The 72,089-nt window shown below is 36.7% G+C and overlaps 5 protein-coding genes and 1 non-coding gene across 9 annotated transcripts; 2 read left to right on the top strand and 4 right to left on the bottom strand.

Annotated features, from left to right (window-relative positions):
- Positions 1 to 18,511: 18,511 nt before the first annotated feature.
- Positions 18,512 to 19,242, top strand: LOC107815421 (SKP1-like protein 11). The gene has a single exon (XM_016640998.2). The coding sequence runs from the start codon at positions 18,550 to 18,552 to the stop codon at positions 19,045 to 19,047; it is 498 nt and encodes a 165-aa protein (XP_016496484.1). The 5' UTR covers positions 18,512 to 18,549; the 3' UTR covers positions 19,048 to 19,242.
- A 1,405-nt stretch (positions 19,243 to 20,647) lies between these two features.
- On the bottom strand, positions 20,648 to 24,261 carry LOC107815420 (uncharacterized). Of its 2 annotated transcripts, none has more exons than XM_016640996.2 (4): positions 24,088 to 24,261; positions 23,199 to 23,237; positions 21,360 to 21,836; positions 20,648 to 21,151 (listed from the first exon to the last, which is right to left on the bottom strand). In XM_016640996.2, exons 2-4 carry the CDS (start codon positions 23,204 to 23,206, stop codon positions 20,839 to 20,841), a joined length of 798 nt encoding a protein of 265 aa, XP_016496482.1. In that variant the 5' UTR covers positions 23,207 to 23,237; positions 24,088 to 24,261; the 3' UTR covers positions 20,648 to 20,838. The 2 variants fall into 2 exon arrangements, with proteins under 2 accessions (XP_016496482.1, XP_016496481.1); XM_016640995.2 differs by having other exon boundaries at positions 23,199 to 23,265; positions 24,088 to 24,226.
- A 6,999-nt stretch (positions 24,262 to 31,260) lies between these two features.
- Positions 31,261 to 31,782, bottom strand: LOC142181695 (uncharacterized). Its single transcript, XM_075255117.1, has one exon. It carries the CDS (start codon positions 31,780 to 31,782, stop codon positions 31,261 to 31,263), a length of 522 nt encoding a protein of 173 aa, XP_075111218.1.
- A 4,387-nt stretch (positions 31,783 to 36,169) lies between these two features.
- Positions 36,170 to 36,240, bottom strand: TRNAG-GCC (transfer RNA glycine (anticodon GCC)). The gene has a single exon. It is a non-coding gene; the product is annotated as a tRNA-Gly (tRNA).
- Positions 36,241 to 36,343: 103 nt separating this feature from the next.
- On the top strand, positions 36,344 to 42,099 carry LOC107769283 (glycine-rich RNA-binding protein RZ1C). 2 transcript variants are annotated; one of them, XM_016588499.2, is made up of 4 exons: positions 36,344 to 36,636; positions 37,457 to 39,428; positions 40,872 to 41,353; positions 41,543 to 42,099. In XM_016588499.2, the coding sequence occupies exons 2-4, from the start codon at positions 39,390 to 39,392 to the stop codon at positions 41,772 to 41,774; spliced, it is 753 nt and encodes a 250-aa protein (XP_016443985.1). In that variant the 5' UTR covers positions 36,344 to 36,636; positions 37,457 to 39,389; the 3' UTR covers positions 41,775 to 42,099. The 2 variants fall into 2 exon arrangements, with proteins under 2 accessions (XP_016443985.1, XP_016443978.1); XM_016588492.2 differs by lacking the exon at positions 37,457 to 39,428 and having other exon boundaries at positions 36,347 to 36,636.
- A 630-nt stretch (positions 42,100 to 42,729) lies between these two features.
- On the bottom strand, positions 42,730 to 50,643 carry LOC107769299 (putative pectate lyase 12). 2 transcript variants are annotated; one of them, XM_075254549.1, is made up of 5 exons: positions 50,255 to 50,643; positions 49,428 to 50,142; positions 49,159 to 49,350; positions 47,879 to 48,084; positions 42,730 to 43,048 (listed from the first exon to the last, which is right to left on the bottom strand). In XM_075254549.1, the coding sequence occupies exons 1-5, from the start codon at positions 50,371 to 50,373 to the stop codon at positions 42,793 to 42,795; spliced, it is 1,488 nt and encodes a 495-aa protein (XP_075110650.1). In that variant the 5' UTR covers positions 50,374 to 50,643; the 3' UTR covers positions 42,730 to 42,792. The 2 variants fall into 2 exon arrangements, with proteins under 2 accessions (XP_075110650.1, XP_075110651.1); XM_075254550.1 differs by having other exon boundaries at positions 50,247 to 50,381.
- Between the last annotated feature and the right edge of the window lie 21,446 nt (positions 50,644 to 72,089).

Raw genomic sequence — 72,089 nt, 5'->3', positions numbered from 1 at the left:
CGGCTGGGATGACAGCCTCGGTACCATAAACCAGCATGTAGGGAGTTGCCCCGGTCGATGTGAGAACCATGGTGTGGTATCCCAATAGGGCAAAAGGTAACTTTTCATGCCATTTCTTGTGGTTCTCTACCATTTTCCTTAGTATCTTCTTAATGTTCTTGTTAACAGCTTCTATGGCTCCATTCATCTGAGGTTTGTAGGCTGTGGAATTCTTGTGCTTGATTTAGAAAGTTTCACATATAGATTTCGTCAGATCACTATTGAGGTTGGCGGCATTATCAGTAAAAATGGACTCGAGAACTCCGAATCGACAGACAATACGATCCTTGACAAAATTTGTGACGATCTTCTTGGTTACAGCTTTGTATGATGCGGATTCTACCCATTTTGTGAAGTAATCAATGGCTACTAGAATAAACCTGTGTCCATTTGAAGTAGTGGGCTCAATCGGACCAATAACATCCATTCCCTAGGCGGCGAATGGCCAAGGTGAGCTTGTTGCATTGAGCCCATTCGGCGGCACTTTTGTCATATCGGCATGCACTTGACATTGAAAGCATTTGCGGACATACTGAATGTAATCCATCTCCATGGTCATCTAAAAGTAACCTGCCCTGAGTATCTTTTTAGCCAAGACAAAATCATTCATGTGTGGGCCACAGGTCCCAGCGTGCACATCCTCTAGTATCTTAGAATCTTCCGTTGCGATGACACATCTCAGTAATCCTAGATCAGGAGTTCTTCTGTACGAGTTTCCTCCACTATGGAAGAAGTGATTTGACAACTTCCGGAGTATGTGTTTCTGAGTGTGATTTGCATGCTACGGGTATTCTCCTTTTAAAAAGTACTCTTTGATGTCATGGAACCAAGGCTTTCCATCTGCTTCCTCCTCGACTTGAGCACAATACGCCGGCAGATTATGGATCAGCACCGGGATGGGATCAATGTAGTTCTTATCTAGAAGTTGTATCATGGATGACAAAGTGGCTAATGCGTTGGCAAACTCATTCTTAATTCAGGGCACATGTCAGAATTCTATCTTTGTGAACCTCTTTTCCAATTCCTGTACATGGTGTAGATATGGCAATATCTTGGAATTCTTGGTGTCCCACTCTCTTTGTACCTGGTGCACAAGCAAATCTGAGTCACCGACAACCAACAACTCCTGAACGTTCATGTCGACTGCCATGTTGAACCCTAGTATACAGGCTTCATACTCTGTCATGTTGTTAGTGCAGGGAAATCTGAGTTTAGCAGATATCGTATAATGTTGACCCATTTCTGATACCAAAATTGCTCCAATGCCCACTCCTCTGAAATTTTCAGCTCCATCAAAGAACATCCTCCAACCGTCATATGCTTCGGTAATGTATTCTCCTACAAATGATACTTCTTCATCAGGAAAATACGTTTTCAAGGGTTCGTATTCTCCTCCCACCAGATTATTAGCAAGGTGATCTGCCAATGCTTGTCCCTTGACTGCCTTTTGAGTTACATAGATGTTATTGAACTCACTCAGTAGTATCTGCCATTTAGCCAACTTCCTAGTAGGCATGGATTTCTGGAATATATACGTTAGAGGATCTATCCTGGATATGAGGTATGTAGTGTAGGCGCTGAAGTAATGCCTCAATTTCTAGGTTGTCCAGGTCTGAGCACAGCAAGTGCATTCAAGCAGAGAATACCGTGCTTCATAAGGTGTAAATTTCTTACTCGGGTAATATATGGCTTACTCTTTTCTTCCTGTCTCATCATGTTGTCCTAGAACACATCCGAAAGCTCCATTCAACACAGACAGATAGAGTAGCAAAGGTCGTCCTAGTTCTTGCGGGACCAGAACTGGTGGTATGGACAAGTGCTCTTTGATCTTGTCAAAAGCTTTCTGACAATCCTCGATCCAACTTTTCTCGGCATCTTTCCTCAACATCTTGAAGATGGGTCCACATATGACTGTGGGTTGTGCTATGAAGCGATTGATATAATTGAGACGTCCTAGGAAGCTCATCACGTCCTTTTTGATCCTAGGTGTCACGACCCCAGTTCGCCCTCCGTGAACTATCGTGATGTCACCTAGTCTCTACGGCTAGGTAAGCCTACCAAATGCGTAACATAAATGAAACTTGCGGAAGAAATAATAAAAACCAAAATAACTGAATGGAAACAATAGTTATAATGCCGCTCGGCATATACAATGTAACATTTTCAAAACCAGTACATTATATCAAAACTTGAAAACTCATCCAAGGCCCCCAGGACCTCAACCAAACATACCAACATATCCTATAACCTCATTCAAACTTGTTCCAACCTTTGGAATGCACAAAACAATATCAAAACACCTATTTCTCATCGGATTCAAGCTAAGAATTCCAAAAACTCTAAAAATACGCTTTCGATCAAAAGGTCTATCAAACCTCGTCCGAATGACCTGAAATTTTGCACATACATCACATTCAACACTACGGAGTTACTCCAACTTTCGTAATTCCATTCCAACCCTCGGATCAAAATCTCGCTATCGAACCAGAAACATCAAAAATTCAACTTTCGGCATTTCAAGCCTAAATTAGCTACGAACCTCCAAAACATAATCCGAACACATACCTAAGCCCAAAATCACCAACGGAGCTAACAAAATCATCGGATTTCCATTCCAAGGCCGTCTTCACACTGTTCTGACTACGGTCAACTCTCCAACACTTAAGCTCTCATTTAGGGACTAACTGTCCCAAAACTCTCTGAAACTCAAAACCGAACATCCCGGCAAATCAAATTAGTAGAAATAAACTTGGGAAAAGCAGTTAATAGGGGATCAAGGCGTAAATTCTTAAGAAGACCGGATAGGTCGTCACACTAGGTGGCAGTAACTCCTGAATAGCTTTGACTTTAGATGGATCAAGCTCGATCCCTTGGCAACTGACAATGAATCCCAATAAATTTCCTGTGGGAACCCTGAATGCACACTTTGCGGGGTTCAATTTCAAATTGTACCTCCTTAGACTGTCGAAGAACTTCCTCAAGTCTGCTATGTGATCTGCGGCCCTCTAGAATTTGATAATGATATCGTTCACATACACCTCTATTTCTTTGTGTATTATATCATGGAAGATGATTGTCATGTCTCTCATGTAAGTGGCCACAGCATTCTTCAGACCGAATGGCATCATCTTGTAACAATATACGCCTTATGGTGTAATAAAAGTTGTCTTCTCTGCATCTTCTTCATCCATCCAGATCTAGTGATAACCCGTGAAGCAATCTACAAAGGATTGGAGTTCATGCTTGGCACAGTTATCGATCAGGATATGTATATTTGGCAGTGGAAAATCATCCTTGGGACTTGCCTTGTTTAAATCCCGATAATCAACACATACCCTGACCTTCCCATCTTTCTTCGGAACTGGCACAATGTTAGCTAACCAAGTTGGGTACTCAACCACTCTGAGAACTTTGGCCTTGATCTACTTGTTAACTTTCTTCTTGATTTTAAAACTCATGTCTGGTTTGAATTTTTTGAGTTTCTGCTTGACTGGCGGACACATGGGATTAGTAGGCAACTTGTGAGCCACTATAGATGTGCTCAAACTGGTCATATCATCATACGACCATGCAAAGATGTCCTTGTATTACTTTAGAAAATGGATGTATTATTCCTACTCTGTTGGTGACAAATGAATATTGATGCGAGTCTCTTTGAAGGTCTCGGCGTCTCCCAAATTTACTGCTTCTGTTTTGTCCAGATTGGAGTTAGGCTTGTTCTCAAAATTCTCAACCTCCCTGACAATTTCCTCGGGTATCTCATCTTTCTCCTCTGAATCATTATCCTCATGTTGCATTGCCTCATTACATGTCACAGTCACTGGTTCATCAGGAAAAGTAATAATAGCGTTGTAGAAAGAAAAAGTGCAAATATAGTAGTGAATAATAAAGAGCAAATGCATTTGATTAAAACTTGAGAAATTTTTCAGTCAAAGCACGGCTCGATGAATTGAGCATTTATTTTGAAACAAGTAAAGATTAAAATGAAACTACAGGAAATTTTAGCCTAAAACGGCTATAGAAGTAAATCTTGCCAAGCTACCTAGGGACTCGGTGGGCTCGGGATGGTGTGGCGGTCCAGTTTCTGAGAACAGCTCCCTTTGCCACAGTTTGAATAGTGAGACCTTCTTCCTCCTCCTCCTCAATTATGGCACAACAATCCATGTCCTTGTCTTCCAAGAACAAATCCTTCAGCCCAGCTAGTACATCTTCTTCTGCAATTCCCCATATTGTATTCGCCTGATGGAAAGCTTGTTCCAAACGTGGTACCGGTTGCTCAAGAGGGTAATACGGTCCACGCCATAGAGGCGACCACTCTTTGTAATCTTTCCATGTGTACTGGTATCCGAGCCAAAAAGTGGTGCCATGATTTTTCAATTCTATTGGCTTGGTGATACCTTAGAGGTTCTTTCCCAAACCTTTGTCGGGTTCATATCCAGACCATGGTAGTATGCTTTCTATATTGTTACTCCACCACTTATCCTATTTGATGGAGTTGACCCATTCAATGTGATGATAGGTTTCCCCTTCTAGCCTTCATCTATGTCCAATAGCCGTGATGGTTTGACTAGTGTAGATGGAGTTACTTCCATCTCTATGAATGATTACTTCCTGGCAGTTCCATTCAAACTTCACGTCTTGATGTAGTGTGGAAGGCACGGCTCCAGCAGCATGGATCCATGGTCGGCCCAACAGAAGATTATATAAGGCTGGTATGTCAAGCACCTGAAATTCAACGTCAAACCAAGTTGGCCCCATCTATAAGCAAAGGTTGATTTCCCCGATCGTGGCCCTCTAGGACCCATCGAAAGCCTTCACAGTCATGCTTCCTACCCATACCTCGGGGAAACCTTTGTCTAATCTCTTTAGAGTGTCCAATGGACAAATATTTAGGCTCGAACCTCCACCAACAAGACCCTGGCAATGAACTTATCTTCAAACTACACTGTGATATGCAAGGGTCGATTGTGATTCAAACCCTCGGGCGGTAGCTCATCTTTGTGGAAGATAATATTATGGCTCTCCAGCACTTGCCCAACCATGTTGGCTATTTCTCTACCAGTGATGTTGTTGGGCATATAAGCCTCATTCAGTACTTTCATCAAGGCATTCTTGTGTGCCTCTGAATTCTACAATAGTAACAGGATAGATATCTGAGTAGGGACTTTGTTCAGATGGTCGACGACAGAAACTCTTTTGCTTATACTTTCCTCCACAGGTCATTTGGCCCGATCTCAATGATAGGTTGCCTAGCAGTAGCATCCTTACTTGATTCTCCCAAATGTTCTAGTGAATAGACTCTTCTAGTTCTAGTCATCCTTTGTGCAGTGTCAGATTCCTCTACCTTAGCTTTCCCTTTCTGCCGAGCCTCGGCAACATAATCCTAGGGTATTGCTTTTGAGTTGAATGGGAGTGTAGTTGATATTGTCACCGTAAAATATGTGACCACTTTTACTTTAAAGGGAGCAAAGGTGGTTATAGGCGGAGATACTTCTACCTCGAATGGAACTGATGCAGTTACCTCAACATCAATAGGAGCCTAAATCTTAAACACAATGGGAGTAAGTGTAACTGCAACCTTAAAGTCATCGCCTTCTCAAATAAACCTAATCAACCCTTCAGGGTCCCATTCTTCATTTGTCTCTATCACATGTACACCATCACCTCTGTGATCAGGGAGGGGATTGTTGCGGACATTAGGTGCGACATCCTTTGCTTGTATGACCTTATTGTCAATGAGCGTCTAGATCCTATCCTTCAATGTTCGGCACTCAACAGAGGTGTGTCCTTTCATACCAGAATGGTACGCACAAGTTTTGTTTGGATTGACCATTGGGATGGATTTTCTAATGCCACAGCGGGAACAGGAGTGACGTAACCTGCAGCTTTCAACCTTTCATACAGTTGGTCGATGGGCTCAGCAATGGCGGTGTATTATCTGGGTGGCTTGCAATCAAAATTGGGTCTTGGTATTGGATAATTTTGGCGAGCTGGCAGTGATTGGAAGTGGGGTGGTTGGGAGTTGTAGGTGTGATGGACAGAGGCTGGTTGGGAATATCTGGGAGATGAAGGTTGATATGTAGGCAGTGATGTTTGGTATGTAGGCGGAGGTTTCTGATATGTGGGTAGAGGTGTCTGATATGTGGGTGGAGGTGTTTGATATGTAAGTGGAGATTTTGGGCCCTGAGCCACCATTACTGCCCCAACATCTCTCTTTTTTGATATGCCACGTGATTGTAGTGCCTTATTTGTGGCCTGCAGTGCCTCAAAATTCATTACCATCCCATACTTGATTCCTTCCTCTATCCATTCCCTAAGCTTGATGATATCAGAGAATTTGTGATTTTTGATGACCATCAGTCTCTTATAATATTATGGATCATGTGCCCTGATGAATAATTTATTCATCTGTTCTTCGTCTAAAGATGACCTGACCTTGGCCGCTTCTGACCTCCAGCGAGTAGCGTACTCACGAAAAGTCTCAGTAGGTTTCTTCTTAAGATTCTGAATGTAGAAGACATCCGGTGCATTCTCTATGTTAAACCTGAACCGGTCCATAAACTCTGACGCCATGCTTACCCAATTAGCCCATTTCTTGGGGTTCTGGCTGATATACCAAGGCAAAGCGTCCCTAGTAAGGCTCCTCATAAATAGCTTCATCCGGATCTTTTCATCTTTCCCGACCCCGACAAGCTTGTCACAGTAGGTCCTTAGATGAACCCTAGGATCATCCGTACCATCGAATATTTCGAACTTGGGAGATTTGTACCCCTCTGGCAGTTCGACATCCGGTTGTATGCACAGATCTTCATAGTTCAAACCTTCTATTCCTCTGTCATTTTCAACACCCTGAACTCGGTTGTTAGCTTCTTGAGTTCTTCTACCATGTTTTTTATGAGTAGGTCCTTCTCAGAGGATTCTGGTGTATAGATGATTGGTTGGGTGGAATGAGGTATAGTTTCCACATATATGGGGTTGCTTTGATGGGTGCCAAGAACTTGGGTATAGTGATGGTCATTGGTGGAGTTTTGGGAGTCGGGAATGAGTGGTGGTGTATTTTGGGGAGTGTGGTAAGTGGTGGTTGGTGGGTACTGAATTGGTTGATGATGATGTTGTGATGGAGTTGGTATTGGCACTGGATTGATGTTTTGGGGTGGAGTGGCATATTGATTTGGTGCAGGAGGATTTTGTGGTTGTTGGTTTTGTGCGTTCTAAGGAGGTACCGGGTTCTTAGTGTTTTGTTGGTGGATATTAGGGACATTGAGGGTAAGTGATAGGTTTGCCAAAATGCGGACCTGCTCAAGTTCTCCTTGCAGTTCTAGTATCTTTTGTTCCAACCTCAAAACCAAATCATTTGGGGCCGGAGTACTATGGCCATCTGAAGTCTCTACGTTTTCAACATTTTCCTTTCGGATTCCACTTAAGTCGTCCATCTTTGTCTTTCCTTTACCTTTTGTGTTGCTTGGAGGAGAAGGAGGAGGAGGGCCTCTAGATCTAGTGTGATACACTGATGAGGCCAGTATGAGTGAACCAGCCTAAGGGGGATGGGAATAATCAAAAATGAAGAAAAAATAAAATGTAAGAAATCAGTGAGGATTCTGAAATGTTTACAGTATTTAAACACATATTGCGAAATGTAAACTTGTATCCTAATTTGGGAGCCTCGTTATGCCCGAGGTAAGCCTAGTGACAAATAGATTTGGAGAACTTTAAATGCCAATAAATGCTTCATTTCATAATATTAAAATAGTTGAATCCCCAAAATGCCACTAATATAATAATAGAATAAGTCACTACTGGCACTTGGCCTTATTACATTTTAGGAAAAGCAAGTAAATCTAATCTATTTAGTCCCGAAAAGACCTTCCCCAGATTCGATCTGCCGGACTCCATCGTACAAATCTCCCAGCTCGCGCAGTCCCAGCAGCAAGTAGGCTCTGGCCAAATGTCCTCCCTCAGCTCCTTCAGCGTTCTGGCAATTTTCGATCCTCTTTATGACTTTGCCCTCTAGCTCCACTATTACTCGCTCCAGATATTCCAGTTTCCTGTTGGAAGTGATTGCCATCTCTTTCCACTCCTCGATCAACCTCACATTCATCTCATGTATTTCCCGGTGCTCATTCTCAAAGTCATGGACCCTCTTGTGTAGCCTGTTGTATTTGACTTGTGCTTCAGCCTCCTCGTCTATGATTCTGTTCCCTCGACCAGTCTCTGGTGTCACCGTTCCTTTCAGATTGTCCTCCAACCATACTGGGTAGAGAGGCTCGCGCCCTGCATGATACCTGTCTGGCTCAACGGTGTTTTTCTCTACAATGATTTTGTAGTGCCACATGTGCTGAGCTTGGAACTTGTAAGGGGCATCGTCATCTTGGAAGTTTGCCCTGAAATAACTCATCTTAACAACCTGGTATAACCCGTTTCCTGCCTGCTTTCCTCATAACTCGAATAGGGACATATGGATATATCCCTCTCAACCCGATCAGCACCAAGTGCGGAGCATCCCTGGACCTGATAATAAACTCATCTATTGGGAACCATTCAACCATCCACTACACATGTTCCTCGATCAGATTGTCGAAGAACTCTACCCATCTCTGGCACTTTCAGGCTGAGTAAATCTGTATAGAATGTAGGTCATCTGCTTAGGGTGATGGAAGGCAATGTGTTCGTTCCAAGACCTTCGCGGGAATTCCTGACGATAACGACCCTTTTGGAGATGCTCCAGCAACCATAACTGCAACAACAAATTACAGCCCTTGAAATGCTTGACCCCTCTTTGACAGAGCTCCAAAGCCCTGTATATGTCGGATATGATCATGGGAACTATGGTATATGTTTGTCCATTAATCCCTTCCATCAGAGTCTTAGCGACCATAGCCAACCTAGTGTGGATTCTTCCCTTTTTCATTGGGAACACTATCAGGTCTAGAAAGTACACAATGAATACAAACACTCTACGGTGGATGTGACCCAGTGAAGTAAGGGAGATCATATCATGGTAAGTGCAGGAAAACTTGTTATGACCATACCTCTCATATAGATATTCGAAAGGTATGTAGGAATCCTTCAAGCACACTAGGTCGACATTCTTTTTCAGCCCCATCATCTTCAAAAATCCCCGGCCCATTCGGTTTTCTGGTACCAAAAGCCCAGGACTGTCCCAAGTCAATCCCGCAAGTCCTCCTATTTCTTCTAGAAGCGGTATCATCTATATGTCACCGAAATGGAACACAACTCTTTCACTATCCCAGAATAAAGTGGCAGCCTCGATCAATTTGTTGTTTGGCTCAATATCTAGCAAGGAAGGCACATTACCCAGGTACTTTTTCACATGCTTCTTGTCACTTGAAGGAAGGTCCTCCCACCAATCTAGCAGCAATGGTGGGATGTTGCTAACTATACCGAATCTGGGGAACCCGTGCCTCAATTTCTGCAAAATAAAAGAGTTAGACCTTACCCCCACCGGACTCGACTATTTATACATTCATGACCGACATATCGGCATTTAGTTCTCCAAATTAATGCACAGAACATGGTTGTGTCTGGTAGGATTATGAAAAACCCGATGGACTTTGGATAAGGCTTATATTAAAGGATCATTATGTGTACAACATAACTGATCCAGCTAGGTTTGACCATGATGCGTGTACAATTTTAAACAGAGAAGGTTTCTATGGGGTTTTAGACTGGTACCCTCAAGCGGACAACTCGAGGGGGAAGGCACGGAACTGTCGACTGCACCGCTGATCAACTGGTTTACCGCAAATAAACCTTTCCGAATTTAAGGGTAGTAAATAGGAAGAGCGCAACCACTCATTAAAGCGTTGCTATAGGATTTGATACGCACGAGTGGAATATGATGCGGAGCATGATTTGTGCAGCAATTAATAACATGTAGTCAAGTATTTGCACGTAGGAAAAAATGAATACCGCATATAAATAATTGAAAAATAGTTACAGGAAAAAGAAAACAAAGAGACAAGTCAGTTTGTGGAAAAGGAATCATAAATGCTTGAAAATAAACAATAAAATGAAAATAAGGGAAAGGGTATGGGATAAGGCATGCTTGGACTAATTCATAAAAGATAAGTTTGTTATGGTAAGAGCCTAAGAATATCCCCAGCAAAGTCGTCATGCTATCGCGCCCCCTTTTTTCCCTTCTGACGGGGAAGTCCGGGTTTCAACATTCCACGAGGTGTAATGACTCATTTCCTTTTGGGAATTGGGCATTTGAAGGGTCGCCACCTTAACGGATTACGGTGCATTAGGGCACCTAGAGCGATTAACTCTTGGATTGGTTTGCATTACCAGAGATTAGGGTAAGGGCTCGAAATGAACTCGAGGGGAAGGTGTTAGGTACCCCTCTTGGTCCACAAATGTGGGTCCCATCTGAACTTATATTCACAAATCAATCCATTACAAGTAAATAGTTGAATCAAATAGGTTGCAAGTAAGGCACGTTGGATAACTCAAGTAATAAAATAAAGCTTTGGACAAGTTGTAAAACAAAGGTTTAAATAAAAGGGGAATTTTGGTAAAGGAGGGGTCCTAGGTTGGTTATCCTATAGGATCACCTCACACAATGTCCGGTAAACACTCCTCAATGAGGGGCTACACGTGACATTAGCGCGTAGTCATCATATCCCATATCTACCCTTCCTATCCCCTTATTGGTCATGCAAAGTGAGTGTTTGGTCAACAATTTCTATTGCATGCTGCTACCTGTCCCTTCTTAATGGTCCTGGAGGGATTTAGGACCTCTACCTATAGGTGGTTCTAGACGAACCCCTAAGGTTTTAAAAGTAAAAATTCTAAGGTGACCAGCAAAACAATTAGGACTTTCAGCATATAAAAGGGAGCAAATAGAGGCTCAAGGTTTCCTCCTCAAACAAGCACACAAACAGCACGACTCAAGCACAATTAAGGGATTTTATTATATAGCATCTTAAGACAGGATGTCTAGGTGAATATGCGGAAGACAAGCATTTTATTTTAGACCCAGAAGTAAGGACCCTAACAATTGCCTATTAGTCTTTAAAAGCCTGTTAAGATCAGAAACACATCAAGCAATAGAAACAATTTCAGAGTGGCAGGTTTGAAAAAAAATGCCCTAAGGGCTTGCCTATACGCGGAGCGCTGATTAGCACATTTGTAGTGAAACAAAGCAGGTTTTGAAATAGACTTCTTTAATACCTATAGGCATGCTGTCTAATGATAGATTGAGGCAGTTTAAAAGAACTTGTTTCAAAAATATAAACTGCATAATTAAACCAATCAGAAGTGAACTAAGTGTGGACTAAGTTGAATTACTTGGACTAGTTTAGATTGATAGGCAGAATTTCGAATATGGTTCCCTATAAGCATGATATCTAACTTCATTAATCTGATTTTAAGGATTTGCAGGCATGGAAACATATATAACACTTGTTATAACAGAATCCGGATTAAGTCCTATAGGCATGGCATCTATTAGTTAATCTGATTTTAAGATATTGAAAACATACATGAACACTCATCGTAACAGAATCTGGATTAAATCCTATAGGCATGGCATCTATTAATTAATCTAATTTTAATACATTGAAGGCATGATTATTTGGAACCTATAGGCATGGTTTCTCACATGGTGAGATGACAAAATGTAAAGCCCTATGAGCATGATTTCTACTTAATAAAGCAATCAGATTAAATATCAAATCCTATGAATATGATTTCTACCTATATTACCCCATAAAGCATGAATCTACCATCCCTTTCACTAAATACCCCAATATTTGTTTACAAATTATTACAAACCAATGAATGAATTACATAAGTAAATAAGAAAACCAGAAGCTATTCTATATAGAGCCTTTGATTAGGCCCAGATTTTCCAAAGCCTCCAATGGCCTCAAATGCCTCAATTCCATAGACAATGACATAATCTAGGTGCATCAAAGTTCCCTAAGGATCTCAAGGATCTCGGGCAGTGCTTACACCTAGACTTGGTAACCAAAAATTGAACAAGTGCAATGTGGAAGGGTCAGCCTCAGTATGCCAGAGTTCAGAGGGTTCTCAAGAGGATCCCAAGGCAATCCACATATAGGAGGGGGTAGAACTTATTAATTAGGAGTAGAGTGAAAATGATTGACACAAGTTGAAAATTTTAGTAAAAAACTGTATTAAAGAGGAAGTCTGTTTGAAAGTAATTTAGCAAAACACAGAGACTGTTTGAAAAGAAATGAACAGAAGTCCAAACACAACACCTTAGGACAAGTTCATGCACAGCTAGGGGTCACAGCACCCAAAGCAGGTTCAGTAGCCACAAACAGGGGTCAGGGGTCTGGGGAATACATAGGACACATAATTAAGCAAAGATCCATGAATTAGTATAGACGTGATCAGAAACAGCTGACCAAACATAGTCACAAAACCATACAAAGGAACAAACTCATACACAGGGGAGATAGGGATTTGGGGATCCATGGGACATATGATGGTAAGCACATAACAAGTGATAATTGGTATAGACATGTTTAGAAACAACACAGAGGGGTAACATGCTAATCTAATGGAAGGGGAGTACATAATAAGGTAAACATCAATTGCAAGTTTCACAACAAAACCACAAATAGAAGCAAACTAGAAACAGGATGAACTAAAGCAATAAGAAAATCATATTGTTGTTGGAACTTTGAATTGAAACTAGAACATACCAGTAAAGAGGACAGTAAGTAAAGTGGAAGAATAGGAGAACACAATGGTTAGTCTTGGCTTGCAGCCAGCTAACTTAGAGCAGTAGCAAGTAGCACAAAAGAGAGCAAAAAGTTTTAAGTGTGAGAGATAATTTTTGTAGACATGTAATTTTTGACCCTCCCCAAGATTTTACATATTTTAGCGTAAATATTTATTTTAGGTTTAGTATCACTCTCTATTACGTTATTTTTATCACAAAAATAAAAATTACAAAAATATTTTATCTTAATTAGCTAATTAATATTTTTATCTAGTTACTTTTAATTTGTCTATCTTACATAAAATTCAAAAATACAAAAAAAATAGTTCCAGGAATATTATTTTAATTTTATAATGACTTTTCCATTTTTTATCTTTTAGTATGATATTTAAAAAATACCAAAAATAGGTTTGTTTTAACGGATAGTTTTATTTTAGTATTTATTTTACTTAAGTAATGTTAATTAGTAAATAGTGTAGTATTTTTGGTCTTGTTTTAAAAGAAAGAGTTTGAAATTTGGGGCTAATTTTGTTTGGTCTTAATTGAAAAGACCCAATTTCGGATAGCCCAAAATATTGAGCCCATACTCATTCCCCATTTGACCTAACCTTATTCCTACCCCTATAAAAAAAACCTAAATTCTAGATTTCCCCATCTTTGAAAACAAGCACGGCAGCCACTCACCCCAATTCCAAAAGCTTCACCCATTTTCACACTTAAAGAAAAAAACTTGTTTGCAAAGCTTCTGCCATGGAATTTCTCTAAGCTAGCAACGACACACACCAAGAAAAAAGGAAAAGTTGGCAGTGTCATCCATTCCATGGATTGACAACCAAAAAAGCCACCCATCACCCAAAAGAACGAACCCCATTCCCAAAATTAGAAAAAGCGGCAGACATCACCTTCTTTGTTCAAATTTCATCTAAGAACAATTAGACATAGCAAATAGGCAGGGTTAACAATAGAAAGAGGCAAGTCTTGAACAATCGATGAACATAATCACATAGAGGTGGTATAAGTTAGGCTAAGAACTCAGTAAGAACACATTCGGGGCAGGGTAATCACAGAAACTTAAACAAGAATCGAGTAATCATGCTAACACACAGAACCAAACAAAGAAAATCTAGAAATATTAGGGATTTTAACATATGCGAGTTGAAAAAGCAGTAAAAACATAGAATCAGTCGAGATATGCAAAGTATAGAAGTTTAAACATAAAAAATGGTTTAAACAAGGTGTAGAAGAAGTTCCGAAAAACTCTAACTTTAAAAGAAAGTAAAAACAACTTGAAATCGATGATTTTTGTAAAAAAGAAAAGGTTCAAGAAAAGTGTAAAACATAAAAGGAACATACTCGAATCGCTTAAAAATAGCACAGATCTAAGAGAGGCAAACAAAATTTAGGGTTTCAAAAGAAACCCAAATAGATATGGAAGAATCTGCTTAGAACTTCAAAGATCGTAACAAATACAGTGTGATTTTGCTCAAAATCACACCGGAGTATCCATGAACAGCCAAAACAGCAAACCCTAGATACAAGTCGGCGTGGCTGAGGGCCCTTAAAGGCCTCAGAGAAGATGAGTGATGCAATTGAGGAGCCATTGAAGGCTTGGGGTTGAAGGGTGGTCACCGGAGAAGACCGGAGAAGGGAAGCGGTTGAAAGAGGGTTAGGGTTAGGTTAAGAGAAGAGAGGAGATGAGAGAATCGGAGGGAGGCGGTCTTTTGGAAATGAGGCTAGGGTTATGGTCTTAGGAATTAAAAAAAGGTAAGAAATAATACGGGCCGTTTATCTGGGAGATCAACGGCCAGGATTTAATGGATTCCGGGTCGGCTAAATGTGTATAGGGTCTGGGTCGGGAAACTAGGTATGAAATTGGGCTGGGGGTTGGGTCCAATTTAGGCTATAATTGAAATGCAAATCTGGCTAAAATTTAAATAGCCAATTTCCCTTTTCAATTTATAATAAATAATAAATAATAAATAAATTCTAGAAAATAATTTTATGTACAAAAATAATTTAAAATATGTATTTATCATTTTAAAAATATAGGGACCAATTTAACGCGTGTAAAATGTAATTATACATTAAATGGGCTAATATTACAATTATCTGCAATTTAGCTTTAAAAATACCAAATGCAATTATAAAAATGCATAAAAAATATATTAATCATATTTTGGCATAAATATAAAAATTGAATGACTAAATCATCATAACAATAATTTGCGAAATAACTATTGGGGATTTTACGAATAAAAGGGGAGGAAATAAATCAATTTAAATTGATAAAATTATGGGAAAAAATTGTAAAACACGTGTGCATGCTTATATATGCATGTATATGCTATTTTGAAGAAATTGGGTTTCAACAATTAAAATCTCTCTTCTGACATTATTTTTTAAGTACAAAAATCATGAATAATGATACAAGCAAAGCTCTCTCTAGTGAGAGAAGTATCTTCCAAGAAAAGAAAAAAAGAGAAGTATCTTTTAGGTTGAAATATAACTAAGCTTATTTTCTCCAAGACCAACATTATGATTACCTATCCTCCCAACCACTCCTCCAATTGTGCTTCTTTATCAGCCATAATCTTCATAGGTTTCTGATGAAGAGAATTGTTGATCATTGGACATGCTTATATTCACCTGCATCACGTGTAGCTCATTATTAGATGGATTAGATAATGGAAACTCTTCATCGTTCACATCTGAAACTGTGAACAAAGCTCCGACTGCTGCAGCTAACAGTGCATCATAAGTATAGGTTACATCAGATCTTTCGGACTTTAATTGAGGCCACTTGAAGATATTAGTTTTTTCTTTTGTTGGTCTGAAGCATAAGTCAATGGAGCTCATTTCACTGGGTTAAACTACATTCAGCACTTCTGACACATAGTATAGATATATACTAGTTTGCCCGAACTGAAAAGTTTACCTAGATTGATAAGGCACCGGATGCCCATCGCACCCCATCGGTTTAGGTCGTGACAGAGGTACTAGGAGAGAATGAGGAGTCTGAGGCGGGGGGAGTGAATTGGTCCAAGCTCGTGAAGACGAGCTTGATGTGGAGGATCACCACGAAGCCGAGATAGAAGAAAATATTCACCAGGAGGGAGGGGTCGAAACTGAGGAAGATGAAATAATAGAGGAGAAGCAGTTGGGATGCGGACACCACCAAAATTACACATCGGTTTGTTTATGTGATTATGCTACTATTATTATCTATAAATTGAGTCTATCTTATCCTCTATCCACTTCACAGTATCACTCACGTACGCCTTATCCTTTTAACACAATATTTGAATTGCGATACTGCACCACATGAATCGGCTCATTTCTCTAAGGCCGTGAAATATGGCAAGTGGAGAGAAGCAATGAGATTAGAAATACAGACGCTGGAGAGTAACAGAAGATGATTAATAGAGGATCTGCCTCCTAACAAAAAGACTCTCGGTTGCAGGTGGGTTTACAAGATAAAGTACAACTCTGATGGAATATGCGCGACACAAGGCCCGACTAGTTATTCTCGGGAATAATCAAGTAGAGAGGATCGACTATAATGAAATGTTTTCCCTAGTGGAAAAAATGATGATTGTCCACATATTTTTGGCTGTAACAGCGGCAAAGAATTAGGAGTTACATAAAATAGATGTACATAATACCTTCCTACACGGGGATCTTCAGGAGGAGGTGTACATGAAATTACCTCTTGGGTTTCGAGTAGCAAGTCCAGGAAAAGTGTGCATACTTTGAAAGTCACTTTATTGGTTAAAGAAAACGCCAAGGTGTTGCTTCGCTAAGTTGTCGGTTGCCTTGGAGACTACGGTTCAAGCAGTCATACTCTGATTACTCTATTTTTATTCTGAAAAAGGCTGAAGTTCGAGTAAATGTCCATGTATATATTGATTATCTCTGGCAATGAGCCCGAGGCTATCCGCGAGTTCAAACCCTATCATGGAAAATACTTTCATATGAAGGATTTCGGTAGATTACAATATTTTCTAGGAGTAGAAGTCTCCAAAAATTCAGAAGGCATCTTCTTGGGCCAATGAAAATAGGCCTTGGATATTATCTCAAGGGATGGGTTATTAGGTGCTAAGCATGTGGGAATGTTGTTGGAACAGAAGCATTAGCTGGTATTTGCGGGTGGACGGGCGCTTGATGACCCTGGGCGTTATCGTCGTTTGACAGGACGACTTATTTATATATGCTTCACTTGGTCGGAACTGTCCTACAGTGTTTATATTTTATCTCAATTTATGCAGCAACCAAAAGAGGAGTACTAGGATGCAGCTTTACGGGGTGTTCGCTACTTGAAAAAGAATCCACGACAAGGTATTTTGTTGAAAAGAAAATATGATCTACGTCTCTATGGATGGTGTGACTCTGATTGGGCTAGTTGTCCCTTGATTCGACGCTCGCTCACATGTTGGTTTATCTCATTGGGTGAATGACCCATATCTTGGAAGACTAAGAAGCAACATACTGTCTCGATCATCTGTAGAGGTTGGATATCGTTCTATGGCAATGACAATCTGTAAGGTGAAATGCTGGAAGGAAATTTTATCTAGTTTAGGAGTGACTTACACTTCCTCTATTCATCTTTATTGTAACAGTCAAGCAGCATTGCACATAGCAAAGAATCCAGTCTTTCATGAGAACCAAACACGTTGAAGTGGACTGTTATTTTATTCGTGACGAAATTGACAATGGGAATATCTGTACTATCTTTGTGCCTTCACATGAGCAATTGACAGATACCTTTACGAAGGCATTAGGAAAATCTCAGTATGTTACTCTCTTGTGTAAGTTGGCATTTGTAATCTGAATGTGCCAACTTGAGAGGGGTATTAAGGAATGTGTGTGCACATGTGTCCGGGTATATATGAATAGTAAATATATTGTATGTTTAGGACTAGAAGAGTTTTCCTTTTCCATAATTATTAGGACTAGTTTTCCATATTTGTTAGGACTAAGGTTTACTATTTGACTTGTATATATATTCTTGTTAATCAGTTGAAGAAGGCAAGACTTTCCCTTCCACGCTTGGCCATTGTGTGCTTGCTTGTTTGGCAGATTACCTTTTATACATCCCAATAATTTTTTGTTTCTTTTTTAAATTCTATGTCCAATCAAACACCTTAAGCGAAAAGACTATAATGTTTACAGTATGAAACAAACTTTATATTTGCTATAATATTTTCCTCCACAACAATAATTAATATACAACACAAGTCAAATTTTTTTAAAAAAAAAATTGCTTATAAATATAAAGGGTAACAAGCAAATTCAGTCTACTAACAATATTTAAACGCGGTATCCAGGTAAGCACTATCATAAGAACTACTAGTATTTAGGAAGTAATTTCTTTATTAAATAGCTAAAATTGAAATATTAAGAGATAATATCCAAGTCAATGGTTCTCTTTAGTCAAAAATCATATAATTTCACTCATTAGAACTCATCACAAAGTTCGAACTAAAATATATATAAAAAAAATAATCTACTATAAAGTCATATTCATATGATATAAAGCTAGCTTTGAAGCTACTGATAAATATTTTATTGTAAAATCTTATTTAAAGCTAGATTGTCCACAAAATGAAACTTAGCAAATAATTTAATTCTTTAAAGTTGAATTAAATAACCTTCAAAATCAAGAGATAATAATTAGATTCGATATATAATAATCTGATTTGGTATTTAAAATCATTTATTAGAACCTACCCATCTGACTCATAGTATATAATTGAATGGTAGAACAAATACTTAACCGCGGACCCAAAATTTAAACAATGACAGAGGCAGCATCATCGACCACAGAGAAAAAGTTTTTGACTCTGAAGTCGTCAGATGGTGATGAGTTTGAGGTGGAAGAATCCATCGCCATTCAGTCTGTAACAATCAAGAACATGGTCGAAGATGGATGCTCCTCCAGCGTCATCCCGCTGAGCAACGTCAACACAGAAACCTTGATCAAGATCATCGATTACCTGAAGATGCACTCCTCGACTTCTTCAAATGAAGAAGAAATCGTGAACTTTGACAAGGAATTTGTGAGCATTGGCTTCAAAACCATCTTTAATATCTTAGAAGCTGCAAATTTCCTTGACATAAATAGTTTGCTTGAGTTGTGCGCTGAGACGGTGGCTAATAGGATTAAGAACAAGACGCCTGAAGCTGTTCGAAAGATTTTCAATGTCACTAGTGACTTCACCCCAGAGGAAGAGGCAGAGATTCGGAATGAGACTCCATGGGCCTTTGAAGGGGATCTTGATCACTCCCTTGATTAATTTATATTTGTGTCTTTACTGTTTATCGTTTCATGAGCTTCTAGTTTTGTTTGCGCCTCTTCTCTTTTGAGATGTGATTAATAAGTTATGGCATGAGTCCTAGTGTCTAAATAAAAGTTTTTTGGTAAATTTAGGGGTCGTCTATGTATTCAACGTATATTTATTATATATGTTGTTTCTTTCAAAAAAAATTCATGCATTATTCTACTTTTCTTTTATTCGATGTGTCAGCAATATGCTTATTGACTAGTACTCTACCCATGAAAGGTGCTAATTCGTTCATTAGTTAATTAATCACTAGAACTCTACTATATTTTTCTAATCTATTAATTAATTAATATTGATAAATTCCCATTAGGGTGTAGAAAAGATACATTTTCTGAACATTTATAGTTGAAAACAAATAATGGCAAGGATTTGAGTGAAGAAAATAATTCATCTCGTGAGAATCCCTAACACCGAGAATTCACGTCCTTGGACTTTCTTATCCAAGCAATTGAAAGCCATAAAAGGAAAACTTTCTCTCATTTTCCTTTCCATGGTTTGCAGTGGCACCCAAGAATATCAATTAAACAAAAAATGACATATGGAGATTAATTTGAAACAAACTGGAGATAATTTTTTAGATTAATTTGAAACAAACTTGTTTCTAAGATTATTCACTTAGGGGTCGTTTGGTAGGAGGCATTAGAAAAAATAATGCAAGCATTAGCTCTATGCATTACTAATACCTTGTTTGGTACCTTTTTTCAACTTGTGTATACATCATACTTGGCATTATTCTATGCATAAGTAATGCATAGAAAACCATGGCATTAGTAATACCAAGGCTTTAATACATGCATTAGCATGGTCAAAGACAACATTGGCCTTAAAGCTAGAGAATATGGAGGGCATTTTTGTAAGCAACTATTTTTTTTAAAAATTATGCAATGCATTATAATTTTAATACACCACACCAAACAATAAATAAGAAATAATATTTGCATAACTAATGCTTGCATTACTAATACATGTATTACTAATACATGCATTACTAATACACATTATTCCGTACTATTCTTATACACCCTACAAAACGACCCCTTATAATTCTGGTAGGAAAAACTTCTCTTTTAGTGGGTATTATACGCCACGAATTCTAATTAGTTGAACAACAATGCGAGTGTTAAGAAAAAGACGGTTTAGCAACTCCAATTGGATGCGGTGCCATTTTGATTTTAGTGGAGAACATGCAATCTAGGTTGGATTTCTCATTTGTAGCTAAGATGAAATTTCAAGAGATCACAATCCTCGATACAGAAGGAACTCTTGCTCATCCAATCCTCCCATCCAGTTGAAGAAAAACTTAATACTCTATTCGTTCCAATTTATGTGATGTAACTCAAATTTCGAGAATCAAATTTCTTAATTTTAACCGTGAATTCAGCCATAGAATCTCTAAATATTTTAAAATAAAATTTATATATTTGAAAATGACATAAAAAATACTATAAGTCACGATAGTTAACAACTCAAAATATTTAATAAGTATATGTGAAAATCATGGTCAACTCAAAATCCTAACTGCATTACATAAATTTAGTCAGAGAGAGTAATATTTATGCACATTTAAATTTACTTGTTGAAAAGCAGGATCAAATCTCAAGACCATCAAACTCGAGTCTTTAATTTCCGTTTCCCTTACTATTAAAATCTCTCTCTAACATTTATTTTTATAGTACAAAGATAATGAATATTTGATACGATCAAAGCTATCCCTAGTGAGAGAAGTATATTTCAGTTTGAGATTTAACCAAGCTTATTTTCTCCATGACCAGCATCACGATTGCCAATCCCTCCCAACCACTCCTCCAATTGTGCTTCTTTATCAGCCATAACTTCTTCATGCTTTTCTGATGAAGAGAGCAGTTGATAGTGCATCATTTGTAGCTCATTATTAGTTGGACTTGATAATGGCAACTCTTCATCATTTGCCTCTGAAACTGAGAACAAAGATCCGGCCGCTGCAGCAGATTGTGCATCATCAGTATAGGTTATTACATCAGATTCTTTGGACTCTAATTGAGACCACTTGAAGCTATTAGCTTTTTCTTTCGTTGACCTGAAACAGAAGTCAATGGATTTCATTTCATTGGTTTCAACTAAATACAGTACTTCTGACACATAGTATATATATATGTGTGTGTGTGTGTGTGTGTGTGTGTGTGTGAAAAATTACTAAAATTTCAACAAATATTAAATCTTGAAGCCATAATTTCAAGAGTGCAGTGGACTCGATAAGAACCTTAAATTCTAGATCCGCCTCTGACCTGAAAACATTTGAGAGATAACCACTCTCAGCATCCAATTCTGGAACTGTACTTCGACCCCAAGTGGCAGGACTCCAAGAACTAGTTCGCCCTAACTGAAAAGTTGACCTGGACTGCCTTATTAACCCTTTTCTCAATTGCTTACTCTTCGACACAACAGCTAGAGAATGTCTCAGATCTTTAATCATCTCATTAGCAATTGGTGCACCACAATCTTTCATCGACCTGATCATGGTGATAGAATCCTCTGAATCTTCCGCGTGCAAAGTCACTTCACGAGATTTTTCCTCAATATTGTTCTTGAGATTGATAAGGTTGGGAGCTGCACTCTGAGTATGATGTTGAATGTAGAAAAAACCCATGGAGGGCTCATTAGCGATGAACTTTATCATGTCCGCCAAGGATTCAGTTATCTCTACAAAGCCATCCGTCGCAGAAAATTCGTGCATTTTCTTGAAGGCCAAAGGTTCATCATCACTGGTGGTACAAAAACAAGGAGCAATTGAGTTATAAACAAATTATTAAATTCTTTTTTTAACAAATTATTATATTAGTCTCTTTTCCTGCAAATGAGAAGAAGCTGATACTTAGGTGTAAAAATTTGGCACGGTTTATTTCCAAAATGCAGACTAAGGTTCTTTTTCTTGATCAATATGATGCCATAATTTTGAACCACACTTTTCTTTAGTCACAGCAAGTATTTCATGCGCTTAGGTTGAAGATTCAATAGACGTGGCTAATTAATCCTTAATTCAAATACAAATCATCTCGGGCAACTATTGAACTCCAGTCTAAAACAACAAAAACATGTCAACTGGAGTTTTAAATAAGTCATTATGCTCTCTAACAATTGATTGAAGTACATTAAAAGTAATGTTGACCGACCAAATCCTCATAATCAGAAGCATGCAGACAATGAACAAAAATTACTCTTATTTCACAAAAAGGTCCTGGTAACTCAGCGCCTTTGGCAGATCAACAGAAATGAACCTCCCAGACTCTAATAACAAGTATCATTAGAAGTACTACCTCGTGGAAAAACAAACCATTTGTTAGTTCCAACAGAATGTAACAGGCACAAAGGTGATGGATCGAGAAGAGACTCCATGTCATATACACCAGCATCACGTAATATAGATAGACACAATTGTGTATCACGATTATGAAGACAAGGTTAACTAAATGTGCAACTGTCTTCCTCCTTTTCATAAGTTATCTTCATAGAAACTTTACAGGTAGAAATGCTTTAGCATGCGTATTAGAGACCAAAATGAAAACCAAACGGATTCGCTAGTGATTCTGACTTCTAGTCAATTCATATCAGAACTAAATCAACCGATTATCCCCCATGTGACCCTCTTATCTACTACTCCTACCATCTAAAGCCGAAGTCAAACTGTCAAACAAAAGTTCTTCGACCACAGAGAAAAAGTGAGCAAGAGGTATTCAGGTTCTGCACTTATCATTCAAATAATAGAGACATTCAAGATGCACCAAAGTGCTGATATGGACTACTCAAGAATGTTAGCAGGTGATACCAATCATTACGTCTCCTCCTAGCTATATTTTGTTGACTACACTAAAGCAACAGCTTATCTAGACTCCATAATGTATCATTCTATGTTACTTTCGATAATCATGGACTTGAGTTGCAGCTTCACATTATCCATAACGCCGTAACAACATACTATATTTCCAAAGCAACTAGCAGTCCATTTAACCAAGAATAATCGAATGGATTGTCCGGGAAAAATATATCAATTTGTCAAACATGATTCCAAGGAAAAGAAAGAGAGAAGGGAACACGGGTGTTTATTCTATTTTCTTTAAATATCTTACTTGAACATAGATCTTGCCCACTGAAAAGCCAAATTGAAGCTGTAGACAATATAACATGCGGCACAACCTGCAGATTCAAGTATCAGCTTACAAAGAGAATTCTTATTTGGTAATATTTGCTACACTTTCCATCAAATATGCAGAAAAAGAAACAAGCCTATGAGTAATATAATAAAAGGGCAGCCCAGTGCACAAAGTATCCTGCATTGACGCGGGGTCCTGGAAGGGCCCCACCCGAGGGGTGTGACGCAAACAGCCTAACCTAATGCAAGCATTAGAGGTTTCTTCCACGGCTCGAAGTTGTGCTCTATTGGTCACACGGAGACAACTTTACCGTTGCTCCAAGGCTCCCCTTCAATATACTCTTAGGTGCAAAAACCTAAGAGTGAAGGGCAGCCCGGTGCAATTAAGATACCGCTCTATGGGGGGTCCGCGGAAAGGCCGGACCACAAGGTATATTGTACGCAGTCTTACCCTGCAATTCTGCAAGAGACTGAGATCATATGGCAGCAACATTACTCATATTTTATAAGTCAATTACACATATATATTAAACTCTTCACCTAATGTACATAATTTGAACAGAAGTTCATGCAAACCTCAAAACAATTTTCTGAGGGAGTTTTGCGAAGGGAATTTCTCCTTTAAGATGATGAATTCAATGGTATATGGGGGGTTTTAAATCTTCTGAGTATATAATTACGAGTAAACTGAAATTAAGTCCTATAGCTAGTCACAAAGATAAAGCTCCATTTATAAAATAAACCTAAAAAAATCCAAGTTCAACAAATTAATTAATGAATACCCACCAAGATTAAGAAAAAGACACAGTCATATTGTCTATTAATTATGTAATTAAACAGGAGTAAAATTTATTGATTGGACTTACCGGACAAACAAGAAAAGAAGCAAGTATCAAGTTGGGGAAGCCATGTTTAGATTGTAAGCTGATTTTTGTGAAGCTTTGGTTCTGCTTGTTGCTCTACTTTCACATCATTCGGATAAGTTCTTGTTTTTGTTTTTCCTTTTTGTCCTTTTTTGTGTAAAGGGTCAGTGTTTGTATGACATTTGACGCATGTGATAACAAGTTAAAGTTAAACGGACGACAGATAAAGACAAACTTCCTTTTTGAATAAAATAATTTTGTTACGAAATATAACTCGAAGTAACAATATGGAACAAGAAAATAAAAGCAATTTAGTAAAATATGAACAAGAAATGGAGATAGAGAAAAGGGAGAGATTTTCTTCTTCAATTGTGTGTATTTTCATATCTATTACAAGGCTTTTATATAGGCATAAAAAGTGAAGAAAATATGTCATGAAATATGTCATTGAACATACAAAATATGTCATTGAATATGTCATTAAGCATTTGAGATGAAGATCATAGAAGAAGAGTAGACATCCACCATAATTGTCTTTATCATAACACTCCCCCTTGGATGTCCAAAGATAATGTGTCTCGTTAAAACTTTACTAGGAAAAAACCCTATGGAAAAAAAATCCTAGTGAAGGAAAAGGAGTACACATGATTAGAAATACGTCATTTTATTGCCTCGTTAAAAACCTTGCAAGGAAAACTCAATGGGACAAAACCTTGTAAGGGAAAAAGAGTACAACGCGTATTAACTCCCTCTGATGAGAGCATCAACTCACATCCTTGAGCCTTCGCATCCCAATTTTGTACACCAGTTTCTTGAAGGTTGATGTTGGTAGAGATTTGGTGAACAAATAAGCCATATTATCACTTGAACGAATCTGTTGCACATTGATATCACCATTCTTTTGAAGATCATGTGTAAAAAATAACTTTGGTGAAATGTGTTTTGTCCTATCTCCTTTTATGAATCCTCCCTTCAATTGGGCTATGCATGCTGCATTGTCTTCATACAAAATTGTGGGTAGTTTTTCACACTTCAAACCACATTTGTCTCGGATAAGATGTATTATAGACCTCAACCAAATACATTCTCGACTTGCTTTATGAATAGCAATTATCTCAGCATGATTAGAAAAAGTAGCCACGATTGATTGCTTAGTCGATCGCCAAGATATGGCAGTGCCGCCACATGTAAACACATAACCTGTTTGAGATCGAGCCTTATGCGGGTCAGATAAATACCCAGCATCGACATAACCAACAAGATCGGGATTGTAATCATTTCCATAAAATAAGCCCATATCGGTAGTCCCTTTTAGATATCGCAATATGTGTTTGATCCCATTCCAGTGTCTCCTTGTAGGAGTAGAGCTATATCTTGCTAAGACATTAACCGAAAAGTTATGTCAGGCCTTGTAGTGTTAGCAAGATACATTAGTGCACCAATTGCACTAAGATATGGTACTTCAGGACCAAAAAGCTCTTCATTCTTTTCTTGAGGTCGAAACGGGCCCGTATTCACATCAAGTGATCGAACAATCATCGGAGCACTTAATGGATGTGCTCCATCCATGTAAAACCGTTTCAATACCTTTTTAATGTAGGCAGATTGATGAACAAAAATCCCATTTGTCAAATGTTCAATTTGCAAACCGAGACATAATTTGGTCTTTCCGAGATCTTTCATCTCGAATTCCTTCTTTAAATAATCAATTGCCTTTTGGAGTTCTGTAGGAGTTCCAATAAGGTTTATGTCATCGACATATACGGCAGGTACAACAAATTCCGATGTTGTTTCTTTATAAAAACACATGGACAAATGGCATCATTTATATAACCCTCCTTTAATAAATACTCACTAAGACGGTTATACCACATTCTTCCTGATTGCTTTAGACCATACAAAGATCTTTGCAATTTGATTGAAAATATTTTCCGAGACTTTGAATTCTGTGTGTTAGGCATTTTAAATCCCTCGGGAATTTTCATGTATATCTCATTATCAAGTGAGCCGTAACGGTAGGCTGTAACTACAACAACAACAACAACAACAACAACAACAACAACCCAGTATAATCCCACAAGTGGGGTCTGGGGAGGGTAATATGTACGCAGACCTTACCCTTACCCCGAAGGGTAGGGAGGCTGTTTCCAGGAGACCCTCGGCTCAAAAAAAGCAATAGGAGATGATATATTAGTACCATAAAAATGCGTAATAAAAATAACAACAATATCAACAATATATAAGAAATATGAAATATGAAATACAGGATATGAAATACGAAAATACGAAAATACGAAATAGATGGCTGGTATAGTACAACTAGAAGGTAAAGCCCTGCATCAATAGACGACTAATGACATTCCTAGTCTAACTCCTAACTGGATAGTCTCCCTCTATTGTGCTGTAGAAATATTCACACTCTCCCCTAACCTACAACCCTAATGCTCGACCTTCATAAATCCCTATCAAGGGTCATGTCCTCAGTAATCCTAAGTCGTGCCATGTCATGTCTGATCACCTCTCCCCAATACTTCTTAGGTCTCCCTCTACCTCTCCGCGTGCCCACTATAGTCAGTCGCTCACACCTCCTCACCGGTGCATCAGTGCTCCTCCTCTAAATGTGCCCGAACCATCTGAGTCTCACTTCCCGCATCTTGTCCTCCATGGGGTCCACACCCACCTTCTCTCGAATATCTTCATTCCTAATCTTATCCATCCTTGTATGCCCGCACATCCACCTCAACATCCTCATCTCTGCTACTTTCATCTTCTGGGTGTGTGAGTTCTTTACCTGCCAACATTCAGTTCCATACAACATGGCAGGCCTAACCACTGCTCTATAAAACTTTCCTTTTAGTAACGGTGGCACTTTCTTGTCACACAAGACTCCCGACGCTAACCTCCACTTCATCCACCCCACCCCTATACGGTGTGTGACATCCTCGTCAATCTCCCTAATCCCCTGAATAACCGATCCAAGGTACTTGAAACTACCTTTCTTGGGAATGACTTGAGAGTCAAGCCTCACTTCAACTCCCGCTTCCGTCGGCTCAACTCCAAATTTGCACTCGAGGTATTCCGTCTTCGTCCTACTCAACTTGAAACCTTTAGACTCAAGAGCATGTCTCCAAATCTCTAGCCTCTCGTTGATGCCGCCTCTTGTCTCGTCAATTAGAATAATGTCATCAGCAAATAGCATGCACCATGGAACCTCCCCTTGAATATGATGAGTCAGTGCATCCATCACCAGGGCAAATAGGAATGGGCTGAGTGCAGACCCTTGGTGCAACCCCGTAATAACTGAAAATTGTTCAGAGTCGTCTCCTACTGTCCTAACCCGAGTCTTAGCTCCATCATACATGTCTTTAATCACCCTAATATAGTTACTCGGTACCCCTTTATCCTCTAAGCAGCTCCATAAGACCTTCCTAGGAACCTTATCGTACGCTTTCTCCAGATCAATAAACACCATGTGGAGATCCTTCTTCTTATCTCTGTACTGTTCCACCATCCTCCTAATAAGGTGGATAGCTTCTGTGGTAGATCGTCCCGGCATGAACCCGAACTGGTTGTCTGAAATAGACACCGTCCTTCGCACTCTCATTTCTACCACTCTCTCCCAAACTTTCATGGTATGACTTAGTAATTTGATGCCCCTATAGTTGTTACAGCTCTGGATATCACCTTTGTTCTTATACAACGGGACCATTGTACTCCACCTCCACTCTTCAGGCATTCTATTAGTCTTGAATATAATACTAAACAATGCAGTAAGCCATTCCAAGCCTGCTCTACCCACACACCTTCACAGTTCAACCGGAATTTCGTCTGGCCTGGTAGCTCTGCCCCTTCTCATCTTACGCATTGCCTCCATGACTTCATCGATCTCAATGTCCCTACAATTACTTACTTCATGGTGAATGTCGACATTCCTCGATTCCCCAAGTATAATATCCTGATCCCCTTCTTCACTTAGAAGTTTATGAAAGTAGGTCTGCCACCTCCTCTTAATCTGGTCATCTCCCATCAAAACTTTGCCGTCATCATCTTTTATGCACCTCACTTGGTCCAGATCCCGAGTTGTCCTCTCTCTCGCCTTAGCGAGTCGGAATAACTTCTTCTCCCCACCTTTGTTCCTTAGCTCCTCATACAGACGAGCAAAAGCTGTCGTCTTAGCCTCCGTCACTGCCATCTTCGCCTCCTTCCTAGCTACCTTATACCTTTGACTGTTCTCTCTCTTCTCCTCCTCGTCAGTGCTCCCTACTAACCTTAGGTAAGCCGCCTTCTTTGCTTCCACTTTACCTTGGACAACTGCATTCCACCACCAATCTCCTTTGTGTCCACCATTAAATGCATGTCAAGCTTTTCACGGACAGCAAAACTAATGAGATAACGGAATGTTATAGCATCCATAACAGGAGAATATGTCTCTTCATAATCGACACCGGGCCTTTGTGAAAATCCTTGTGCAACAAGGCGTGCCTTATATATTTGTACCTCATTTTTCTCATTCCTTTTGCGTACAAAAAACCCATTTATAGCCAACAGGCTTAACACCATTAGGTGTTTGGACTACAGGCCCAAAAACTTCATGTTTTGCAAGTGAACTTAACTCTAATTGGATTGCCTCTTGCCATTTTGGCCAATCAAGTCTTTGTCGACATTCTCCAACAGATTGAGGTTCAAGATCCTCACTTTCTTGCATAATGCTAGATGCAACATTATATGCAAAGATGTAATCCACCACTATATTCATTCGATTCAAATTTGTCTCAATATCGATTGGATTTATTGATAATTCCTTATTTTCTTGAGTCTCAGGCTCATTGATTTCCTCATGAATCTCAGGATTGGTTAAATCGTGAATTTCATTATGAGACTCTTTCGTAGTGTCATCTTGATCATTTGTTTTCCTTTTTCTAGGATTTTGATCCTTAGAACCTAATGATTTGCCACATTTTAGGCGTGCTTTTGACTCATTAGCTATGACACTAGAAGATTGTCCAATAGGGACATCAATACGGATTGGAACATTCTCTGCAGGGATATGTGATTTTGTTATCCTTTTCAGATCCGTAAATGCATTTGGCATTTGATTTGCTATTTTCTGCAAATGGATAATCTTTTGCACCTCTGTGTCACAAATAGAGGCACGTGGATAAAGATGAGACAATGATGTATTTTTCCACAAAATTTCACGTTTGGTTTCACTAATTTCTCCCCCTAATTTTGGGAAGAATGCCTCATCGAATCGACAATCTGCAAAACGAGCAGTGAACAAATCTCCCGTTAATGTTTCAAGGTAGCGAATAATGGAGGGCGATTCAAACCCCACATATATTCCTAACCTTCTTTGGGGACCCATCTTGGTGCGATATGGGGGTGCTACAAGCACATATACAGCGCAACCAAAAATTCTTAGATGAGATATATTAGGTTCATGACCCAAAACTAATTGCAATGGGGAATATTTGTGATAATTTGTCGGTCTGAGACGAATTAGCATTGCTGCATGCAAAATGGCATGACCCCAAACAGAAGTGAGCAACTTCGTTTTCATGAGTAACGGTCTTGCTATCAATTGCAGACGTTTAATTAAAGACTCTGCAAGACCATTTTGAGTGTGAACATGAGCTACATGATGCTCCACTTTTATCCCAATTGATAAGCAATAATCATTAAATGCTTGGGATGAAAACTCAGCAGCATTATCAAGTCTAATAGACTTAATTGGATTATCGGGAAATTGTGCCCGTAATCGGATTATTTGTGCCATTAATTTTGCAAACGCGAGGTTGCGAGATGACAATAGGCATACATGAGACCATCTAGAAGATGCATCTATTAAGACAATAAAATATCTAAACGACCCAGTAGGTGGGTGAATAGGTCCACAAATGTCCCCTTGTATGCATTCTAAAAACGCAGGGGACTCAATCCCAACCTTTGTTGGTGATGGTCTTATAATTAACTTGCCTTGATAACAATAAGTGCAAGAAAATTCATTATTTAAAAGAATTTTCAAATTCTTTAATGGATGCCCATTTGAGTTTTCTATGATTCGTCTCATCATAATTGATCCAGGATGGCCCAATCGATCATGCCAAAGTACAGAAGTATTGGAAGCAGTAACCTTTTGGTTTAAAGTAGAATGTGCCTCAATTGCACTAATTTTTGTCCAATATAGGCCACAAGATAAAGATGGGAACTTCTCAATAATTCTTTTCTGGCCAGAGACATTCTTGGTAACGATGAGATATTCCATAGTATTCTCATCTATTGTCTCAATATGAAATCCATTTCTGTGGATATCTTTAAAACTCAACAAGTTCCTCTTGGACTTGGAGGAGAACATTGCATTCTCTATGATAATTATTGTTCTCATAGGCAGAGTTATAGTAGCTCTTCCAGAGCCTTCAATTAGATTACTACTACCACAAATTGTAGTAATATCTACCTTACACATACTTAAATGAGAGAAATATTTCTTCTCTTTGAATATTATATGTGTCGTACATGAATCAATTAAGCAAATATTTTACAATTGAACTTTGATCCAAGTTTGCTTTGAAAGATATCCATATTTGCTTCCCGTAGTTTGACATACAAAAGAAGTATATGAATAAATATTAGTATTTTTAGAGAAAAATGGAAAAGAAATAAAGTCAAACCAATAATTTAATATCAGCCTTTAATGCATTTTCTGGCAAATTCTAATTATTATACAAATAATTACGCAAAAAATAATACAAGTACACATATGACTAATACAACTACAAAAAATTTATTTATATGTATAAATTATTTGCATTTTCCTACACATTGTATGAAAAATAATTGATCCGTATAAGAAAAGAACATACTCATAAAAAATAAATTGAGGGTGAAGTAACAAAAATTGTTCCAGGGTGTTTGTAAATCTTTTCTTAAAGAGAATTAAAGCAACGTAAAGGAAAGTTAAAATTGTTAAAAGATCATTGAGACTAGAATACTAATTAATATGATATTACTCCTTGTTTGTGAAATTTATAAAATTTCAGAAATAAAAATATTCTTAAGAACTACATAAGGAGAATTATAAAGTGCAATAAAAATTACGAGATGTTTATTCATTACATACTACGAGTGGGAAAGCATAAAAATTAAATTGCTCAATCATCTCTAACCACAGATCCATCACCGATCAAGTGGTTTATTTTTTTTATCAGGGTGCTCAAAAAAATCTATCACATCCAAGTGGGTGATGTCAAATTCATTGTCATAGACAAGATTGGCTTCAGGGCCTTTATTCTTCAGAGATGCTTGATAAAGCTCAACCAAATGTTTTGGTATGCGACAAATTTTTGCCCAATGCCCTTTTCCACCGCAACGATAGCATTTAGTTTCTGAACCCTCTGCGTTTCGCTTCTCATCTTTCCCTTTCCATTTTTGGAAGTTATTTTTCGGTGGAGGATGATTAACACCAGGAAATTTTCTTCCTTGGATATGGCCACGACCACGAATATGACCACGACCTTTTCCACGATTAGCATAATGGGAATACACCCCATCCTCTTTAGGCAATGGTGTAGACCCAGTGGGTCGATTTTCATGATTTCTCACAAGCAATTCATTATTTCGTTCAGCCACAAGTAGAAGAGAAATCAACTGAGAGTACTTTGTGAAGCCTTTCTCTCGGTACTGCTGTTGCAAAACCATATTGGAGGCATGAAACGTTATAAACGTTTTTTCAAGCATATCATAGTCACTGATATTATCTCCACAAAGTTTCAATTTAGAAGTAATTCTAAACATAGCAGAATTATATTCAGAAACAGACTTAAAGTCTTGGAGCCTAAGATGAGCCCAATCACATCGTGCTTGTGGAAGAGTGACCAACTTTAAGTTGTCATATCTTTCCTTTAAACCATTCCACAAAACAAGTGGATCTTTCACAGTGAGATATTCAATTTTCAACCCTTCATCAAGGTAATGGCGCAAGAAAATCAAGGCCTTAGCACAATCTTGGGTAGATGCTTTATCTTTATCTTTAATGGAGTCTCCAAGACCCATTGCATCTAAATAGATTTCAGCATCCAATACCCATGTCATATAGTTCTTGCCCGAAATTTCAAGGGCAACGAACTTTCTTTTCATAATATCATACATAAGTAAAAAAATACAAATTTGAGAAAAATTATACCTTAATTTTCTCAAAGATCTTCTTGAGATGGTAGAGCCTCATGATGATAACGTGTTATGAAATATAACTCAAAGTAACAATATGGAACAAGAAAATAAAAGCAATTTAATAAAACATGAACAAGAAATGGAGATAGAGAGAAGGAAGAGATTTTTCTTCTTCAATTGTGTGTATTTTCCTATCTATTACAAGGCCTTTATATAGGCATAAAAAGTGAAGAAAATATGTCATGGAATATGTCATTAAGCATTTGAGATGAAGATCATGGAAGAAGAGTAGACATCCACCATAACGTGATATTTATCATAACAAATTTTAAATACATACCAGATGTCAATCTTTTCCGGCATACAGAAAAGAAAGAAAATATTAGAATCAATTACTTAAATAGTTACAACTTATAGGATATTCCATTAAAGTCATTTTTGTTTCTTTTAGAACATTAAAGTTATCCAATAATTATTTTTTGACTCAACAAATGAAAGCACAATTAACCCCATTGAAATATCAATGTAAACAGTTTTCCAAAGCAATGCCAATTATTATATTTTTCAAACCATAATATATACTAAAAGAATTTCTTAAAGTAATCTTGGCGCACGTCATTATGAGTTATACTACTTAAATCATTACTCAACACTAACGTTAAATCATTACTCAACACTAACGTTAGAACCCGACAGTTTTGACAAAATATTAATCTTATAAAATTGTGATCTAATATATCATATTATTTTTATAAATCTTAATTGTTATTTTATTATTTAATATAATGTGCAGAAATATAATACACTCTATACAAAATCAAAGGATACACATCATATAGTACAAAGAGATAAACCTTTTATTTTTTTTATTAAAAATACCTACCAATATTTTTAGTAATTATTAATTTATGTTATATATATATATATATATATATATATATATATATATATATATATATATATATATAGTATACTTATCTTATGATAATATCCTAACAATATCTTTATATTTTTATATTTTTATTATGAAATTATGAGTTCTATTTATTAACTAAATTTTCTACATGAGAAATTTAATTATTGTATACATTTTTACGCTACCGCTTGAATATTTTGTTAAATTATTCTTCCATATAGCATATAGCATGATCATATGAATTATGTTTTTATCTGTAGTTTTATCTTATCCATATAGCATGACCATATGGAAGAGCAAGGTGGGAAGTTCTTGGAGGGAAGGATATCGGGGGTCTATTTGGAAACAGTCTCTCTACCCTAGGGTAGGGGTAAGATCTGCGTACACACTACCCTCCCCAGACCCCACTAAGTGGGATTATACTGGGTTGTTGTTGTTGTTGTATAACATGACCATATGAATTATTATTAAAAAAAATTCTCATCTCAAAAAATAAACTAGTCTTATTATTTATATATCTTTACATTAAATTTTTAAATTTATATATTTTTTCCTTTTTGTAATAATATCCTAAAAGTATATATAGATATTTTTTCTATTTTAAATTCAAATTCAAAAAGAGCAACTAATTATTAACTAACCTAACTAAGTTTGTGACATCTGACATTATTATATTGATTTACTTCTCCTATTCTATATAGATAAATTAGTTAACAAAAAAAAACTCTTAAGTTTAAGTTGCATCAACATATAACTAATGATACAGTCATACCTCTTTATAAAAACATCTCTATATAACAATCATTCACTATAAAAGTCAAGTTTTGTCGGAACCAATTTTTATATTATGATATAATATATGTTCTTTATAATAGCACATTACTATAGCAGGCAAAAAGTATCAAAATAGACGAGTCTGTTATATAGAGGTTTGACTGTATATAGTTCTTTTAATGTTGATAAACTTTTCATTATGTTTAGCAAAATTAGTCAAGTTGAGGTATTGCCGGATTGTCGCATGTGTTTATATATTTTAGCTTTTGTTATGGTATGATTAAAGAGAGACTTTCAGAAACTATTATGTCTTAGTGGTTATTAGCTAGTTGTAGCTACCATTTACTATATGACTTTCTATAGCTATATTTTCAAATTTTTTTAGGATGTATTTAAGCTACTGTATTTATGAATACAGTATCATTTCTAGGCGTGAAACAGGGGATTACAGTTAGACAAATTTTTGTATTCGAGTGTATTCGACTGTATTCATGGCGTGAAACATGAGATTACAGCTGGACATATTATTGTATTCGACTGTATTCACGGCGTGAAACAGGGGATTACACTGTTTTTAAACGGAAAGTGAATTAATTAACACAATAGACTCCTAATATAACTCAACAAACTCAATTATAACACACAAATTTTGTATAAATACCCCAAAAACATAGCAATTTTCAGAGAAATTATATAATACATCTGAATACATAAATTATATTAATTAAAAAAATAAATGAATACATTCATGGAATATAGCGAGACAGTGAATACAATGAAATACATGGAATACAATGAGATACACTAAAAAATAATTTTTTAAAAAAACAATGAATACAATGAAATACATGAAAGTACAGCGAGATACATTGAAAAAACACTTAAAAAAAGGTAACCAAATCTTCAATTTGCTCAAGGGTAAAACAATCACCCTTGAGGTTGAATCTTCCAACACAATCGACAATGTGAAAGCCAATATCCAAGATAAGGAAGGGATTCCCCCATATCAGCAGCGTCTGATTTTCGTCGGAAAGCAGCTTGAAGACGGCCATACCCTAGCCGATTACAACGTCCAAAGAAATTGTTCGATAACTTTATTATCCTAAAAAAAAAGTTCCCTTGATAGAATATCCTCATAAGTTGGATGACCATTTAATAATTAACTCAAAATATTGTCATACAATGAATAAGGTAATTTTTATAATATTTTAAAAATAGAAAATCGATGTTTAATTTTATATTAAAAATAGATAAATCGACTACCGCATTTGAGATTCCACCTTCCATGATAGAGAGACAATTTCACATTGTTATTCTTAAAAGGGATTTGCACATTTAGTCACTCAAATGTTGATGAATTGTAATGTTAATCCTTGTGATATCTAAGTACGTTTAGTCCTAAATTAACACACTTTTGATCTCTTTCACTTGTAATATTTCACGAATTATACCATTAAATCCTTTAATTACCCATATATTGCATAGAGTTTGTATTATTATTCCTTTTTTTTTGTTTCCCACCTGGTGTCCAATACCCGCATTGGAGCCCGAATATATCTGGATTCGCGCCGGATAGGGCCCCATTCGGGGGGTTACACTCCCTACTAAGAATTTTTCCATACACAGGGCTCGAATCTGAGACCTCTGGTTAAGAGAGGAGCAGTCTCATCCATTGCACCACATCCTTTGGTGGTTTGTATTATTATTCCATATTTAAGAATAATATAATCCTAAAAATAGTCGAAATATATTATACTTCCTATATAAAGGGACCAAAATACACACTTCTATTAATTGAAAATTAAATATGTTTAAGCATGTATCAAAAGGATCAAAATTAAAATTTTACCAATTATTGAAAGAGCCAAATGATATTCTCCTTATTGTTAACATTTCTCAGTTTACCCTTACTAAGAGTATAATTTATTAGATTTCACTTTTGATGTATAAGATATAATATTTTCATTGGGGAAAAGAACAATAAACACATGAAAATCTTATTACCATCATCTAATTGTTGCTAATAAATACATGTGGGCACTTCCCATATATTTCACTCATTCAATAAATTGTTTATTTCTTAAATTTCATGTTCAGTTACAATATCACATAAATGAAAATGGTTAGATTTTATTTAAAATAAAAAAGGGACCACAAATGTGGCAGCCACAATATCACATAAATGAAAACGGAGTTATTTGTTTTTAAAAACAAAAAAAGGAAAAATGCACCAGCCGGGAATCGAACCCGGGTCTGTACCGTGGCAGGGTACTATTCTACCACTAGACCACTGGTGCTTGTTGCAATATGCATCATATATTGTATTTATATAAAATATTAAAGGCAGGGGTCTTATTTGATTTTCTTAAAACTACGAGGACATACTGGTGCAACATATTTAAAGGTAAAAAGAACTCAAAAAATGAGAGCAGTCGAGGGTTTCTAAGAGAGAAAACGTTCGACGCCTTTTTTTCCTCTGAATCTCCGACGTACTTTTCAGAATCTGGCTAGGGTTTAGGCTGTTGAAATTCGGTGGTTGCTCAATTTTAGGGTTTCTGAGAATTACTGGTTGAATTAAGATGTCAGGGAAGGTGGGAGATTATCGAATTTTTGTAGGAGGGTTATCATCGGACATTACTGAACGTCAGCTGGAAGATGCCTTTAGCCCTTTCGGTAAAATTGTTGATTGTCAGGTTCGCTATTTTCCGTAAAATTGACTTGTATTTTCTGTTTATCTTTCGAATTTGATGCAATTTGTTACCTTAATTGGCGATTTTCTGTCTGTTTGTGTGTAGCTGAGTTTCTTGTTTGGCTTTGAAAATTGGAACTCAAAATTGATCATTTATATGATAATTGTAGTAATAGATATAATAAAATAAATCTATGTTCTTTTTAGAAATTTTTTGTGAGTTTTTTTATTGAAGTTTATTGACCTTTTGTTCTAGCAAGTAAGGGATGTATTTGTTCTTGATTAAAAGTCTATTTTTGTGGCATATTTTTAAGTGAGGCTCAAGAAGATTCAAAATCCATCTGGTTATCTATATTGTTGAAACTCTTTTATTTGCTTCTTGTGATTAATAATTGGCTTAGTTAGATTTAGACAAAAGGTATTTCTGACCATGGTATGTAAAGCGTCCCTATTTTTATAGCGTGATGCCTAAGTGGTGCTTCTTTATCTACATCCAATAATAGCTGCGGAACAGATTGTATGTTATTCCTTGTAGCTTGTCCCTGGAACTGCAGAAATGGTGGTGAGATATATGTCTGCTGAAGCAAAGGAAATGTTTTAAAGATCAACCATGAGATCAAAATGGTTTTCTGTTTTAATTTTTGTTTCTTAGTTTTTTTATAGTTTGTGTTCTGTGGGAAGGATTGGCTGGTACAGTCTTTGTTTTTTGAAATCCCCTAGATTGCTTGAAGTTGAGGACTATGTCTTGTTATGTTCTGTATTTGTCTCACTTTGATTACTTATTAATAACTTTCCTCAATTTGCTGTGCATCGGCTGCTTATAGAGTCAAAATGCCTTAACTGGATTAGTATGAGGAAGTTGTTAGTTCATCGGGATGTGCAAAGTTTGTGGGAGTTCACCATTTGAGATACTAGAATCTGTTCAGCAGCTTGTTTTTTATTCACTCGCTAGACTATTCACAAAAGACAGTTGACCTTTAATTGCATTTAAGATTTGAGAGTGGTTTGCGTTAAAGAAACATTTGAGAATAGTTTGGATGAAGATCAGATTCAATTTCAGAAATAACATTCGGAACTTTGCTCTTTGATGCGGGTTGCAGCCGATTCAGAAATTGTGCTCCGGGTCCATGTATGAACTATTTGAATAAACATCCTTTCTCTTTCTGGACTTCATTGCGTCATCTGCATGTTGGCCTCGGATTGAAGACAATTTTCTTCATTCAGAGTTAGATGCATAGCAGTCAACTGACATTAACGTTCAGTAAACCTCTTTACCTTGCGAGATGCATCAAATGTGGGAATAGAGGGTAGAATTAGCTTTATATGCAAGTTGCTTCTATCATGCGTAGCAGTGGCAAGTAATCATGCATTTTTCTGCTTTAAGTGGGAATAAGGTCCATCAAGAGATGAATTTCAAATGCATAAACTACGGTTTATGTCCAGTTCGAACATGTCTTCAAGTTGAGTTGGCAGACAGCTTCCGAGAATGGCACCTCCTGGTTTTGGCGTCCTGCAAGATGAATATGATTGGAAAATGTTGTCTGCTCTTTTTACTAGAAGTTGGTGTCATATTCCCTAGTTCGAGGGACCAGATGTTAGACACGAATTCTAAGTGCTTTGGAAGGAACATGAGAAAGTATCATTTTCTCTTTTTAGCTGATTTTTCAAATCTGCTATTTCTTTGTTAATTTCTGATCTCTGAGATCCTTGGAAATTTGTCCCGTCAATAATTTCTTTGGACTGTAAGCTGCATAAGATCTTGGTGCGCGAAGTTCACAAGAGAAACATAACAACTTCCGTCCTTCTGCTTTTGATCTTATGAGGATATTGAGACCTTTAGCTTTCTACATTGTTGTTCGTTTCACCTCCTTATGTTTGTGGTGCTCGTAGTCTGTGCTTTCTTTTGAGTTTGTTTTGAAGAAAAATCAGTGAACAAAATTTTGAAGCTGTAGCGGCTCTTATCAAACACCCTGCTTCACTATATATGTTCCACAATCAAGAGGGAACTCGATTCTTGACCTTTTGAAAGCCATAAGATCTAGATACCTTCAGTTTATTTGAAGGTTGGATTGTTGCTTCAGTGTTTTTAGTTCGTTCCCACTTTGGAACATCAGAAGATAGACATATTCTTCAAGGCTGAAGAGTAGTAGTTCTTCAAACAACCTAGTGAAAACAATGAAGTGTTTTACTTTTCAGATTTTTTTGGTCAATGATATATTGATTTGGATTAGTTTTTTGGCATCTTAGTTGTCCATTCGCTTTGAAATGCATTTTATATGCTGAAGCTGGATTAAGATTTTGAAGGTCAGCTTCATCTTCTTTGACGGCTTTCTAGTCAACAACTGAAGTGGGGAAAGTTGAAATGTCGCTAGTTGGTGGATGTTCTTAATTTTGATTACTTGAATTGTTAAAGTTAGCTAAATGAAGATCAGTGTCTTGCATAATAACTGAAATAAAAGCATATGTTTTTGGGAAATCAAACACAGAGAGCTCCTCAAAAAGGTATCTTGCAGCTGAGTTCTCTCAGTATGGTCGATCACCTATGGCTTAGATGTACTTCTGCCATAAATTTGCTTGGCACTCGTTAGTTGGTTGAATAAGTGAAGGAAAGTATATGACCTTAAATCGGATCAATTGGCATTGTCAAGAATTTATCCGAGATGTTAGAATGCCTTCATATTTGTTGTTTTATGTTTTGCTGTTATTGGCATCGACTTCATTGGGTACATTTGATCTGAGTCAACCTAATGGGGTCAGATGAGTGAAATCTGCAGGACTGCAGATTCTGCTGCCCAAGTAAGACTCCTTTGCTGTTTTAAATGTATTATCATCCTTAATTACTTTTATATTCCTAGACCTTGCTCTAAATATGATTCTTCGGGATCCTCCATTCTCATTTTAGTAATGTGATTAAGAAAACGTGTAGCAGTCGGTTTTACCAACTTTATTTTCATTGCCTACCATTTGTGTCATTGCTGCATGTACAGTTATAAAATTGGAATTTGACTTGAGAACTGAAGTCTCTATCATGAATTTAGTTAACAAAGATTTCCATTTTTGAAAAAAAAAAAAGAAGAAAAAAACAAAGAATTTTGAAGTTGAATGCTAATGTTTGATTTTTCAGCATCAAAAACCTTTTGAAAGAAATAAAAAATTCAGCCCTACGAAGGTACTTTCCGAGTACAAAAGTATCAATGACTTTCTGTCTTTTAAGTATGCAAGGAGTTCAGGAATCTCAATACATGATCCGAATAATATGCAGCATTTCTACTGCACTCTATATAGCTATCAATTGCTTTACAAAGCACAAATTAAAAGCCATAATTTAAGGATAATTGAGGATTTTGCAACAATGGCTAAAATCTGAATAACTTTCCTGGGAAGTCAATATTTTCCTTTCATGTAAACAAAACCGTGAAATTTGTCAACACCTTCAGATCAGTAAATGAAGGTTGAGGCATGGCAGAAAGGGAAGGTACTTGAGCAAAAAACCTTGAAAATGATGGAAGCAATACGATAGAAATGTCCCTTCCTTTTCCTTTTGGTCCCAAGATTAATCTTGTATACCAATTATGACGGGCCCAACGTGAATCATTCTAAAGCCTTTGAAATTGTGTTACACTTACTGTTTCATGCCTATTTATAGACTTAGATAACAATCTCTGACTTAAAGCGTGAAGCATTCTATTTTTGACTTCTTTGATTGTATCTTGGGTCCAATCATGTCTCGGTATGTGTGTAGGATAGGTCATCATTTTTGCAGATATGGACAGAGAGCAATAAGGTTGTGATACTGACTTTTTTTTTTTTTCTGAATTTTGGTGACAGTCCATTGTGATAGATTGAGTCCCCGTGTTTAAATTGGCTGGGTTTGAGCAAATTTGTTTTCCTCAGTAACGTTCTGAAAGAAAGCTCTTGTTTTGCTGGTTGAGATAGCTTCCATTATACATGTATTGATCCAACAATTTATACGCTATGCCTCAACCCAAGCTAGTTGAACAGTTTCTAATAGTATAAAGAAAGGAGCCAAAACATTTTTAGTCTTACAGATATTTAGTTTTACCATTTGATGCTCCAGATATTTGGTGAAAAGAGTAAAGGGTAATATCCTGATACATAATGCTCATCATCAGTTCGACTATCTCACACTTATATATATTATCATGGGGTTCGAAGAACTAAGCTCTTCTATTTGATGTGTGTTTTCTGGCATTAGTTTCTGAACTTTTTGTCCCGTAGGTTATGCTGGACAGAGACACTGGTCGCCCTCGTGGATTTGGGTTTTTAACGTATGCAGATCGCCGGGCAATGGAGGACGCGATAAGAGAAATGGATGGTGCAGAGTTTGGTGATAGGCCAATCACAGTGAACAAGGCCCAACCAAAGATGGGAAGTGAGGATCCTGACCATGGCTATGGTGGAGGTTACCTATCAGGTGGCAGGGCAAGCTATGGTGGGGGTAATAGGTCAGTTGGGCAAGACACTTGCTTCAGCTGTGGTCGCCCTGGCCATTGGGCCAGAGACTGTCCATTAGAAGGAGGTGGCCGTGGTGCTCGACCACTAACACCCCCTCGTTCTAGGTATGGTGGTGGTGGACGTGGCGATAGGTTTGGAAGTGACCGTGATAGGTACATGGATGACCGGTATGATAGAGGGAACTATGCTGATAGGGAGCGCTATGACAGCAGATACGGGAACCGTGATCGATACACTAGTGACAGGTACTTTATAAAAACTGACAATAATGCAGTGGTATCACAATTTGACCCCCAACTCCCCAAGAAATATAATTGTTTGAGGTGGTGCTGCTTTTTAATCTTCTTTTTCCCCTCTTCTTCTTTTCTTGTTTAGTATTAAGTGTGAAGTGGTATTAGTTGTCTCACCAAATATGACTTCTTTTTGATATCTAGGTACCCTCCTGGTGGTGATCGCTTGGGCAACAGGTATGGAGGTTCTGACCGCTACCCTGAGAATGGTTATGGCAAAGAGAGAGGTTTTGATAGGGATGTAGGCCCGAGAGGTGTGGGTGACAGATATGAAGCTGGAGGGCCAGCCCGAGAAGGAAGAAGCTACAGAGATAGAGCAGGACCCTATGACCGCCCTCAAAGGGGAGGACGCCCACCTTCCTTTGACCGTTATTGAAGTGCCATCTATGTAGAAGATGTTGAGTTTTAGTTGGTCTCTGCCGCAGTTTGGTGGTATGGAGTACAGTAGGGTAACTGTATGCCGTCTTGTTTGGAAGCAGCTAGTAGTTACTATGCATGAATACTGACGAGTAGAGTAAATTAGTAGAAAACGTCGCAGCGTTATGTTTATTTTAGTGAAACAGATTGGACGTCTTTAGTGTCTTTTGGTTTTGTTTTTATGCTTTTGTAGAAGAGGGAGCCTTCCTCTATTGGAACGCATTATGGTACCCTGTGTGCCATTTCCACTTATTGCTCAAATCATACTCTCTCATCGTGAATAACAAGGTTGTCCTTTGTAATCAGTTAAATAAAATTCTTAGTCTAATACGTCTCCATATATTGTAAGAAAGCAAAGCATGCGATTCGACTCTGAATACATGTATTATAGAACGCTACTGAGCCTGTGATGCCAACAATTCGTTTAGCCATATCGTTTACAAATTTGAAGGAACATGAAGCCCGGTGTAATCCTGCAAGTGAAATTTGGAAAGGGTAGTGAGTACACAACTTGACCTTCACCTTATGATGTTTTCTGTGGACCTTCGACTCCGAACAAGCATGCAAATCAAAGTAGTATACAAACTTGATAACTAGAGTGAGAATTAAAAGCCTATCGTGAGTGAAAATAATGCTAAATTTACTGATAGAATGTCATTATCATATCTCCTTTATGATCTCCAATTACTGGCGCTTTATGATTTCCTCTTAAGGAAACAAGAGGAACTAAAAACTAGAGGATCAGCACAATCGATGGAGACGAAAACCCAATCAATAAGCCCACAAGATAAATAAAAATAGGAGAAAGCACAGTGCTCATTCCATAATTAACAGCCTATATGATGCCTCTCTAATATTCCTACCAATCAATCAATGTACAAAATGCGGGGCTCCTATGAATATGACTAATCATGTGAAATGAAATCTTTCATTTCCATAATAATTGAATAATACAACAAATGTGCTGTCCTAAAATGCTATAGCAAAAGAAATAATGGTATAGATAATTGACCACCTTGTTTGGTGAATATGTACAAAGTCAGAATAATTAAAAAGGATAGTAAGATCGGGGTGGTTGTATGCGATGGAGATGATCCAGCAGAAGATGCACCAGTACCGCTGAATATCATTCCGAACATGTCGACATCGCCGCTGGTGGACTTGGCATGACCGCTGCCGCTGCCGCTGCCTCCGGTAATGCCCCCTTTGGATGACATGCTCATACTGATGTCCCTGTTATATAAAGGAAGATTGTTACACCAGTCCATGAAAAGTTAAGAGAGTTAGATAACTAAAATGGAGGACTTGGAGACCTATCAGTACGTTATCACCTTTAGTAGTCGAGGAAACGCATGATTAGCGGCGGAGCTAGAATTTGAACTTTATGTGTTCGGAATTATAATCCATTTAAATTATTGCATTTGAATAAATATAGGGTTTGAACAAAAGTTATTAGGCTCGGACGAACCCTCAACCAACTCCACCTCTGTGCAGGTGGCATGTGGGAAAGGAAAGAGTATAATAAATTAGAGCTTAATTTTATTCATTAACGAGTTAAAAACTATTTATAGGTAATTTTGTAGAGAGATTAGTGGATATATTTGACATCGATGGGTAAAAGTCTTAGACAACTTAGCATATGTGCAAATATACGCACAATACCTAAAAATTCCTCTATATTTGGCATGCACAACTAATTAGACATTGTAACACTAATAGGTCCTTTTATAAAAATTAACAACTACCACATAAAACATAACAAATTGTTTAAATAATAACCGTGCACAATAAATTTTTACTACTATCAAAATATAAAAACATTTATTTAACAAATATCACAGACATGTATTTTTCTTTTATTGAAATTGGCCTTAAAAATGAGCAATTTCGGTAAAAGATTCAACCAATAGGACCATACTCCCTCCACTTTCCTGACATAAAGTTGTCCAAGCTTGATTTATTAATATCAGAAGAGGGGCCCCTGAAATTTTTCGTTAAAATAGCAGTGGGCCCACATTCATGGCTGGAAAGCAACAACCAGAGAATATAACTTCATCTCCCACATGCTAAACAGCTATATGACCTTTTTGCCCTAGCCCCTACTACAACTCTCTAACGAGTAATAGTCTGTTTGACCAAGCTGCAAAAATAACTTATTTTGAGATTTTTTTTTTTTTAAAAGTGTTTTTCTCAAAAATATTTTTGGTGAAAAGCAGTTTGTGTTTGGCTAATTAGTTTGAAAAATACTTCTGATCAGCAATTAGTGTTTGACCAAGCTTTAAAAAATTGATTCTAAGAGTATTTTTCTCAAAAATACTTCTCAAAAAAGTACTTTTTGGAGAGAAATTACTTTTGTCTGATTCTCCTCAAAAACACTTTTTTTTCCTTCCAAAAGCTTGACCAAATACCTCAATTTTTGGTCAAAAGTACTTTTGACAAAAAAAAAGATTTTAGCCAAAAATAAGTTTGGCCAAACAAGTTATAAATGAACACAGGTCGTGGTTACAGAGCAGCTTACTGTCTGAACATTTGACTATTTCATAATACTCATATATATTTTTAAATTAAAAAAAAAAGTATTTGTCACGAAAGTATCACTAACCACTATTCATAATCATATACTTTTGTGAAAGGAGTAGGCCAAAATTTAGAAATCACAGCTAAAAAGTAGCTGGACTCCATCCTTCCCTATCACTCTCACAAGATTCACATAAGTTCATTAGTATATATATTTACTGTGAAAATTATTTTATTAGCTGTACACAATTCTATATTACCAGCTCTGGTTTTAAGTTCACTAGCATAAATAATCATATATATCCTTTTGTTATTAAAAAGTTACAATAAGTCATATAATTCATATTATACTCATATAAGTTAGTTAAAAATTAAAATTTATAATTGAAAATTTTATTAATTATTTTAAGTAAAATATTATTTATTTGAAAGATAATTAAGATACCAATAATTCTTTACCACAGTTATCAATTCAAATACTCCCCATTTATTTTTCAAGAAATTTTGGTCTATCTGGTTTGTGTAGTAATGTCTTTGAGAGGCTATATTTAAGTTGGTCTGTTGAGTTAAAACAACTCAAAGAAGAGTGTATATTGTTTGCACTGTTTTTTTCCAAAAGTTCATACATCGTTAAAAATATTTAGATCTTGTATATAATTTCGTTTTTAACTATTAATGCCAAATTTTTATTACAACCCCAACAAAATCATTACCAAAGCTAATAAAAAGGACCATGATCCCCCCGACTTCTAGCCCGTTTGATCAAGCTGCAAAAATCAGCTTATTTTGAGAAGTGTTTTTTTTCAAAAGTGTTTTTCTCAAAAGTATTTTTGGTGAGAAGCAGTTTGTTGGCTAATTAGCTTGAAAAACACTTCTGAACAGCAATTAGTGTTTGACCAAGCTTTAAAAAACTATTTCTAGGTGTATTTTTCTTAAAAGTGCTTTTCAAAAAAGTGCTTTTGGAGAGAAGCTATTTTTTTCTGTTTCTGCTTCTAAAAAATATATTTTTTTCCTTCCAAAAGTTTGGCCATTTTTGGCCAAAAGTGCTTTTGGCAAAAGAAAAACACTTTTAACCAAAAAAAAAAGTTTGGCAAAAAAAAAAAAAAAATTGGCCAAAAAAAACTTGCCAAACAATCTATTCATCTTGAATTGCAAATATGTCATGGTTCCTACTCCCTATACTTTCCTAGAATCAATGACAACTGAAACGCGAAGGCCGAAAAGACAACTCAAGACTACAAGGCTGGGTTGGTCTACTGGGGTTGTTTATTAGCTTTAACTGTGCATTAGCTTTAACTGCCAAACACCCCCACATAATCACGTGGATCTATGAGACCTAGCTTTGTAAGAAATTTTTTGGGATTATACTACTAACAACCCAGTATAATTTCATTTGATGAGATTTGTAGAGGGTAATATATACGCAGATCTTACCCCTACCTGGGTTAGAGAGGATATTTTCAATAGACGCTTGACATCCTTCCCTCCAAAAACTTCTTACCTTGCTCTTGGGGTCACTCGAACTCGCAACCTCTTGGTTGGAATTTTGGGATTATACATATGTTATATATTCGCCGATTATTTTTAGTTTAATTGATCGAATGAACGGCTATTTAGGTTATTTCTTCAATAATCCGCCTAAATTATACAACATTTATCAGTTGCCTACCAAAACTATCACATGTCCCCAGAAACTCCCTGAATCATATTCCCTTCATAATAAAACCCCTCGTCACTTTCTTACTAGTGAGTATAATACACTCTCCAAATTATTTTTAAAATCTGCCATGTGGTAATCTATATGGATATTTGTTTAGCTTAACCTAAAAAACAAACTTAATTAAGATTTTAATACTCTTTACTATATCATTGTAAAAAATAACATGATAAAAATAGAAAAGGGAGCTAGGGTTAAAATTGGTGGGTTAACGGTAAAAAACTCATCGGAGACTTTGCTCTCATTACAGAATGGCTACTCTAATCTCTCAATAGTGATTTTCTCTATTAATCTTGGTTCTAACCTCGATGGTTCGTCTATTCTTGCTTCTGTTCGAAAATCGGGATAAAAATCAGGGTTTCTGCTCCTAAATCGGTATAGGAAGGATTTTGACATACCAAAATTCTGAAGATTATTGAAAGGAGATATCTAAATTGTTAAAGAAGATAGCTACACGCAAGTCCTATATCTTTGTTCCCTAATTTCTTTAAAGACATTAAACATCATGCTCTACAAATACTTGAAAGGGTGTTTCTTCTTTCAAACAAATTTAGGTGAGAAATGAAGGATGGAGAAAAGGAGAAAGATAAGAAAGAAGGTGAAATATAAAGAAAAAGAGGAGAAAACAAAAAGAAATATAAATTTTAAAAAAGAAGAGCTAATTCCCCGTTAGACACTGTCAGATGGGCCATTTTAATGGCTATTTTTTAGCTTTCATGCGCTCTTGGGTAATTTGTTACACACATTATACCACATAAGCGACAAGGAGGTTTTATTCTGAAGGGGAATATAATTCAGAAGATTTTCAGGAATAGGCGATAATTTAGGTGGGCAACTAACAAAAATTGTATAGTTCACCAACAAAAGGTGAATGAAAGCCAATTACATTATTGACACTTGGTTGATGGATCATCTGGCCACTTTAAATAACTGAAAGCAAACTAAAAAAGAAAAAAAACAGATAAAGAGGGGGGAGAGGGGTCAATTCAAACTTACTTTTTGTTTAAAAAAAGATACTTAAACTATACTAATAATTTTAATAGAATAAACTAGACAAATAATAAATAATACTGGAATTACATATCTATATTACTAATCTCTACATAACTAATCCTTCCATAATTAATCTCTACATAACTAATCCCTATATAATTAAATCCTGCAATGACTGTATAACTAATCTCTACACACCTAATTATCGTGTAACTAAATCTTACTTAACTAAGCTTTCCATAATTAACCTCTCCATAACTAATCCCTATATAATTAAATCTTGCAATGACTGTATAACCAATTCTTGCTTAATTAATTTTTGTATAACTAACACCTATATTACTAACCCCCGGCATAACTCGTGTTCGAACCAACCGACCCTTAAGTGGTTATTTGGTACAATGGTGGGATAAATAAGGATATCACATCCCATGGGATTAGCTATCCCACATTCTAATGGGATAGCTAACTCCACCATTTTGATGTAAAATTTATCTCGAAATTAGTTAAACCTATAATCAAATATGGGATAAATACAATCTCAAATTGTAACAACAATAACCCAGTGAGTTCCCACAAGTGGGGTCTGGGGTGGGTAGAGTGTACGCAGACCTTATCCTTACTCCGAAGGGTAGAGAAGTTGTTTCCGAAAGACCCTCTGCTCAAGAAAACGAACAATCTCAAATTGTATCTCGGGATTATTATCCTTATACTTTGTATCAAAGGACACCTAAAAGTCTTTCAAATTGTAATTATAACTAATTTCTGACTTATAGTAAATGGGTTGAAAGTAGTAATAGAGGAGAAGTGTTTGTTAGGGTTGGGGGGGGGGTTACCTGGGACCACCAAGGACACCGGCATTTTTGGTGAGCTGATCGATGAGAAGGGCGGATTTGGGGTCGACGCTGTAAGCTTTGACATATTGGGTGCTAATGCCTTGGCCTGAAGGCACAAAAAATGCACCATTAACCATAACGTCGCCATCACTCCTCCAGTTCCAGTCGTTCCACTTCCCAGTGTCTGTGTCCTCCCGCTTTGTCACCTGTTCCCCCAAAAAACAAAGTTATAAATGAAAAAAAAAAAAAAATTTTTTTTGGGGGGGGGGGGGGGGGGGGGTCTGCAACATTTAATTAAATACATTTCACTTTTGTGCTTTAAATTTTGACATTAACAATTTGTTAGTTATCAGTTGATGGTTAAATAATTTTTTTAGTATCATGCGAATCAAAACTAGATGACTGATAATTGAAATGCTAAAACCACAATTATCACTAAGTTCTTATTAATTGTTGTCCCACAAAAATGTAACCATGAAAAATACTTAGTACTCCCTAGGTTCACTTTTGGTGGTTTATTTTTGACTTTGCATTCCCCTTTAAAAAATATGTATTTTATGATTTTGCCCATAATAACGATAGGCATTTTCAAAAGTGTTTGAAAAATGATTTGGGAAATGAGTACTTAATAATAAGTGTAAAACAGAAAAAAAAAATCTTCTTAATTTAGTATAATGGACAAATAAAAATGAATATATTCTTAATATAATGAACAAGAAAAAATAAACGGAGTACTATTTTCAACACTTGTCAAACGTAACAAAAATTACTATTTTCAACGTGCTCCTCCATCTTGCTAGAAAACAGTGTGAATCAGTGGTAGCGTGTTCACCACGCGCAGGCTTGGCAAGTCATCCAAAGAGCACCAAATGTGGCGACATAAGTCAAAAAAAAGTTTACTAGATTTCCAACACATCATTAAGCCATAATTTTCAGTTCGTGGAAAAGATAACATTACTAATTATGAGTACTTCATTTGAAGTTAAATAACAAATTTCATTTACCAAGGGTTAATTTGACTAAACTTTGAATCTATATTCGATAAGTTTAACTTAATATTTTAAAATTAAAATTTAGATACTCAAAAACTATACGAAAAATATTATAAGTCTGCAATTTTTGCTTCAATATGATAAGAATAATATTTAAAACATTTGGTGAAATCTCACAAATTTGACTTTCAATAAGTAAAATGCGTTGTCTAAATTGAAGCGAAGCTTTTAAGAAGATAGAAAAATTAATCCAAAATAAAAGATAAAGAAAGAAGAAGAAAATTTTACCTCCTTCAAATTAGGGTCATCAGGAGCAGTATAGCGATTGCCCTGACTATTAATAGTAGGACTTGCACTACCACCGATTGCATACATTTGCCATTCTGTGAAATCGTTGTTCACCACATGTACATATCCTCTTCTAATCCTTGGCATTCTTTGCACTAACCCTTCTCCAAAATGATTAAACGCTATCGTCACCTGAAGTTTTCAAAATTACACTTACAACCCCAAAAAATCATATTTTTATACACAAAAAAAAAATTAAAATATCTAACCTGCATTCCTGAATCTGGCAAGTATTTATCATCATGTCCCAAGAGCATAACATCATCATGATGGCTAAAATAGCTATTCGAAATAGTAATAGCAGTGGACCCCATGATAGCATCAATCAAGCCATCGGTACAATGAGACAATGCACAATGATCAACCCAGATATTTCGAGATCCAAAGATGGATATACCATCACCGTCAGATTTGCCTCTATACCCAACATGCGTTGGACTCGACCGTATATTAGTATTACCCGAAGGGACACAATTGTAAATATGAACATTGTGTATAATCACATTGCTCACGTACTGTAACGTTATGCATCCGCCGCCGGTAATGTGAACATTCGCGCCGCGGCCGTCGATAGTTTTGTAACTGTTCACAATAAGCTCGTGTTTTAGCTTAATAACCATGTCGGCGGCGAACACGATCCAGAGAGGTTCCTCTTGAACGACGGCGTGCCGGAGAGAGCCCGGAGTAGGGTTAACGGTGTCTCTGTCGGAGGAGTCGGTGACTACGTAGATCTGACCGTTTTTTCCACCCATTGCACCTAGACCGAACCCAATGCCGCAGTCGGCTAACCTCTGTCGGTTTTTCGCCCAGTTTGAGTCGCATTGCCAGCAATCGTCTATTGGATTTCCGGTTAGACATTTATTACTACTGTCTCTAACAGTTGTTTCAACTATTTGTCTTCTCACAATAGACTCATTTACCCTCCTGAGAAACATAGAAAGTGTAGAAAATTAACAACAGATAGATCTGTATCAAATATTGCCGAATAAATGCAGATAAAATACAGTACTGAGCTAATTAAAACCCACATTTTTACCTCTGTACATCTTGAACCACAGATTCAGGGAAGGGTTGGGTAAGATTGAGTGTAGCACTAATTAGAGGGGGAAAGGAAGTAATGAAGCAGAATAAGAAAATGCTAATCATAGGAGGCATAGTTGATGAGTAAAAGGAACTCTTAAGACAGGGGAAGCTATGTCTCTTGTTCTTAAATGCTTAGTCAAAGGAAGCTGCAGATTTTGGGAAAATGTAACTTACAATATAAAACTAAAGAATTACTACTGTTTATTAGGGTTTTGGATTTCATAGATGTTGGTAATGGTGGCTGTGATATAGCCAAAACCCAATAGCCATGAAAGGAGGGGGAGAGAGAGAGGAGATGAGGAGCGACTTGTCTTTCTTCTCTCCTTTGCAAGTTCTCTCTGTGTCTCACATTCCTGACTTGGTTATTAAATAATTGTTGGATCCATTAGTAAATGTGTAAATGATAAAAGAAACTTGAGATTTTTAATCAAGAAAGTGGCTTAGATGCAGTCCCCTTTTTAAGGCCATGTTGTAATAAAATACTAAAATAAAGGTCTATCTGACCTTTTGCTAACCTAAATTTCTACTACTGTACTCGAGGAATTGCAACTTAGCAATTTAATTAACATGTTTGATTGTCACCGAGGACGTAATCCTTCATAAAAGAACGTGGAAGTCGATGATTAGGACAGTAGATTAGCAAGTAATTGAGAGTATTTATTTTTCATACTTGTATTTCTTTTCCATGCACATAGTAATTAGTGTTATTCTCGTATTTCCTATTCTTAGGGCTTGTTTGACCATAAGAAATTTTTACTTTTTTTCTTTCTGGAATTAGTGTTTGTCGATAAAAATTTTAAATTTCACTTGAAGTTGAATTTCAGTTTTCGAAAAACTGTAAAACTCCAAAAAATTATTTTTTAAAATTTTCACTTCAACTCACTCACAAAAGTTCGAAAACAACTCCAAATTGTATTCATGTTCAAACACAACTCTAATTTCAAATACCATTTTCACTTGAATTTTTTTCCCACCTTTTTTGGAGTTTCATATTCTTATGTCCAAACACCCACTTAGATTTATATTACTATCTGTTATTTCTTTTGCTTTGGTTATATTATTTTCCTGGATGTTGTTACTGCTTCTCTTTCTGTATGTCTTTGTTATAACTATTGCGATTACGCTTTCCTTGAGTCGAGGGTCTATTGAAAATATCATCTCTACCTTCAAAATGTAAAAATAAGGTTTGCATACACACGGTCTACCCCATATCCACTTGTGGAATTACACTAGTTATGTTGTAGTTCTTCGATTGTCAACCATTTAAAACAAAGTCAAGGGCAATTATGGAATTGAACTTCAAATTGTAAAGAATAGCAGAAGAAGAGTATTATTCAGAGACCTTCTGCTAGCCCAAGATCGTTAACTAAGATTGGATGATTCAACTAAAGAAGAGGAAGCTTGAAAAGAGAACTTTGTTATTGAAGAAGACTTTCTTGATTTTTGGCTTGCTTACAAATGAACAAGATACCCCCTATTTATACTAGCCTATGGATGATTCTAGAGAATGTACAAAGAAGATTCTAGCAACCTTATCTTCTAACAACACTCTAGAATATCTAGATATGTCTTATCTTCCCATAACATTCTAGAACATATAGATATGTCTACTAGATAAATATCAAGGATACTAAACTAGGACATTCTAGAGAATTCTATATTATTCCAAAAAATTAACTTTAGTTTTTTTCACACTCCTCCTTAAAGTGATTTTTTGGAAACTACTCCAAGCTTGTCACGGAAGAACTCGAACGAAGCTTTAGCAAGTGACTTGGTGAAGATATCAACGATATTCTCCTGACTTCTCACTTCCAAAGTATTGATAGTTCCATCAAGAACCTTTTCCCGAAAAAAGTGATGTTCCACCTCAATGTGTTTAGTTCTTGCATAGAATACTGGATTGTTTACAAGCTTGATGGCACTTTGATTATCTCCATAGATCACAGTTGACTTTGCTATAGGTAGATGCAAGTCTTCAACAAGTCTTTGTAGCCATACATATTCTTGAGTAGTGGGAGCAGCTGCTTTATACTCTGCCTCTGTGGTTGACAAGGAAACTGAGTCTTGCTTTTTGCTACACCAAGAAACACTTGTTCCACCACAGAGGAAAATATAGCCCGATGTTGATCTTCGGTCATCCAAACACCACCAAAATCAGTATCCGTATAACCAGCTAACACCAAATTATTCTTCTTCTGGAAGAACAAGCCCATGTCTAATGTTGAGTTGATATACTTTAGAATCCTCTTTGCAGTTTCTAAGTGAGGCTTTCTTGGCCTTTGCATAAATCTGCTGACATATCCCACCGAGAATGCAATGTCCGGCCTTGTAATAGTCAAATACAGGAGACTTCCAACAAGAAATCAAAAAGGCTTGGGATCTGCAAGAAGTGAGCCTTCGTCCCGCCTTAACCTTGTGCTTATCTCAAGAGGAGTAGAACATGTTTTGCTTTGCTTCAATTCAAACCTGTCAACAAGTTTCTTGGCATATCCTTCTTGAGTGACAAAGATCCATTTGTTCATGTTTGTCACCTCTAAGCCAAGAAAATGGTGTAGTTCTCCCAACTTCTTGATGTCAAATCTTATGGAAAGCTCATCTTGAAGCCTAGCAACTTCATCTTCATTGTTTCCTGTTATTATCATATCATCCACGTACAAAAGAACAACCATATGCAAGTCTCCTTGTTTTTTAACAAATAAGCTAGGATCTGATTGTGATGCATTATAGCCACAGAAATGTAGATACTGAGCAATTTTTCCATACCATGCTCGTGGAGCTTGCTTGAGGCCATAAAGGGCCTTCTTAATTTTGCAGACATGATTAGGATGTAAGTTAGAGACATACCCGGGTGGTTGCTCCATATAAATATCTTTGTCAAGCTCTCCATATAAGAAAGCATTCTTCACGTTAAGTTTCCGTAACTTCCAATTATGCGAGGCTGCCAAGGCTAGCACAACTCGGACAGAGATCATCTTAGCCACCAGACTGAAGGTTTCTTCATAATCTTCTCCATACTTTTGAGAAAATTCCCGAGCAACTAGCCTTGCTTTATATCTATCTATGCTGCCATCGGCTCTTCTTTTGATTTTGTAAACCCATTTACAAGAAATGGATTGTACATCTTTCGGCTTTGGTACAAGGCTCCAAGTTTGATTTTTCATCAGAGCCTCCATTTCATCATCCACAACAAGCTTCCATTCTTTGACTCCTTTAACTTCTTCGAATGAGGAAGGTTCTTCATCATCAATTGGTCTTGCAAAGAAACAGGAATACGCACTAACAAAATTTTCATCTCTAAAGCGAGCTGGCTTGATAATAGTTCTTTTTGGCCTTCCCGAACCACTTGAATCATTTTCTTATTGAGTTTCATGTTGTTGAGGTCCAGGACTCCCCCTTTCTCTTAACTCCTCGGCAGTTGTATTATCTAGAGAAGCACCTGCAATGGACAAACTTGAATCTTCATTATTTAAGGTTTTTGAACTCGCTCCATCCAATGCAGCTCCATAATACAAAGACACTTCGTTGAATATGACATCCCTTAAGACAACAAAGAGATGAGTTTTAGGATCCATGCACTTCCACCCCTTTTTCCTTTCATCATATCCGACAAAGATGCATTTCTTTGCCTTGGCATCTAACTTGCTCCTTTGAGAATCCGAAATGTGAACATAACAAATAGAGCCAAAAACCCTGAGGTGTTTCACGCTAGGCTTTTCTCCAAACATTAATTCATAGGGAGACTTCATATTATTTGGAGAAAGCAGTATCCTGTTAATCACGTACACTGCACATTTCATACCTTCAGCCCACAAGGCTCTAGGTAAATTCTTGGTATGAAGCCAACTCTTACATGTCTCAGTTAAGTGTCAGATTTTTCTTTCAGCCACTCCATTTTGTTGTGGCGTATCAACGCATGTCAGCTCTCTTTTAATGCCATGCTGACGACAAAAGGAAAGAAACTCATCTGATGTAAACTCACCGCCATTATCAGTTCGTAGCCGCCTTATTCTAGAATCGAGTTTACCTTCAATAGTTTCTTTGAACTCCACAAACTTACTGAAAACTTCTGACTTGTGCTTCACAAAATAAATCCAAGTGAATCTAGAAAATTATCAATGAAAATCATCATATTATACTAAAAGTAGGAAACTCCTACCTTCAAAGTTGAATTACGATCATATCCTTCAAAAATTAGGTAACCATTCGTTAACTAAGATTGGATGATTCAACTAAAGAAGAGGAAGCTTGAAAAGAGAACTTTGTTATTGAAGAAGACTTTCTTGATTTTTGGCTTGCTTACAAATGAACAAGATACCCCATATTTATACTAGCTTATGGATGATTCTAGATATAATTCTAGATAATGTACAAAGAAGATTCTAGCAACCTTATTTTCTAACAACACTCTAGAATATCTAGATATGTCTTATCTTACCACAACATTCTAGAACATCTAGATATGTCCACTAGATAAATATCAAGGATACTAAACTAGGACATTCTAGAGAATTCTATATTATTCCAAAAAATTAACTTTATTTTTTTTCACATAAATTTTTGCATTTGGTTATTGTTCTCGATGTTGTATTTGTTAAACGTTTGGCGAATAAATAAAATCTTGTTCAAGAAACATGAACTAGACAAATTTCCATAAAGAATGTGATACAGCTTTTGTGGGGGTAGGGGTTGGTATAAGAACGACATACTTACTACTCTCTTCAAATCCCACTTGTGAAATTTTACTAGATCGCTATCTCTTCAAATCCCACTTGTGAAATTTTACTAGATCGCTATTGTTGTTGTAATGTGATACAACTTTTGCTGTATACTTGTGTGTTTAGCATAGCTGGTGGATTCAATTCGGGGCCCTTTAACCCTTTCACGTTCACAGTAGAAATGGGGATCACCCTTCTCTTCGTTTAATGAAAAAAGTTTTGTACTGTAGTAAGCAGTGCTCCTATAAAGATAATGAAATATAAGCATTACTTGCCCTTTTCCTGTTTCCCTTTTCGGTACGTTGCCCTTTCCATGTTTTTTTATGGCATTTTTTCCTGCTTTTGCCCACCATTTGCTCCATGAAAAAAAGAGGTTAAAGTGGTAAGATGGTAAAATTAATTTGGGCCACATATTCACACAATAAAATACGTAATATATGTCTTCAAAACATAAATATTATTAAATTATAATTAGTTAATATACATTCTTATCTTAATTTATTATTTAACCATGATAAAAGAGTATTTTTTGTTCTAAATATTAGATGCTGAGTAAGACGTCAAACCTTATTCCTTGTATGTGCTCTCCTTCATCTTTTTAGCTCATCCAAATGACACAAGCATGGATTTAGATCAGCGTACCCTTCTTAGCTTAGCATTACTACTTCCAAGAAGAGGTAACTTTTAACTAACATCTTGTTAGAAGTGACAGCATGATGATGACGGGCATAATCATAATATAATCATAGCTTGCCTATGAGCTCAAACCTTACTATATCTTTGTTAAAAGAAGCATTAAAGGAAAAACTTTGAAACCAGTAACGAGTGGAAAGAATGCGGACATAAACATAACTACGAATGGTCCATGTGAGATCTTAATGTGAGAAACGAATACATACTTTTAATATATATTCATGTTTTTAGAATTGTGACAGGAGCTCAATATTATAACCTCCACCGCCCTCCTCTTAAGGGAAAAAAGAGAGAAAAAAACTCGGAAGGTGAAAGTTATATTTGATCGTGTAACTATTGGATCACCCCTATCTAAGAATATATGGACTTACACATATATATGTACTAATAATAATCGTATGTTGATTACTACAATTAAAAAGTTGGCTCAAATTAAAAGTAACTTTGTATAAGGTCAAAATCATACGCCTCCGATTTATAGGCTTGAGGGTCCGTCTCAGGCCCAAGTTCGGGCGAGTTCGAGTTCGAGATCAGTGGACCAGACTCGAGCTCAAAAACAGAGTGCAATGCCCGGAGATAAGAGTACGAGGAATATCAAGACCAAGTATGCTTGACCCCGAAATAGTACCGTTGTACATTTATAACAGAATGAGCTAGATTCCTGCCACGTCCCCAAGATCATGGCACAAATCCCGGAATAGGATTGCATGATTCCGTACTAGGCGGTTAGACAGCTGTACCAAGAATATTCCTTACTATAAATAGAAATATATCTTATTTAGGGCCTTTCTCGTATATAAAAGGAACCCCAATCATTTGTAACATCATCCAATCATTGAGAAGAGAATATACTCTCTACTTTTTGCCTATTGTTCATTAGAATTGTCCTTTACATTTATTGTTCTTAATTCATCTCGAGGTCAGCGAGCTCGAGGTCACTACTGCTGAGTCACATTGGTTTGATTCACTTGTTTCTTCCATTTCTACTTCATATTTCTTGATTATTAATTGGTATTGAACTGAATCACGCATCTTTATAACCACAAATCAAGTTTAATTGTTACTCGTATTTTCGAGGTAAACAGTTTGGCGCCCACCGTGAGGCTAAAGATAATAGTGATTATTTCTTTACTGATTCTCATTACACACGTTGTTTTTACATTTTTTCTTGTAAAGATTTTTTTGATTCTCAGGCTGAAACATGTCTAGCATACAAAACGCATTTGTTCATGACAACGAAGGTCTTGGAGAAAACAACAGTATAGGGGTCAGTATACTACCAATAAACCCTGAGGAAATGCCAAATATGGAGCCAGTTGATGTTAGTTCACATAATGCTCTAAATGCGGATTCAGGCACGGACTTCAGAGGGAATGTATGCAGGGAAGCCCGATCTGGTGGCCAAGGAGCATGAGGAATGGGAGATGGGGGAATCAACCTCCAAGTGATATTTGAGATGCTGCAAGCTCAGCAGATCGCCATCGCTCAACTTCAAAGTAAGAATACGACTCCGAGCGTAGCTGGACATGAAAACACTCGACATGCTGAGCCAGCACCGTAGAGGTCGAACGGAAATGACTCGGGGACTGACCCCACTATTATGAGGATGCTCGAATAGCTCACCAAGAGGATTAAGTCTGGAGAAAAGAAGATTGAAGACAATGATAAAAAAGTGAAAACTTACAACTCCCGTGTGGATCAAATACCGGGGGCACGTCCAGTTTAAAAGGTTTAGATGCCAAAAAATTCATACAAAAACCATTCCTCTTAAGCGCGGCTCTGATATATGCCCGATATACCCAAATATAATGGGACAACCGACCCTAACGAGCATATTACTTCATACACTTGTGGGATCAAAGGAAATGGCTTGAATGACAACGAAATCGAGTCAGTTTTGTTGAAGAAGTTTAGGTAAATACTATCGAAATAAGTTATGATTTGGTATCAAAATTTAGCTCCTAACTCTATTGACTCGTTTTCTATGTTAGCAGATGCCTTCGTAAAAGCACACGTCGGGGCCATAAAGGTGGCCACGAGAAAATTGGACGTCTTCAAAATAAAACAAAGGAATGACGAAATGTTAAGGGACTTCGTGTCCAGGTTTCAAATGGAAAGAATGGAATTACTGCCGGTCTTCGATGACTGGGCAGTACATGCCTTTATGCAGGGCTTGAACGAGCGGAGTTCGATTGCATGTCGATAGTTAAAGCAGAACTTGATCGAATATCCATCTGTGACATGGTCATATGTGCATAATCGTTACCAGTCAAAAATTAGGGTCGAGGATGACTAGTTGGGAGCCCCCTCGGATTCAGTCCACCCTAACAGATTCGTAGCCAAGCCCCCGAGGGACACAGACCGGGAATCGAGATTCAACAAAGAACGATATCAGCCATATGAACGTTGATCGGAGAAACAACGGTCCAGGTTGTAACACTCCTCGGAACGATCGAGGCCAAAATTCTCGGGGACTCATGAGTAAGAGGGGTTCGATAACATACCGACCCACCCGAGGCCCCTCAATTATCAGAGTACAATTTTAGCATAGATGCATCGAGGATTGTCTCTGCCATGGGAAGAATCAAAGACACCAAGTGGACCAGGCCTATACAGACTGATCCTTCTCAAAGAAACCCAAACTTAATGTGTAAGTACCATGGCACACATGGTCATAGAACAGAAGATTGCAGGCAGCTAAGGGAAGAAGTGGCTCATTTGTTCAATGAAGGCCACCTTCGAGAATTCCCGAGTGATCGGGCTAAGAATCACTTCAGGGAGAGAGATGCAGGAAAAAATGTCAAGAAGAACCACAACATATACTCCACATGATCATTGGCGGAGTCGATGTCCCTTAACGACCAGTATTTGTCACACCTCCTTTTTCCGCCCCCGCGTGGGGACAAGGGAGTTTTTCCAATTAAAGGACAATCGAAACGGGATTTGTTTATTTATTTCAGAATCGCCACTTGGGAGATTTAGGGTGTCCCAAGTCACCAATTTAATCCCGAATCGAGGAAAAGAATGACTCTGTATTACAGTCCGCGAACCAGAAATCCGGATAAGGAATTCTGTTAACCCGGGAGAAGGTGTTAGGCATTCCCGAGTTCCGTGGTTCTAGCACGGTCGCTCAACTGTCATATTCGGCTTGTTTATCTGATTTTATACAATTATGAGCTAATGTGCAAGTTTTAACTTTTAACCGCTTTCGTCATTATTTATATATTTTTTCAAGAATTGCAACATCATGGAAATACATCTCCAACCACATCACATCAATGCACCCGTGGTTGTTGGCACATTTCAACTCTGTTGAGATTTGGATTTGGGTCACATAAATGTGCACCCGAGTTTTAAGAAAATTAAATTATTAAAAGGCGTGCCTAAAGCGACTAGCGTATCATTTACTTTGGGTAGGGACGTGAAATTTTGCTAAACGGTCCATCCCGAAGTCTAAGCAATTTTAAAGCAAATATTTACCGAGGGCCCCACAATTTTGTATTTTTATTCGGTGAGGCTCATCTCATTCTTATTTTTTAAAGGAATTTGCAACGTCATGGACATGCATCTCGGATCACGTCACAATCAATGTACCCGTGATTAGAGACACATTTCGACTCCGTTGAGATTTAGATTTGGGTCACATAAATGTGCACCAGAGTTTAAGAAAGTAATTTAATTAAATCGCGTCTAAAGAGTCTAACGCGTTATTATCTTTGGGGAAGGCAGTGAAATTCACTAAACAGTCCATCCCGAATTCTAAGTATTTATTATGACCAATTATTGAGGGCCCCGCAATTTGCATTTTTATTTGGCGAGGCTCGTCTCATTATTTATTTATTTATTTTTAAAAAAATAATCTTAGAATTACTACATTTTTATTTTTCATTTTTCTCTAAAATAAATGAAGAAAAATGTCCTACTTTATTTACATACTTTCGAGTTATTATAGTTAAGTTTCGAAAGTGAGTCGTTTAAAGAGTTTACATGGGCAGCGCATAGAATGTTTTACATACAAACAGTAAAAGAAAGAAAAGACTACATTAAACTACAACTTCAAATCTTTCTCATTTTTTGCATCCATGTTTCGAGTAGCTTACAAGATGAACCAGTGTATCGTTTGTGTACCTGGTATTGTCAATACAAGAAGAAGAAGGTCAGCAAAGTAGTATGTAACACAGCAACATACAGCAGCATAAAGCCCAACACAGTAGCTTCAACACCTCAATCCAAAAATCCCAGCAACACGGAGAAAACTAGTAAAAATGGAGAAGAAAAATAGTGCGAAAATCTCTCTTTGTTTTTCTTTCTAGATTTGAACTCTCTATGGTGTTCTTCCGCTCTCAATATTTCAGAAAATTTGGTTATATCTTTTTTACTCTCTCCAAAATGAATTCTGTCCCTGTATATTCTGTGTATCCAGAGTGTATATCGAGTGTATACTGCTCTCTCCGCCCCCTCTTTTCTTCTTCTCTCTATCTAGTTTTTCCTCTTTTTTCCACCCTCTTCTTAAATTTTCTCTTCTATTTATAGCAAAATTTTCGAAATTTTCAGATTTGTTTTTTATTATTTTATTATTTTTTTAATTAAAAGAAATCCCACTTACAAATTGCTTTTTATTTTTTTAGAAAAAGAAATCCCACCTTAATTTACTTTTATTTTTAAAATTCCAACTTTAATTACTTTATCTTATTTAAAATCCCACTTTTTATTTTTTTAAAAGAGAATCTCACTTTATTTAACTTTTCTTTAAAAAACAAACCACTATCTTTTCTTTTTCTTTCAAAAATGCTACTTTCAATTACTTTAAATTTTTTAAATTTTCAGATACCTTTATATTTATTTTTTAATTCCAACCTTCTTTTACTTTTAAATTTTTTAAAAATTTCCACAAAACTTTTTATTTTTTTAAATTTTCTACATTCTTTTACTTTTTTTAAAAAAAGAAGAAGAGAATTTCACCTATTTTTACTTTTATATTTTTTTTATTTAATACTTCCCTTTTTCTTATTTATTATTATTTTTTTAAATCATTCCCGAAATTATTATATTTTTTTTTGAAAATAAAAAATAAAAAATAAAAAATAAAAAATATAAAAAATAAAAAAAATATTTTCGGATTTTTTATATATAAAAAAACAAAAAATAAAACTATTAATAGTGATAATTCACCTTTTATTTTTTATTTTTTTGGTTTTGTTTTGTGTTGGATAAAAATGAAGAAGGGGTGTTGGGTTAATGGAGCGGACCGGGTCGACCCAGTTTGAAGTGGACCGGGTCATGGGGAAAGTTGGGCAATTATTTGGGCCTGTAGCTTGAATTTTGAAGAAGAGGCCCAATTCCGACTTTCTTTATTTTTTGCTCTCTTTTCTTCTTTTATTTTTCTAAAACTAAATTATAAAAATACTTAAACTATTATTAAGAACTAAATTAAGTTATAAAAGCGCAAATTAACTCCCAATAACAATTAACGCACAATTAAGTAATAATTAAGCATAAAATTGTATATTCGGACATTAAATGCTAAAAATGCAAACGATGCCTATTTTTGTAATTTTTATTTTTTTGTAAAACAAACTTAATTACTAACAAATTGTAGAATTAAACCCTACATGCAAAAATGCGACATATTTTTGTATTTTTTATTAATTTAGCAAATAAACATGCACAGACAAATACAAATAATTATTCAAAATATCACAAAATTGCACACCAAGGAAAATTATTTTATTTTTTGAATTTTTTGGGAGTAATTCTCATATAGGGCAAAAATCACGTGCTTACAGCTGCCCCTCTTTGCCCGAAGACACGAAGGGTTTTCGTGCAAAGATAAAGCGAGCGATTTTTGCCCATCTGAGTACTCCGTGTGAAGCATTTTTTTTAAAAGATTTGACCGAACCTTTGCTTCAAAGGTTTCCTACATATCCTGGGCTAAACAGGAATCAGGTCAATGTAGTTCGGGAAGTTTTGGTAGCTGGGACTACCGTGAGACTGCAATGTTACTGTTGTTGCATGCTATTACCACTGCTTACCGATCTCCTTGTTACACCATGCTTAAAAGAAAACAAGAAGCTAGGCTAGACTGCAATTTGTTCTTGTTGCCTTGCTTTCTTGTCTGCTTGCGTTTCTTCCAGTGCTTTTCTTCCGATGCTTTTCTTCCTTTTGACACATGCACTTGAGTTTGTGTTGGGACCTCTTGTTGCAACCTTCTGCTTCCCGGTGCTGGGAATTTTTATTGTTTCCTGCTGGGGATTCCTATTGTAACCCTCTGTTTTATTGTCCTCTGACTTGATCCTGAAATGTATGCCTCTGTTCTATGGGCGGGCTCCCAACTTCAATACTTGAAATTAAAGACTGAAATGTATGCCTCTGTTATCTGGGCGGGCTTCCAACTTCAACTCTTGAAATGTAAAGACTGAAATGTATGCCTCTGTTATCTGGGCGGGCTCCCAATTTCAATGCTTGAAATGTAAAGACTGAAATGTATTCCTCTGTTATCTGGGCGGGCTCCCAACTTCAACTCTTGAAATGTAATGACTGAAATGTATGCCTCTGTTATCTGGGCGGGCTCCCAACTTCAACTCTTGAAATGTAATATCTCTATTCTCCAGGCAGACTTCTGACTTTTAAAATTTAAACTATGTGTCTCTGTTCTTCAGGCGGACTCCTTACATCAAACTTGAAAAGTATGTCTCTGTTCTCCAGGCGGACTCCTGACTTTTAAAATTTTAAGCTGTATGTCTCCGTTCTTCAGGCGGACTCCTGACGTCAAACTTGAAAAGTACGTCTCTGTTCTCCAGGCGGACTCCTGATTGCTAAATTTAAAATTGAATGTCTCTATTCTCCAGGCGGACTCCTGACTTTTAAAATTTAAACTGTATGTCTCCGTTCTTCAGTCGGACTCCTGACGTCAAACTTGAAAAGTATGTCTCTGTTCTCCAGGCGGACTCCTGATTGCTAAATTTAAAATTGAATGTCTCTATTCTCCAGGCGGACTCCTGATTGCTAAATTTGAAATTGAATGTCTCTATTTTCCAGGCGGACTCCTGCTTTCAACAACAACTTAGGAGGAAATGCCTCTCCTATGGGTAAAAACAAACTTAGGAGGAAATGCATCTCCTATGGGTGAAACTAAACTTAGGAGGAAATGCCTCTCCTATTGGTTCAACAACAACTTAGGAGGAAATGCATCTCCTATGGGTGAAACTAAAACAAACTTAGGAGGAAATGCATCTCCTATGGGTGAAACAAACTTAGGAGGAAATGCATCTCCTATAGGTGAAACTAAACTTTAGGAGGAAATGCATCTCCTATGAATGAAACTAAACTTAGGAGGAAATGCCTCTCCTATGGGTGAACTAAACTTAGGAGGAAATGCCTCTCCTATGGGTAAAAACTAAACTTAGGAGGAAATGCCTCTCCTATGGGTGAAACTAAACTTAGGAGGAAATGCCTCTCCTATGGGTAAAAACTAAACTTAGGAGGAAATGCCTCTCCTATGGGTGATACTAAACTTAGGAGGAAATGCCTCTCCTATGGGCAAAACAAACTTAGGAGGAAATGCATCTCCTATGGGTAAAACAAACTTAGGAGGAAATGCCTCTCCTATTAATGAAATCTTCACTTAAGAAGTGCGTTTCCTATGCGTGAACCATTTCCTTCTTCCTGAATTATTTACTTACCTGTGTTGTCTTCCCTCGAAACTGCTGGGGATTATTTTGATGGGGATGACTTTTCCTTTTCTTCCTTACCCACTCTGGGTTGCCCAAAACTCTGTCGAGGATGCTTCTACATCTCGATGAGCCACTGGGGATAACACTGCGAATTGCTGAGTAACCCTGCTAAGGATAACACCACTGAGGATAAATCTGCTGAGTAAATATGTTATCTTACTCCTTCCAAAATTACTTCCTTTTAAGTAGGATGTTTCATTCCTCTACAAACTGCTTCCTTTTTTTTTTCTCTTTTTTTTTCTTTTTTTTTATTCTTTTTTATTATTTTTTTTATTTTATGCATAGCTTCTTCCTTCGAAGATTAACTCCCTTGAGACTCGTTTTGCCTTTCCCCGAAAGGAACCGCTGAGGATACCGATTTTCACCAAACTTGTGTTGGACTCCTCGAAACTGCTAGGGATAACACTGTTGGGGAATTATTTACTTACCTGTTGGGGGGATAGAATGTTATCAACTGGGGATAACGCTGTTGAGGATAACACTGTTGGGGGATTCTGATTCTTTCAGAACTAGTGCTTCACTTTTCGAAAGGCTGTTGGGAATGATACTGGCCTTTTGCTTTTCTGAGCACAAGCTTCATCCCTTTATTTTGTCTGCTGGGGAACAACTTCCTCCATTGAAACTTATTACGTTGGGGGCAACACTGGTTCAGAGATCACTTCCCTTGTTATCTTTATTTTTCCCCAAATGGGTACCTGACTTCCAGAAAATTTTCTAAATGGAAGGAAAATTTTCTGCCCCAGTTTGATGAAATCCCTTGTGGCATGCATTTCTGGCATCAATGCCTTTTCCTTTACCTGTTTCAAATCAAACAAAATTTGTTAGTTTTAAAACGTGGTGGTTGGTTATGATACTCCTACTGGGATGGTTTTCCCTTTCTCCTTCCTTGCTGTATGTTCCACAACTTGTTGGGGATGATATTATTTGTTGGGGATAATCCCTTTCTGCTGAGGATATCCCTCTTCTTTTGTGGCATAGTTCGGAAACTGGCATTTCCTCGACCTTTTAGTCTAGTATGAATTTCCCCAAATCATGCTCACTGCTTTCCTTGCTTTGTTCATGGGTCTTAGCCTTGAGGTTTATAACCTTGGTTTTGGCAAGGATATCCCTCTTGACACTCGTCAATCCTTTTGTCAATTCCCTTTTGCTGGGGATATCTTTTTTTGACACTGGCCTCGCGCTTGTTCCTTGCTGACTATACCATTTGGATGTACTAGTCAGATCTCATCTTGCATGATTGGATAGATGATGGCCTATTTTGAAATCATTTCCCGCTGGTTCTAACTAAACAGACTCTACTGGGGAATTTTCTGTGAAAGGAAAAGATAAAAGGGAACAGAATAAAAGACAAATGAAAAAGATGACTTTGTAACAAAAGAAACTATAAATAAAAACCTATCAAACGCAGACACCGACTCTAATGGTCATGACATGTATATGTGGCCTATCCTCCGTCGTTAATCGTCTTTCAAGACCTTCAATTGGCAATTCCCCATCTATTCTCAATCTTATTCGACTTGTAATGCCCGAAGGGTTTTCACTATCAAGTCTCTCTCATTTTGGGTTTTTCTCTCAGCTTTCATCGCCTTATGGTGTCCGTGAAGATTTTCACCGATAAGACTCTCTCATTTGTATCACTTTCCAGCTGGGGATTTGGAGTGTTGCCGGTATGACTCTCTCTGCTGGAGATTAGAGTCCTTTCTGCTGTGGAACAGAATGTTATGTTCGCCGGTAAGACTCTTCATTTGTCTGACTTGGCATCTTTTGAAGACTGATCAGAAGGTCTTTCTTGGGACCGTAATGTGGGTTTTGGATAGGGTTAGAAAGAAAGGGTATTAAAGGCTCAAAAATGCATCGATTTCGGGTTATTAATTACAACCTTCGGAACTAGATTTATTTACAACAAACGCAACATCTGCCCCAGTTTCTTGCTTGGGGATTTTTTAATTGATTGATCTTTTTTTCATTTTTCAAAATTATGACCGAGCCGTGAAGCGCCTACGTATCCTCTTTGAGGAATCAGGTCAAACGTAGTTCCCAATTCCTCTTTTTCATTCTGACTTTTTTTTTTGTGTGTGTTTTTATTTTTTATTTTTTATCATTTCTTTTCTTTTCTTTTTTTTTTTCATTTTTCTTTTGTCGTTTTGCTATTCTTTTTTTTTCTTTATCTTCCATGTTCGTATCTTCTAGTCATTGCTACTGATTCCGAACGAGGGGTATGAAAGAAAAGTAAACAAGGCTCAAAAGGGGTAACGAATGATAAAGTGTTTAGGTAGCAGAACAAAATGCCTTTGTCATTCCAGTCTTCAAACATGCCAAGTGCAAACAACACAATTTAAATTTGTAGTCTCTTTTGATGGTGCCGGACTTGACAATTATATTCAACATCTGTTTGTTCATTCGTCACTTCTAACGCACCGTTGGGCAACACTCTAACTCTCATTATCTTGAACAACCCTCATGCCAATTTGGCGAATCTTTCTTTTAACGGTTTTCTTTGTGTTTTACTTGCCCCAGTTCCATATGACTCGGGCTCTGAATAATCTCAAACCGTCCTTATTTTCTTTAAATGCTTTGATCACCTTCTCGGGGTTTTATGATTAACTTTTAAGATTAGGCCCAAACTGTGTGTGCAAGTCATGTCACTAGAATCGGCGTTGAATAAAAATGATAAAAGGACTAAACAAAAGAAAACTGGAAATAATAGAAGGCCGGATTTGCTTTAGACTACCAGTGGAATGGTTTGAACAACAAGACAAGCGAAACAAACCAGAATAAAATCCTAAAACAACCTGGACAAACTTAAACAAACCGCTGTGACAAAACGGAAAGATAAGCGGAAAGATATTGACACAAAACAAAATCTGAATTACAATCCTAATAATCCGAACAAACAGAAATGACAACAAAATAAGCCATCACAAGCTTCTCTCTTGCTAACCAAGGAACGGAGCGCCCTCCCACTTTATCAAAAACTGGCATCTTTGCCACGGAGCTTCGCATCAATACTGCCAAGACCATTACCAGTTTCAATATCATCAACCTCCGTCAACAAGTTCCCACTAGGATTCGAGTGCTTCTGTTATAAGGCCTGATCCCCGCAGAGTGTGTATCATGAGGTACAAATAAAAGATTCTGAGTGTCATTGTCCGGCTTACCACAAACCAACCACCTTAACTTTATTTGCGAAACAAACAGGTTGGAATGGACTCAGTCGGTCCTCATTATTAACATCTTTTTTTTCTTTTCTTTTTTTTCCTTTTTTTCGTTTTTTTCATTTTATTTTCCTCTTTTTTTTTGTTTTCTTTCATTTTCGATTTTTTTCATTTTTTTGTTGTGGTCGAATCTTATGGAGATTGCCTACGTATCATGACCCCGCATGAATCAGACCTTGCGTAGTTCGGACCAATAAAAGATAAACAATAATAAACATTTTTTCCAATTTTCATATTAAAACAAACTGGGTTTCAAAGGTTTAAAGATGACCTACAAACTTGAAAATCAAACAACCCGCATATTCTAATCAAAAGATTTACAAACTCAAAAACAAACGCTAGCTTCCTTTCCCCGTTTGTCAAATGCAACCAAACGGCTATTTTTGCAAATGTGGCCCCTTCCAAATTTCACATGAATTTTGAGGCCGAGGAGGATTATTTTATGACACTTTACAAACTTGTCCGTTCTTTTACGAAAATAGCCTTTCGACAACTGAAAGATACTCTAAGGCTATTTCGGCAAGAACGGTTTAAGACGCGGCTGAAGCTGGCTTGGCTTATTTTTGACAAAACCCAAAGGTATTCACCTGACCGCTGACTTTTTTCCAAACTACAATAAAAACGTGGTGTTGCAAACACGACCCTTCAGCGCCTCGGGGACGAAGATTTATAAGGCTGTGTGGGTCGACTAGACCAAAAATCCTAAACATGACCCAAAGGTGGCTATTTATGCAAAGTCAGCCTTCCGGCGTCCCTTTCGGGAACATCCGGCTATTTATGACAAAACAGCATCACCTGACTTATTCATGACTCTTTTTATCATTTTTTCAAATTAGAAAACTCAATATTGCAAGCACGGCCTTTCAACGTCTCGGGGATGAAGATTTTTAAGGCTGTGTGGGTCAACTGGACCAAATCTCAAAAAATGACCCGAAGGTGGCTGTTTACGCAAAGTCAGCCTTATGGCGTCCCTTTCGGGAACATTCGGCTATTTATGGCAAAACAACATCACCCGACTTATTTACGACAAAAATCAATATTTGACATATTATTTGTTTTTTATTATTATTATTAATTAATTGTTTTTGGCTTTTTAGCAAAAGATGGGGTTGGACCCGATGAGGGTTGCCTACGTATCTCACATCCGGTGAGAATCAAACCCGCGTAGTTCGGGCAATCAAGAATAAGTAGATGAACTAACTTCCTTTTTTGAATTTGTGAAAGAACTACCATTTTCCTTTTCTATTTTTTTTTTGAAAACAAGACAAAATAACGACTCTTTTTTTCATTTTCAACAAAAATAAAACAACCTATTTTTCCAAACTAAAATAAAGACTCTTTTTCATTTTCTTTTTCAACAAACGACTTTCCAAAAATAAAAGACTTTTTTTTTTCCTATTTTTTTTCATTTTCTAAAATAATCAATTAACGCCTTAACTGTTATTTCTCTTTTTGTTTTCTCTTTTCTCTTTTTTTTTCAACATTCCCGAGATTCAGAAACCGGTCAACATGCAGGTTCGAAACAAATATATGTACATAGCAAGTAGGATGCATCAGGATGGTCTTTTCATATCAGGTTGCTAGTCCTAGACGGACCCAACCCCTGTGTTGAGTCCCCTAAGTCAAATGCAACGTGATGCAAATAAGCGTTCCTACTAGGGATCCGGCATGAAGTCACGTTATTCTATGTTCAAAACCTGGGTCGGTGTACTAGACTGTGTACCCGAGCGGACAACTCGAGTCGAGGAGGGGCAACTTACCGGGAACCAAAAGGCCATCCGGCTTCGTAACTTGTCCGACCTCTTTCTTATTTCAGGGTATGACACTAACAGAATAGGGAGTCTCAACCAGTAAGCACATCCCCGGAGGTAAAGAGAGAAGGGTGTCGACACAGTTTATATATAGTTCAGATAATATAAAAGCGGTAAAAGCAGCATTTAGCACATTAGGCTCAAACATGTAAAAATCAGATTGTTATATCTAAGCTCGAATCTCTAACCCCGAACCAGTGGTTCTGGGTTACCATAGAAGGAAAATCCCCAGCAGAGTCGCCAGAGCTGTCACACCTCCTTTTTCCGCCCCCGTGTGGGGACAAGGGAGTTTTTCCAATTAAAGGACAATCGAAACGGGATTTGTTTATTTATTTCAGAGTCGTCACTTGGGAGATTTAGGGTGTCCCAAGTCACCAATTTAATCCCGAATCGAGGAAAAGAATGACTCTGTATTACAGTCCGCGAACCAGAAATCCGGATAAGGAATTCTGTTAACCCAGGAGAAGGTGTTAGGCATTCCCGAGTTCCGTGGTTCTAGCACGGTCGCTCAACTGTCATATTCGGCTTGTTTATCTGATTTTATACAATTATGAGCTAATGTGCAAGTTTTAACTTTTAACCGCTTTCGTCATTATTTATATATTTTTTCAAGAATTGCAACATCATGGAAATACATCTCCAACCACATCACATCAATGCACCCGTGGTTGTTGGCACATTTCAACTCTGTTGAGATTTGGATTTGGGTCACATAAATGTGCACCCGAGTTTTAAGAAAATTAAATTATTAAAAGGCGTGCCTAAAGCGACTAGCGTATCATTTACTTTGGGTAGGGCCGTGAAATTTTGCTAAACGGTCCATCCCGAAGTCTAAGCAATTTTAAAGCAAATATTTACCGAGGGCCCCACAATTTTGTATTTTTATTCGGTGAGGCTCATCTCATTCTTATTTTTTAAAGGAATTTGCAACGTCATGGACATGCATCTCGGATCACGTCACAATCAATGTACCCGTGATTAGAGACACATTTCGACTCCGTTGAGATTTAGATTTGGGTCACATAAATGTGCACCAAAGTTTAAGAAAGTAATTTAATTAAATCGCGTCTAAAGAGTCTAACGCGTTATTATCTTTGGGGAAGGCAGTGAAATTCACTAAACAGTCCATCCCGAATTCTAAGTATTTATTATGACCAATTATTGAGGGCCCCGCAATTTGCATTTTTATTTGGCGAGGCTCGTCTCATTATTTATTTATTTATTTTTAAAAAAATAATCTTAGAATTACTACATTTTTATTTTTCATTTTTCTCTAAAATAAATGAAGAAAAATGTCCTACTTTATTTACATACTTTCGAGTTATTATAGTTAAGTTTCGAAAGTGAGTCGTTTAAAGAGTTTACATGGGCAGCGCATAGAATGTTTTACATACAAACAGTAAAAGAAAGAAAAGACTACATTAAACTACAACTTCAAATCTTTCTCATTTTTTGCATCCATGTTTCGAGTAGCTTACAAGATGAACCAGTGTATCGTTTGTGTACCTGGTATTGTCAATACAAGAAGAAGAAGGTCAGCAAAGTAGTATGTAACACAGCAACATACAGCAGCATAAAGCCCAACACAGTAGCTTCAACACCTCAATCCAAAAATCCCAGCAACACGGAGAAAACTAGTAAAAATGGAGAAGAAAAATAGTGCGAAAATCTCTCTTTGTTTTTCTTTCTAGATTTGAACTCTCTATGGTGTTCTTCCGCTCTCAATATTTCAGAAAATTTGGTTATATCTTTTTTACTCTCTCCAAAATGAATTCTGTCCCTGTATATTCTGTGTATCCAGAGTGTATATCGAGTGTATACTGCTCTCTCCGCCCCCTCTTTTCTTCTTCTCTCTATCTAGTTTTTCCTCTTTTTTCCACCCTCTTCTTAAATTTTCTCTTCTATTTATAGCAAAATTTTCGAAATTTTCAGATTTGTTTTTTATTATTTTATTATTTTTTTAATTAAAAGAAATCCCACTTACAAATTGCTTTTTATTTTTTTAGAAAAAGAAATCCCACCTTAATTTACTTTTATTTTTAAAATTCCAACTTTAATTACTTTATCTTATTTAAAATCCCACTTTTTATTTTTTTAAAAGAGAATCTCACTTTATTTAACTTTTCTTTAAAAAACAAACCACTATCTTTTCTTTTTCTTTCAAAAATGCTACTTTCAATTACTTTAAATTTTTTAAATTTTCAGATACCTTTATATTTATTTTTTAATTCCAACCTTCTTTTACTTTTAAATTTTTTAAAAATTTCCACAAAACTTTTTATTTTTTTAAATTTTCTACATTCTTTTACTTTTTTTAAAAAAAGAAGAAGAGAATTTCACCTATTTTTACTTTTATATTTTTTTTATTCAATACTTCCCTTTTTCTTATTTATTATTATTTTTTTAAATCATTCCCGAAATTATTATATTTTATTTTAAAAATAAAAAATAAAAAAAAAATAAAAAAAATAAAAAAAAATATTTTCGGATTTTTTATATATAAAAAAACAAAAAATAAAACTATTAATAGTGATAATTCACCTTTTATTTTTTATTTTTTTGGTTTTGTTTTGTGTTGGATAAAAATGAAGAAGGGGTGTTGGGTTAATGGAGCGGACCGGGTCGACCCAGTTTGAAGTGGACCGGGTCATGGGGAAAGTTGGGCAATTATTTGGGCCTGTAGCTTGAATTTTGAAGAAGAGGCCCAATTCCGACTTTCTTTATTTTTTGCTCTCTTTTCTTCTTTTATTTTTCTAAAACTAAATTATAAAAATACTTAAACTATTATTAAGAACTAAATTAAGTTATAAAAGCGCAAATTAACTCCCAATAACAATTAACGCACAATTAAGTAATAATTAAGCATAAAATTGTATATTCGGACATTAAATGCTAAAAATGCAAACGATGCCTATTTTTGTAATTTTTATTTTTTTGTAAAACAAACTAAATTACTAACAAATTGTAGAATTAAACCCTACATGCAAAAATGCGACATAGTTTTGTATTTTTTATTAATTTAGCAAATAAACATGCACAGACAAATACAAATAATTATTCAAAATATCACAAAATTGCACACCAAGGAAAATTATTTTATTTTTTGAATTTTTTGGGAGTAATTCTCATATAGGGCAAAAATCACGTGCTTACAGTATTCAAACACACCAAAATATCAATCACCAAAGAAAAACAAACTCGGAGCTATGTGCCCGAGGATGTCTTATCATTCTGTGACGAGGAAACAGAAGGCATATCTCAGTCTCACAACGACGCCCGGGTAATCTCTATCCTTTTAAATAAAATTCAAGTTAAACGTGTTTTAGTGGATCCAGGTAGCTTAGCAAACATAATCAGATTGAGGATTGTGGAACAACTCGGCCTACAAGATCAGATTGTACCTGCATCCCGGGTTTTGAATGGCTTCAACATGGCAAGCAAAACAACAAAGGGAAAATTGTCCTGCCGATAAACGTAGTCGGGAGTTCTATGTCATCAAAGGTGACATGAGGTATAACACACTCATCGGGAGACCATGGATACATAACATGAGGGCAGTGCCTTCAACTCTTCACCAGATGATGAAGTTCCTAACAGAGGAAGGAGTGAAAACAATCTATA

The sequence above is a fragment of the Nicotiana tabacum genome, chromosome 6 (assembly GCF_000715075.1).
Source record: "Nicotiana tabacum cultivar K326 chromosome 6, ASM71507v2, whole genome shotgun sequence".
Taxonomy (NCBI): domain Eukaryota; kingdom Viridiplantae; phylum Streptophyta; class Magnoliopsida; order Solanales; family Solanaceae; genus Nicotiana; species Nicotiana tabacum.
Note: the sequence above shows the minus strand (reverse complement) of the source record. Positions and strands in the feature narration are given on the sequence as shown.

Coding starts and splice junctions, on each gene's coding strand:
- LOC107769283 (XM_016588492.2), top strand. CDS start 36,523: ATGTCAGGGAAGGTGGGAGATTATCGAATTTTTGTAGGAGGGTTATCA. Junction 36,637..40,871: donor GTAAAATTGTTGATTGTCAG/GTTCGCTATTTT, acceptor TTTGTCCCGTAG/GTTATGCTGGACAGAGACAC. Junction 41,354..41,542: donor GATCGATACACTAGTGACAG/GTACTTTATAAA, acceptor TTTGATATCTAG/GTACCCTCCTGGTGGTGATC.
- LOC107815421 (XM_016640998.2), top strand. CDS start 18,550: ATGACAGAGGCAGCATCATCGACCACAGAGAAAAAGTTTTTGACTCTG.
- LOC142181695 (XM_075255117.1), bottom strand. CDS start 31,782: ATGGTTTTGCAACAGCAGTACCGAGAGAAAGGCTTCACAAAGTACTCT.
- LOC107769299 (XM_075254549.1), bottom strand. CDS start 50,373: ATGCCTCCTATGATTAGCATTTTCTTATTCTGCTTCATTACTTCCTTT. Junction 50,143..50,254: donor GTGGTTCAAGATGTACAGAG/GTAAAAATGTGG, acceptor TATGTTTCTCAG/GAGGGTAAATGAGTCTATTG. Junction 49,351..49,427: donor TGCCAGATTCAGGAATGCAG/GTTAGATATTTT, acceptor TGAAAACTTCAG/GTGACGATAGCGTTTAATCA.
- LOC107815420 (XM_016640996.2), bottom strand. Junction 21,152..21,359: donor TATCTCTCAAATGTTTTCAG/GTCAGAGGCGGA, acceptor CTTCTGTTTCAG/GTCAACGAAAGAAAAAGCTA.